General features: G+C 35.5%; 11 protein-coding genes and 1 non-coding gene across 23 annotated transcripts in view; 6 read left to right on the top strand and 6 right to left on the bottom strand.

Moving 5' to 3' along the window:
- Positions 1 to 399, bottom strand: part of LOC18605709 (mitochondrial carrier protein MTM1) — a 4,605-nt gene extending 4,206 nt beyond the window's left edge. The window contains exon 1 of one of the 3 annotated variants that reach the window (XM_007038884.3): positions 155 to 399. The gene's annotated coding sequence lies outside the window, so the exon portion shown is untranslated. The other 2 variants (XM_088804936.1, XM_018118181.2) reach the window with 2 other exon arrangements.
- A 3,648-nt stretch (positions 400 to 4,047) lies between these two features.
- On the top strand, positions 4,048 to 5,791 carry LOC18605708 (low affinity inorganic phosphate transporter 4-like). Its single transcript, XM_018118573.2, has one exon. It carries the CDS (start codon positions 4,048 to 4,050, stop codon positions 5,647 to 5,649), a length of 1,602 nt encoding a protein of 533 aa, XP_017974062.2. The 3' UTR covers positions 5,650 to 5,791.
- Positions 5,792 to 6,135: 344 nt separating this feature from the next.
- On the top strand, positions 6,136 to 8,439 carry PDV1 (plastid division1). Its single transcript, XM_007038881.3, has 2 exons — positions 6,136 to 6,524; positions 7,561 to 8,439. The coding sequence occupies exons 1-2, from the start codon at positions 6,216 to 6,218 to the stop codon at positions 8,074 to 8,076; spliced, it is 825 nt and encodes a 274-aa protein (XP_007038943.3). The 5' UTR covers positions 6,136 to 6,215; the 3' UTR covers positions 8,077 to 8,439.
- Positions 8,440 to 20,301: 11,862 nt separating this feature from the next.
- Positions 20,302 to 22,439, bottom strand: CRF3 (cytokinin response factor 3). Its single transcript, XM_018116760.2, has one exon. It carries the CDS (start codon positions 21,691 to 21,693, stop codon positions 20,608 to 20,610), a length of 1,086 nt encoding a protein of 361 aa, XP_017972249.2. The 5' UTR covers positions 21,694 to 22,439; the 3' UTR covers positions 20,302 to 20,607.
- Positions 22,440 to 33,170: 10,731 nt separating this feature from the next.
- On the bottom strand, positions 33,171 to 36,564 carry UBC10 (ubiquitin-conjugating enzyme 10). The gene is made up of 5 exons (XM_007038878.3): positions 36,425 to 36,564; positions 36,238 to 36,315; positions 34,632 to 34,759; positions 33,899 to 34,003; positions 33,171 to 33,512 (listed from the first exon to the last, which is right to left on the bottom strand). The coding sequence occupies exons 2-5, from the start codon at positions 36,305 to 36,307 to the stop codon at positions 33,369 to 33,371; spliced, it is 447 nt and encodes a 148-aa protein (XP_007038940.1). The 5' UTR covers positions 36,308 to 36,315; positions 36,425 to 36,564; the 3' UTR covers positions 33,171 to 33,368.
- A 1,868-nt stretch (positions 36,565 to 38,432) lies between these two features.
- On the top strand, positions 38,433 to 40,631 carry LOC18605703 (myosin heavy chain-like protein). The gene is made up of 4 exons (XM_007038874.3): positions 38,433 to 38,826; positions 39,028 to 39,346; positions 40,122 to 40,180; positions 40,262 to 40,631. The coding sequence occupies exons 1-4, from the start codon at positions 38,568 to 38,570 to the stop codon at positions 40,291 to 40,293; spliced, it is 669 nt and encodes a 222-aa protein (XP_007038936.3). The 5' UTR covers positions 38,433 to 38,567; the 3' UTR covers positions 40,294 to 40,631.
- A 189-nt stretch (positions 40,632 to 40,820) lies between these two features.
- On the bottom strand, positions 40,821 to 44,703 carry LOC18605702 (beta-glucosidase 12-like). Of its 3 annotated transcripts, none has more exons than XM_018117799.2 (13): positions 44,416 to 44,680; positions 44,267 to 44,336; positions 43,200 to 43,258; positions 43,023 to 43,119; positions 42,866 to 42,943; positions 42,685 to 42,772; positions 42,396 to 42,603; positions 42,190 to 42,305; positions 41,887 to 42,098; positions 41,746 to 41,777; positions 41,532 to 41,634; positions 41,344 to 41,452; positions 40,821 to 41,193 (listed from the first exon to the last, which is right to left on the bottom strand). In XM_018117799.2, the coding sequence occupies exons 1-13, from the start codon at positions 44,599 to 44,601 to the stop codon at positions 41,025 to 41,027; spliced, it is 1,527 nt and encodes a 508-aa protein (XP_017973288.2). In that variant the 5' UTR covers positions 44,602 to 44,680; the 3' UTR covers positions 40,821 to 41,024. The 3 variants fall into 3 exon arrangements, with proteins under 3 accessions (XP_017973288.2, XP_017973289.2, XP_088660563.1); XM_018117800.2 differs by having other exon boundaries at positions 43,023 to 43,098; positions 44,416 to 44,674; XM_088804437.1 differs by lacking the exons at positions 40,821 to 41,193; positions 41,344 to 41,452 and having other exon boundaries at positions 41,527 to 41,634; positions 44,416 to 44,703.
- A 4,612-nt stretch (positions 44,704 to 49,315) lies between these two features.
- Positions 49,316 to 53,320, bottom strand: LOC18605701 (Leucine-rich repeat protein kinase family protein). 3 transcript variants are annotated; one of them, XM_088804803.1, is made up of 3 exons: positions 52,651 to 53,320; positions 50,819 to 52,124; positions 49,316 to 50,260 (listed from the first exon to the last, which is right to left on the bottom strand). In XM_088804803.1, the coding sequence occupies exons 2-3, from the start codon at positions 52,038 to 52,040 to the stop codon at positions 49,590 to 49,592; spliced, it is 1,893 nt and encodes a 630-aa protein (XP_088660929.1). In that variant the 5' UTR covers positions 52,041 to 52,124; positions 52,651 to 53,320; the 3' UTR covers positions 49,316 to 49,589. The 3 variants fall into 3 exon arrangements, with proteins under 3 accessions (XP_088660929.1, XP_088660930.1, XP_007038934.3); XM_088804804.1 differs by having other exon boundaries at positions 50,819 to 52,138; positions 52,655 to 53,320; XM_007038872.3 differs by having other exon boundaries at positions 52,655 to 53,319.
- A 3,437-nt stretch (positions 53,321 to 56,757) lies between these two features.
- Positions 56,758 to 56,829, top strand: TRNAM-CAU (transfer RNA methionine (anticodon CAU)). The gene has a single exon. It is a non-coding gene; the product is annotated as a tRNA-Met (tRNA).
- A 214-nt stretch (positions 56,830 to 57,043) lies between these two features.
- On the top strand, positions 57,044 to 60,518 carry LOC18605700 (hAT transposon superfamily). 3 transcript variants are annotated; one of them, XM_088805069.1, is made up of 4 exons: positions 57,044 to 57,206; positions 57,754 to 57,794; positions 57,944 to 59,575; positions 59,856 to 60,518. In XM_088805069.1, coding segments are annotated over exons 2-4 (2,037 nt in total). In that variant the 5' UTR covers positions 57,044 to 57,206; positions 57,754 to 57,793; the 3' UTR covers positions 60,260 to 60,518. The 3 variants fall into 3 exon arrangements, with proteins under 3 accessions (XP_088661195.1, XP_088661196.1, XP_017974080.2); XM_088805070.1 differs by lacking the exon at positions 57,044 to 57,206 and adding an exon at positions 57,252 to 57,636; XM_018118591.2 differs by lacking the exons at positions 57,044 to 57,206; positions 57,754 to 57,794 and having other exon boundaries at positions 57,931 to 59,575.
- A 223-nt stretch (positions 60,519 to 60,741) lies between these two features.
- On the top strand, positions 60,742 to 62,764 carry LOC18605699 (Ubiquitin-associated/translation elongation factor EF1B protein). Its single transcript, XM_007038867.3, has 5 exons — positions 60,742 to 61,118; positions 61,235 to 61,287; positions 61,386 to 61,547; positions 61,735 to 61,836; positions 62,457 to 62,764. The coding sequence occupies exons 1-5, from the start codon at positions 60,896 to 60,898 to the stop codon at positions 62,589 to 62,591; spliced, it is 675 nt and encodes a 224-aa protein (XP_007038929.1). The 5' UTR covers positions 60,742 to 60,895; the 3' UTR covers positions 62,592 to 62,764.
- Positions 62,765 to 62,911: 147 nt separating this feature from the next.
- On the bottom strand, positions 62,912 to 67,381 carry LOC18605698 (Galactosyltransferase family protein). Of its 4 annotated transcripts, none has more exons than XM_018118094.2 (12): positions 66,859 to 67,381; positions 66,649 to 66,712; positions 66,435 to 66,484; positions 66,122 to 66,315; positions 65,602 to 65,665; positions 65,432 to 65,504; positions 65,179 to 65,299; positions 64,541 to 64,628; positions 64,378 to 64,428; positions 63,946 to 64,047; positions 63,748 to 63,860; positions 62,912 to 63,405 (listed from the first exon to the last, which is right to left on the bottom strand). In XM_018118094.2, exons 1-12 carry the CDS (start codon positions 66,969 to 66,971, stop codon positions 63,383 to 63,385), a joined length of 1,056 nt encoding a protein of 351 aa, XP_017973583.2. In that variant the 5' UTR covers positions 66,972 to 67,381; the 3' UTR covers positions 62,912 to 63,382. The 4 variants fall into 4 exon arrangements, with proteins under 4 accessions (XP_017973583.2, XP_007038926.3, XP_007038927.3 ...); XM_007038864.3 differs by having other exon boundaries at positions 63,991 to 64,047; XM_007038865.3 differs by having other exon boundaries at positions 63,991 to 64,017; positions 66,859 to 67,380.
- Between the last annotated feature and the right edge of the window lie 794 nt (positions 67,382 to 68,175).

The raw sequence follows: 68,175 nt of genomic DNA, 5'->3' as shown, positions 1-68,175 counted from the left end.
AAACAGAATCAACGACGGATTGATTCTGAGATGATTAATATTAGGACATTTTTATTGACTTTCTTGGGGAAAAAGAGGAAATTGAACCAATTTTTCCCAGTTCCTTGGGGCAGAGCGAAAAAAAAGACTAAAGAAAGGAGTGAAAAATGCTTACCAGAATAAAAGCGAGAGACGCACAGAACCCTCTAACCTTAGGCCACGTTTGGGAGACTTCTCGAAAACGACTACCTCTTCTTTTTGGAGTTGGTTAAAAAGGAAAAACAACAGTTTTATCTGATTTTGATCAAAAGCAAGGAAAGTTCTATTTTCACTAATGATTTGCTCTGTTTTGGTGCAACCAGCCAATCACTGGTGGAGTGGTAAAAGGGGGAAATTAGTGAAAATAGAACTGGCCGAATCCTTGAAAGAAGGTATAGAAAAACAAACAGGACCTTAAATTTGAGTTGATGAAACGTTTTGCCGTTGGGTATTCTAGGGCTTTCTATTCTGCGCTTTAAACGAGGCGCTACTCGCGTTGAGTCAGGCGCTCCTAACGGCGAACCGTAAACCCTAAACGTAGCACCAGTAAATGAAGAAGACTGGTAAACCGTACTAAGCTATTTTTACCTAGAACAACATTATGCATCAATAACATTAATTTATAAAATTTTTACAATAATTTTAAAAAATACCAATATTATAAATATTATAATTCTATTTGAATTTAAACATTCTACATAAATCCATAATAAATAATATTAATATTTTTACTAAAAAATATAATGCTCGAATAAATTATTAAATTATTTAAAAATATTTAAATAATTTTTTTATTATGTTCAATAAATTCTTTATATTTTTATTTTAAGTCAAATAAATCTTTATAATTAATGATTGATTGTCATTAGTTCAAAATATCATTTATCATTTTATATTCATATGACACTGTCATGACTTATTATATCAAATTAATATGTCATGTCATCATCCATTATAATATATTAACATGTTACATTATCATTAATTATAATATATTAATATGTCACGTCAATGACACGTAACATCAAATGATGAATGAGATTTTGATTGAGTTAGTTATTAATCATAATATCTTATTTGATTCAAAATAAAAAGTAAAAAAGTTTATTTCGTTCAAAATAAAAGTATAAAAGTTTAATTGAATGTAATAAAAATTTAGAAGTTTACTTGAACACTTAAATAATTCATAGATTTTTTTAGATATTATGCAAAATAAAAAAAAAACTATTTCATTATTATGATAGCATGTTAAAAACAATGACCAAAACTTTTTCATAAAACAATTAGTGAGACTTTGGGAATTCAAATAAGTATAATTTCTTTTATTGTTCTCAATTAGACACTTACACATAAATTAGCAAATCTTCAACTTTTTTTACCTTCGGCCAATTGTGCTTTAGCATATAATTAATAAAAAGATTTAAGGTTGTTAATGGATAGGATACTCAAAAATTATATGATATCTTATCCCAAATCCTATTAATAAGTATAATATTCAAACTCTACAATTATTCAATTATTTTTGAGATTTCGTATCCGAACTCGAATCTTAATTGTCTACTCACTACTCACTAATTACTCGAACTCATTTAACTATTTGATTGTACAAAAAATTAATTTTATTACCTTAATTACTTGAGGTTGTGAGTTCGTACTTGTATAAAATAATAAATATATTTCATAATTTATATTCATATAATTAATTAATAATTAAATTTATGAAAATAAATAAACATTAAAATAAAAATTTAAACAACAAATTATTTAAAAAAATTCAAATAACAATTTAAATAATAAAAAATAAATAAATAAACATTCATAAGATATCATATATCTAAGATGTAATATTCGAATCCTATTTGAACTTAAAATAGATACTAAACTTGCTACCCGTACCCACTCAAAACTCACATATAAAATATCCATATACTATATAATTGAATAAAATATCGGTGCATCGTGAATACCCCTTAGTAGCCCTAAAAATATTTCACCTCAATATATCAAAAGAAATTGTTAATCCAAAATAATTAATTCCAACAGCCGGACAAACAAAAAACATGTGATGGAGTTTCAATCGAACACGCGTCCTTTTTTTCCAACGTGGAAATACAAACATCTAGAACTTTTGCAATCAACCAAAATTTTCGCAACCACAAAATCGTATATGGAATTAAAATGCGGTACAAATGTCATGATTTTTTTTCTTTTTTCTATAAAATGTCGTTTTAGCATTTAGGTGGTCCAATTTCGAAAACCGGTTTTCTCTTTCATGAAGTGGAAGTCGGACTAAATGAGTTTTATTACGAATCTAAAAGGTTAGAAAGAACTTGTTCGGCAATGTTGGCTTGAGCTCCCATTGATGGACCCATTTGACTTTTCCATTCCAATCCAAGCCGCAAATTGTTCCTCTGATTGAACATGTATCATTTGAACCGGGACCGCTGCGCTCGAGCGTGACACGGTTCAGCCTAGCTTGATACTGGCCGTGCCAAGCGCCGCTCAAATATAAGGGCTGAGGGTCTCGAGCCCATTGGGCAGGCGTATCGCAGCTCGTAATGAGTCCTTGGATGGCAACACACTACAGGCGGCAGCACCATGTATACAGATTTCAGGCCAACAGCCGATTCAGCACGACACAGATGCCACAGAATACTACTTTTCCTAGAGTCTGATGCTAACTAGTAGTTTCAACATTGATCCGTAAAAAAAGAGGTGAAAAGAAGATAAATTTTCTATGGAAAAATGACTTGTTTAATTTTGTTACAACAAAATTTTCAAACATTTTGACTTTGAGGCAATATATCATAGGATTAATTGAACAAGTTGGTTTCAATTGTTTTTCCCTTTTTCTTGCTTCCTTAACAGACATATTAAATTTGTGTGTTTACCTTCTTTATAAATGTCTGCTAAGGTTATCTTTGTCTGGATTCATGATTGTCCAACAATTAAAATTGACAATTGATTGCAGCATATTCATCTTCCAAATTAATGTTGGGATGTAGGTATGACAAGAGAAAAATTACACGAGCAGATTTGTGTAAAAGGCCTGGCGGCCGGTATATATGGACGAATAGAAGAAAGGATCCTTTAAAATTTTGAAATCAACAGCCGCACATTCCAGCATTCCATCTATCATAATTAACCTGGAATGCTGGACAAGAAAAGAAAGGCAACGAAGAAGAACAGCATGCTTCCAAACAAAGCAAGCATTTACGTTCTTGTTGTGAAAATCATTTTTGGTCATTTCATATGCAGTAATCAAAGTATCTCATACGAGTTAATCTTACTCTATATATATATATATATATGTTATCTAGGTTTCTTTTTTAAAAAATAATTGCATGTATACATAGAACTTATCATAAACCTGATTATGACCCTGTATTGTTGAAAATAATACTGGTATAAACACCATTCGGTCGTACTCAATTGCAAGGAAACAGCATACTTTCAAATTGCAAAATGCAAAAGATATAATTATATTCCCATAAAATTGACAGCCGCTGCAAACCATTATCTCTTGATGCCACTACACAGGAAAAAAGAAAAACTAGTAGTAAAAATTTTGATGATACTGAAAGGGAAAAAGAAAACCAATTAATCCTGTTCTCTGGACGAATTAATTATCAAGTTTAGCTCAATAACTTGGACATATTGTTTCTTTGGTGCAGCAAGTTATAGAATTATATCATATGCCCGAGAAACCAAATTAAAGTATAATTATTGATGTCGAAATGCATGAAAGCAATGAATATCAAGATCGCTGGATCTATTTATGAATTTCCTAGGGGATCAGAATGAGGCGATAATTCGTTAATGTCCCCATTTGATTAGCATATCCCTTCACTCACCGAAGCTTGCAGAATATCCTCTCTCAATTCCTTGTTCTTACCCCAAAGCCTTGCTAACAACGTTTTTAGTCTTTTATTGTTATTGCTTTAATAGTTTCCTATATAAATGAGCCAACAAAGACGCAAAACTCAGCAGCCAGGGAGGAGCTAAGCAGAAGCTCAACCAAAAACAAAAATGGCTTCAAACAATAATTTAGCAGTGCTCGAAGCTCTTGACACGGCTCGCACGCAATGGTACCATATAAAAGCTATTGTCATCGCTGGCATGGGTTTCTTCACAGATGCCTATGATCTCTTTTGCATCACCACCGTGTCCAAACTCTTGGGCCGCCTTTATTACTATGATCCTGCTCATTCCGACAGGCCGGGAAAGCTCCCTCATTACGTTAACAACTTGGTTACTGGCGTAGCCTTATTTGGAACTCTTAGCGGCCAACTGGTATTTGGTTGGCTCGGTGACAAACTAGGTCGCAAAAAGGTGTACGGGATCACTCTCATCCTCATGGTGATTTGCGCCATTTGCTCGGGTCTATCGTTTGGGTCCACCGCGGATTCTGTGATTGGAACACTTTGTTTCTTTAGATTTTGGCTGGGTTTCGGCATTGGTGGCGACTATCCTCTTTCCGCCACAATTATGTCTGAATATGCTAACAAAAAAACCCGTGGCGCATTCATTGCCGCGGTTTTTGCCATGCAAGGTGTGGGGATTATATTTGCTGGGTTAGTCTCCATGATTCTTTCAGCAATCTTCCGTAAACGCTACCCAGCGCCGTCATTCAAAGCAGACGCAATCTTCTCCACTCAACCTGAAGCGGATTTTCTATGGCGGATTGTGCTGATGTTCGGTGCCTTACCAGCTCTTTTAACATACTATTGGCGGATGAAGATGCCCGAAACTGGTCGTTACACTGCTCTTATTGAAGGAAATGCCAAACAAGCAGCGGCTGATATGGGTCGGGTCCTTGACATCGAACTCGACGCAGAAGGAGAAAAGCTTTCCCAGTTCAAGGCAGCAAACCAGTTCCCATTACTGTCCCATGAGTTTTACATGCGCCATGGGCGCCATTTGTTCGGTACCATGAGCACATGGTTCTTGTTGGATATTGCTTTCTACAGCCAAAACCTAACCCAAAAGGACGTTTTCCCCGCTATGGGTCTCACCAGAAAAGCTCCTGATATTAACGCTATCGAAGAAGTCTACGAGACCTCACGAGCCATGTTCATCGTTGCGTTGCTCGGAACATTCCCAGGTTACTGGTTCACCGTCCTTTTCATAGAAAAGATTGGCCGCTTCATCATCCAACTAGTGGGCTTCTTGATGATGTCCATCTTCATGCTTTTGCTGGGCATCAAATACGACTATCTCAGGGACGAAAATAAGTTGTTATTTGTCGTTCTCTATGTGCTAACGTTCTTTTTTGCCAACTTTGGCCCCAACAGTACAACCTTCGTGCTCCCCGCGGAGCTGTTCCCTACCCGGCTGAGGTCTACTTGTCATGCGCTGAGTGCAGCGTCTGGGAAGGCTGGCGCCGTGATTGGGGCTTTCGTGGTTCAATCATATACCTTGGACGAGAGTGTCGGCAAAATTAAGCGTGCCATCATGGTTTTGGCCTTCACAAATTTGTTGGGATTCTGCTTCACATTCCTGGTGCCAGAAACTAAAGGACGGTCTTTAGAAGAAATTTCAGGCGAGGATGGCGGTGCCCAGAATGAGACTCAGATGGCAGCCAGGCGATCGGCTACTATAAAAGGAAGTGGCCGCTTGGAAGTTATTTGAAGCAATTGAAGGGTAAGTTATTAGCTTTGGATGATGATCATACGATTAGCAAGGCAGTTGTGAAGTGTGAAGATATAAAAAAACAGTTGAATAAGTAGGCCAAAGACGACAGCCTTTTGCCTTGTTTTTGTTTGGGTTTTAATTTCTGCCTGTCTATGAATAAGAACCGCAACCGATGTTATCTAGGCCACTGTACCAAAGGGCGACTCTGTTTTTCCCCCAGTAAGCGTGAAAATTGTGGAAGCGTAAACATAGTTAAAGGCAAATGAAAGTTATCTCCTTGTCACTTCTAATCCTAGTTACCTCCTCGTTTCAATTTATTGAAGAAAGAAATCTGTTTCAAATTGTAAAATAGAGGGAATTTAAATTTCCCGCCACTAAAGTATAAAAAGTCAGTTGAATTTCGAGTTTTGACTGTTCAAAAATTTTTTACCGTGCCAGGAGGGTCCACCCTAGCAAAAACCCGCACTGGAAATAGTCAAATCTTCGAACGCCTAGAGTAACAGAAAGAGCGCTAAACCAAACCCTAGAAAAACAAATTCCCTCGCTTTTCCTTCGCCTCACAAATGAAATGGGATATGGAGATCGAGGAAATCGAGGCAGTTCTGGAGAAAATCTGGGACTTACACGACAAGCTCAGCGACGCCATTCACTCGATTTCGCGAGCTCACTTCCTTAACTCCATCAAAGCCCTCAGGAAATCCGACAAGAAGAAGCTCTACAACGACGCCGTCGGCGACGATAACCGGGCCGGGTTCGTGTTCGTGAAGGACTTTCGAATCGACGATAGTGAATCCGCCATTCAAGAGGCCAAGAGTCTTAATGCTATCAGAACCGCTCTCGAGAATCTTGAAGACCAGCTCGAAATTTTCCACGTTAGTAACTCCTTTTTTTGTTCTCGTCTTTTTCCATTTCCAAAATCTGGTCGCGGATTTTGAATATTTTTGGTGGATGTAAAAAAAATAACGGAAAGTAAATAGGAAATTGATTTTGGTTGCTTAGGGTGGGTTCTATTTTGTTAATTTCTGAAGTAAAATTGAAAATGTCTCCATTTAACTAAATGAAAGGACTTCTTGCTCGTGAAAGAGTTTGCTTCTAGTTTTTGCAAATGCAATTAAAGTTCTGTTTGATTATTGAGGAATAGAAGGGGAAGCCGGAAACGTTAAAAAGGAAAAGAAAATTCGATTTATAGGTTGCTTGTTCTTTTGATTATGTAGTTTATAATTAACCAAACTATATTGCATGGAATGGATTGTTGAAAAATGAACAGCGAAAATGAAGTTGTTAGGGTTATATAGGGAACTGAGAGCATGCATTTAAAAGGAACAAAGCGAAGAAGGAATCATATAGGCAATTGTTCAATAATTGCGCATTCAAGCTTCCTTACATTATGGGTTCTTAGGAGGGAGCTTATGATATGTGTGATATAGCTTAAGCTGAAATGAAGTTGCTATAGTTTTTTGGATTCCGGAATCTGGAGAGAATAGTGAGATGATGAGGAGATATATCAGGATTTGGGACTAGCATCACAAGATGTATGAAAGTTGGTTGAGATGGCTTATATGTGGTGCTGAGTGACCTTGACATGCAGAAGCATTGCGTGAACTTTGTTGAAGGTGTTATGACAGCAAAATGTAAGAGAAGAATTCGTATGAGTTTTAGTGGTAGGAGATGCAAAAGTTTGTCCCCAAGAATGGGTTGAGTCCTAATACCTTGCTTCAAAACCCCAAGTGAAATAACAGTGGTAGGGATTCATTGTTTTTCTTTTTCTTTTTTTTGGAGGTGCTGTGGTGATCATTTTAAATTATCTTGCATGTTTGCTTTTACATTTTATGTTGTGACAGTTTGTTGGGTATCAATAATTAGCATGATGTATGGATCTCTTATATATCTTTTCGTTCTTTTTAACAGACGGTACACACACAGCAGCAGGCTGAGAGAGATGCTGCCATTGCACGATTAGAACAAAGCCGGATAATTCTTGCATTGAGATTGGCTGAACACCATGGTAAGAAGTACAAAGTAATTGATGAAGCTCTAGCTTTTGTGGGAGATGTACATGATGCTAGCCATTTTGTTTCACCCGAAAACCTTTACAGTACACCAGTTAGTCCATCTGGGGAGAATCTTGCATCACATGAAGGGAAGCGCTCTAATATACTAATCAAAGTTCTTGTTTCTAGCTTGAACTTTGCAAAGAAATCCCTGAAATTTGATCATATGGGTGGGATACTAAGCAATGCAGCTTTATTCGCAGTTAGCATGATAGCAATGCTGCATCTGCATCAGATTGCTTATACAGAACATTCAGAGAAGCAAGAAGATGACATCAACAGGCGCAGAACTGTGAGAAAAAATTCTCAACTAGGAGGACCCTCATCCTATGATCGTTTGAACCACTTGGATGTGTTCTCGGCCAGGGGCTAAGGTGAAGACCAAAAAATATGTTTACAAGTTTATTAAAGGATAGGAGGCCAAGCTGTTTTTCAAATTTGAAGAAGCTTTGCTGTCTTTTGGATTCTTCCCATGGGAGTTTTAAAATTTTTCCTGAGTATGTTAGCAAAGAATTGGCCCCTTTTTTTTATATATGTCCTAGTTGGAGCTGTTGTCAAAATGCTGATTGCCCTCGTTGTTGAGGCATATCCTTGTAAGAAATGATAGTGAAGCAGGTAGTCCCAGTTTACAGAGTATTATCTTTTCCCTACCTCCACAGTTCTCTGTATATCCCTATTATTAGCTGGTGTCTTATGTGTATGCATGCCTAATCTTACTATTTATTTTACCTTTTAATCTCATGTCAAAGTCTCTCTCTCTCTCTCTCTCTTCCACCCCCGTTCCACCTGAATGTCTGATGTATGTTTGCTCGAGAAATTTTATTGTATTATGACAAATGAAACAACAGATTTGCATCGGCCCTGAAATTGGTGGAAATCGTTTCAACCCTTGTTAGTGTTTTGGCAAATATTTCTGACCAATCTCCCAACGCATTGAGTTGTAATGGCCTTTTTAGGCCCCGGAATATCGAATCACAGGACAGTAGATTCCGTATTTTGTTATTCTACGGAGCAGAAGGCTTTTGTTTGCTGAGGCAATGTGGAAATTCATTGTACCTTTAAAACCCCAATGGCGTGATTCTGCAGTGCTAAACCAATGCGTCGAGCCATGAGCCAGTGTAACCATCTTGTATACGCTATCCGCAGGGTTACAGCGTGAAATGAAACTAGGCCGTGCGCAAGGCAACATCCGATCAGAAAAGAAAATTTGGCCTCAGAATTTGCAGGTTATTTATTTATGTAAATACATGCATGATCTCAGGCCCTCTGTCCATTGCAGAGCAAGAAAGTGTTGGGACTAGGCAATTTGCTAATTGATATCTGCATGTTTTGAGATGCAAAAACATCGGCACGCTCCTCATGACAGACCTCACCCAAATTATTCATGTTTCCTACAAAATTTTTGTTTTCAAGAGCGGTGAGTCTAGCTTGCTTATATAAGCCTTCAGCTTAACTTATTTACAGTAAAATTACATTTGACATGGCAGAAATTAATGAGGAGATATATTTTAGTGACATGACAATGTATGAATATTATATACTGTCAATGTATCAAATATAAATACATTTTTAAATTATTTAAAAATTTTCTCTAAGTTTTTAGACGTCCTAATTTCTTCGAGTAAAGACTAATTGTTGGGCCCAACAGTCTTTAATGCCAGTGCTCTGGGTTGGGAAAGATATTTTTTATGAGTTGTAGATGGGCCACCATTTGTTAATTATTAAAAGACCCATATAAAAAAGGACCCTCCGACCTGAATCTGGCCTTTCTTTGGCCCAGCAATCAGGAATCATCATCTCAAATTCTCTATCCTCACTGCAGGCGTGCTACCATGGCATTTCTCCTTTTCCATTTCTTTTCTTTATATTTTTCCATTTGTCAGCGCTTCTGTCACTGTTAGATGGCTCTTTGAGTCAATTGTCAGCCCAACCACCCGCAGCATAATCTATTCAGCATACTAAGATCAATCTAATTCATGGGCCAAGTTTCAATCTATACCAGGTCAGCATGCTTTTGATATATCACATATTTCTTTCTAACTTTTTAATTCCAACAAAGGAAATAAAAGAAAATAGATATGTTCCCCACGGGCACTGGCCTTTAATGGATTTGCTTGCATGAAGTATTTCTATGAATATTATACATCCAATTCAATTTCAATTATGCGTCCCAAAGGATTTTACTAAAGATTCATTCCCACTGCATTATGGGGAAAATGTCTATAAAAGATTAAACAGGCAAGGAAAAAAAAAAAAAAGGCCGTTTCCACACGTAATGCGAGAATGATGACAAATTACAAAACCATAATGCCGAGAATGTCGGAAAGTTTAGCTTTGTTTTGGGCTTTTGACGAAGCTTTTAGTTGGCAGAAACCCAAAAAAAAACAAAAGGGTTAAAGCTAAAGTTTGAACACATATAATTAACCCTATAAGTAGCAGCTGTGTTTTAAACACTTTCTTTGACTTCTTATTGGATGGATGCCTGACTCAAAGGTCCAGTTAAGCAAAGCACAAAACGGATTCCCCTTTTGGAGGATTAGAAGACAAGAAGGAAACATCCTCCCCTTTTTTATGTTTAACTTTGTTTCCTCTTTGTAATCTTTGTGTAATCCCAGGTGGGACATGGAGATCATGTGTTTTCGGTGCAAAATGTCAAACCCAATTCAATTGGATGTAACAGGTCAACTTGGACTTACAAAAAGTAACTTCACAAATAAAAAATAAAAAAAAACGAAGAAAAAGAAGAAGAAAGAGTTTCTAATATAATATCTTCCACAGTTTTCCATCTGTATTAAGTCAATCGTTCCCACATTAGCATGATATTAAGAATTAGTTAATGGTGATCAAAGTTTGCTTTCAAAGGTTTCAAAAAGCTTGGAATAAAATTGTTTTACAAGGTGAAATCACAATTCATATATAGTATAATACCATGGAGAATTAATTGTTATATCTCGTCAAACTATAGTAGAATCCACATCATTGTTTGTACGTTTTTTGTAAGACTTGGGGAAAGCAATTATTCTTCCTTGAAGCCAATTATTTCTTTAGAAGGAAATTAAACATATCGTTGTCCAATTCATATAATTGTTTTAGAATAAAGAAAGAGCATGATGGATGATCGCATAGTACCCACTAAATTGGGAAAATATAAACTCGCAAAATCTTCTTCCCCAAGGGTACATGGATTAATTGTAAAGGCTTTTGCAAATTAGAGTGATGCAAATTACATCCACTTTATTTCAGAGAAATCCAGCTTTCTAAAGACTGTCAAAATTTCCCTCCCAATTCCATAACCCTCTTGTCGGCAGGTGAATGATAAAAGCCGCATGGGGACCTAACCCTTGCCAGCTTTCAAACTTTCCTTCCCCCGACCTTGATAATTTTTTTATTTTTTATTTTTCATTTTTCTCTTCTGGGTCTGACCCTCTCCCCCTCTGCATGCCTTGTGGTCTGGTGCAGGTAAAATTGTATCAACTTGTCGATGCCACCTGTATCATGATTGGTCTTGTTGAGTCTCGATCACGAATGCCACGTGGATATAATAAGAAAAGCATCTGCTTTGACTGGAACGCAATGGGGTGCTGAAGTCCCATATAGATTTCACGTGTTCATCACCTGATCGTGTATTGGGCCCTTTTATTCTAGGGGGGGTCCGGGCCCACCCCTCTAATATCCCCAAAGTCTAAGTGTTAGGTTTCCTCAAGTTCTTTTTCTTCCTAGCATGTGCATGGGCTCAGGCCATAAAATTGATTTTGTGGGCCATGGGGTTAGATTGGGCGGCTGCCTTACACTTGACACGTGGTCGATCCATGTTCACTATTCGGTATTTGATTGGTCGAGCTTTGACAAGATCGTTGAGCGAAAAGGTTATGATTAGCATTAATTAATCATGATTCGGATTTCCATTATAACGGGTAGGGTGAATCTGGGCCGCTGGTCAATTGTGACGGCATCTAAGTAAGCTTTTGGCAAATCGACTATGGATCACTAGAGCTCCAATCACTTCATCTTGTCAATAACTTTTCCCTAGTTAATTGAGGGCTAGATGTCTTGTTAGAATGATGCTAAGTTATAATTCATTGGAGAGACACACGAAGTGCGTTGAGGTTTATGTAAGAATCTTAATTAAAATGCTAAAATTTTGTAGATATTAGATTTTGATTAATATTATTATTTTAAAGAATTATGTTATAACATAATATTGTATAGAGAACAATCAGAATAAGTGAAGTGTTACTTCACGTAAAATAACTAAAACAAGTGAAGTACTACTTCACGCAGAATAAGTGAAGCGTTACTTCAAGTACTACTTAAAGCAGAACAATTAGAAAAAATAAAGTATTACTCCATATAGAACAACTAATACAAGTAGAACAACCACTTTGAATAAAATAACCGCTTCACTTGGATGACAGTGAAAGTAGTTCAGAATAAGTAGCAAGGTTCATGGGTTACTTTCATCTTGGGATGTTTTAGAGAGTTTGGCTTGGTGGTTCAGATATGAAGGTAGTTAAGAAGTGTTTCTCTTAGCCTTTTCCTGAAACACAAGTGTTTCACCCTCTTATCTTGTTCTCGTATACTTATTTATGTACAGCTTATTCTCTTGCACCTATTCTCGTACAGCTTCTTCTCTTATACCTATTCTTGTAAACCTCTTTTCTATTACCTTTACTTGAGAACAAGTCTTACTACATCCAATTACAGTAACGGTTACTTACATTAATATTCTTCATAATAATATCATTCATTAGACGCATTAAAACTTATTGTTATGTAATTGCCACTTTTAGCACTATATATAGAGCCTCATAATTCATTTGGAGAGACTCTTCTCTCCCTCTCCAAGCTAACACATACTCAACTTGAGAGCTTCTCTCTAATTATCTTGTACTCTCTAAGTCTCTTTAACTTTTTTCTTATTGTTTTTCACCTGCCACAGCATTTAATACTTCAGAAACTGCTTCAATCTTCTTTTTTGCCGTCTCTGACACATCTTTTTACTTATTTACAAGACTTCCTCTCCCTATCATAAGAACCCCCTTTACAAACCCAAAGTCGAGGGTGAGGAGGTGGCAAGCGGAAACCATTGGGAAGTGCATGGAAGAAGAGAGAATCAGCTGATAGAGATGTTTAAGTGTAAGAGGGGGGGGGGGGGGGGGGGGACCAAAGGTAGCCTGGAAAGAGAATAGTAGGCAAAGCAACTGCAGAAACAAGGGTCGTACATATTGCAACATAATTGCAGCCTACAAAATATTATTAAGTACGTATTGCAAGTTGGTGGGTGTGTTAGTATGAGCCCAACTTCTCAGTTGTTTTCACTCTCTGAATGCCTGCAACAGCAAGAGCTCTTAGCAGCCCCCTTCAGCCGTGTCACGCATCAGTACAGCACAAGTGGCCCTCCCATCACCGGCAATACCTTCGCTTGCTTATTTAATTATACTAGTTTTTATTTTCTGGCAAAGGGCCAAGATCCTGCAACATAATGTAACATACATTACATACAGTAGACTTCAATAATTGTAACTAGGGAGGGTGGGGCTTCACTCGGATTAGTAACTCCAATTCGTATGGTTAGTTACGTTTCTTCCGCCACTAATAAATTACGATAATTAGCTAGCACTACTGTCAAATCATGCCTTTAGTCCTCATCTTCTTCTCGTTCTTCTCTCTCTCTCTCTCTCTCTCTCTCTCTCTTAATGGCTGCTGTTATGTATAGTGATATATTAGTTAATAATTTCTGCAAATTATTAACTAACTGGTTCTATCAGCCTCTCTTATTTTTCAGCTCTCTATAATTACTATAATTAATCCCATGCTAATGATGAACAGCTAGTACAAATAGGTCACCTTCTTCACAATGAAGTACTATAATTTCCGTTGGACATAAACCTAATTAACTGATGAATTGATTTGAAGACAAGGAGGGGGACGAAAGGGCATTTACGCCATTTGAACAGGCGATCGATGGTGAGGAAGTGTGTGCCCTTGGGGTCTTCTAACTTCAATTCTGATCAAACCGTGTACAGTGTCCACAGATTGTAACATGTATTTGTTTTGAAAGGAGAATAGAGAGAAGAGATTTCGGGGTTCTATTGTATATAGATTCCATGTACATACAATGCATATGTTTGTTCATGTGGCCATTTGGGTATCTGCCAATAACTTTTTAATTCTATATTTTTGGCCTTTGTATCAAATCTTTTCTTTTTTTTCCTTATGTACTTGCTAGCTGTAAGGGTGTCACCTGGTGACAAAATTAAGGAAATTTCTTTTTGAGTAACAAAATATTCAGCTACTCGTGTGGGATTGAACTTATACCAGCTTTAAAAAAAGAATTGAAGTCTTCTATGAAACCCGATCAATTTTCTCATTGATTTGTTTGGATGGAAATGCTCAACAGCTTCCTGAAGTTTTGGTGGGCAGTACTGTGGGTGGTAGACCTAAATAGTCCTTGTCATAATTGCTACTGTAACCGCATGCTTTATATATAATGATAACCAGTTTACACTCAAAAGAAAAAACAAAATACTATCTAAATTGCTTGGACGGTTGATAACATCCAATTTTAAAGCAATTAGGTGCTCCCACTTGTCCTACACTTCCTTCAATGATACCCAAGCGGCCAAATCAAGCCTTAGGCAAACCATTGTCAAAAAACAATAAAGAAGAGGAACACACTTAATTAAAAGCATTGTACTGAAATTAATGATGATCTTTTCTTTTAGCTAGATTAAGAAACAAGGGATAAGATCCGAAGGCATATTGTTGGCAAAAGCTGCCCATGGCTCAGCCATTTTGCCCTTCAACAGAAACATGAAACATTAAAAACTTATTACCATTAACTAAAGGAACTAACTTCTGTGGTTATGTCAAGAGAAAAGGTTCCGCATATTGAATTATTTAAATATTATAGTAGAACTGAAGGGAAAACAAAGTGTCATTTCTGGTAATCTTTAAATCTCCAAAAGTTGTCTGTTCAAGGCTATTATTATACCAATTTGTGGAAAAGATCAGTTGAGGTATCTAGAGAAAGCAAAGGGAAGAAACTAGATTAATATCTCACGTGAAGGGTGATCATCATGGCATTGAATAATAAATAAATAAATAAACAATCCAAAGTTACACACTTAAATCAAAACACTAAGAAATTATGAAAGACCGTCCTTTTCCCAATCATTTTGTGATGATTTCTTTCTTCACTGTCTGACTGTTCCGTTCTGTCTATCCATGCCTTTGGCACTTTGAAATTGACAGTCTGTTTTGAGTCACTGAGAGAGATTTTATTTCCTCCCCTTGTCTCTCACCTCTCTGCTTTAAACAAACAGAGAGGCTGATTCAATCCCCAATGGCTCTGAGCTGCTCTGCCCATGGAGTTAATAAACTTCATGTGATCAAGCCACTGACTGGGCTGGCTTTCTTCATGTGGGGGGTTTTAAATTCTCAAGAATTTGGGGTCACATCTCTGTTTCCAGCACTTGGACCCCTATCACATTGATGAAAGTTTTGCACTGTCGAATACGATATCGTTACGTTGCTATTTAGGGTGATAATCTTTATTGACATTGCACCCAATCTGCGTTGAAGTTGAACTTCCCCTCGTGCTTTGGGCAGAAAATTTAATGGAGGATAATAAATTTTTTTGCACATTTTTTCTTTTTAAAGAAAACAAAAAGAAAAAAAAAAAGAGGGAGAAGAGTTTTTAAAGTGAATATATAAAAGATGATAGCTATGCCCCTCTAAACAGAAAGGGGAGGGAGTGAAAGATCATAGCTGTGCCAACAAACTTTCTCAAAAAGGAAACTTTTCAATGATGAAGGCAAATACCATTAAATGGAAAGATCACCCACACATATAAATATTATCTATCCTTTGAGTTACCATGTGCATAACGCTTTGTGAGTTTAACAGTACAAAAATTTATAATTTCTTTTGATGAAAAAAGTTAATTATTATTTTCTCATAGAAGCATCATCACCTACGTGATTTTTCTTTATACACAAACAAAGGACTTGATTGTGGAATGAGATTCATTATCAAGAAAATAAATTTTAGAGCAATTGTTCTTAGTGGTTTGACCTCAAATAAATATGATCATAAATAGCAAAATGACTATGTTAAGAGAAAAAACATAAAAACAATGCAAAGGGGCAAAAAGTTATAAACGAAGTGGGGGGATAAAAATCCAAGTGTCGGCTTGCTCCCCTTGGTGTTGAAGTCTAGCCCTACGAGTTCTTTATTAGGTTCCCTAAAATCAAACAGTGTCTATGTGTTAGGATCCAGTGTTAAAAAAAACCCAAATCTTTGTTGGAGATATGCTAAAAGGTGGAGGAAAAGTACTATATTCATTTGAATAAATGAAACTTAAAGATATTAAATCTTTTTTTTAAAAAAAAATTTATATAAATTTCATCTTTTCATTATTAATTTCGGATTATTCAAGATCTCTTCTTTATAAGTAAAAGGATGTACTGCACATAAAAAGTTCCTTATCTATAGAGAAAAAGATCAAAAGAACAAGTATGAAAAGTAAACTATATTGGTAATTGGTTCTGGTTTTCTTGGGAAAAATAGGGACACATATAAGCAACATGGATAAGGAACAAAATGGAAAAGAAAGGAATGCGTGTACCCATGAGTGGTTTAGGATCCAAAATCAAATTAACAAAATCATAAAGTTTAGGAATGGCCCTAGCAGGTAGCAGCCACCTCCATCCCTGCGTACAATAAATTAACACAATTTTCGCATTTTGCATAAGCTAATGCTAATGCTAATGCGCTATATATGATTTTCTACATTAATCCACAATATGGACCCCATCATGATAATAAATCCCTAATACAGTCCAACCAGCCATTAACACCAAAAGGTAATAAAGCTCTCAATGAGCAAGTGCCCTACCCAAAGAAAAAGCTCTCCCAGTGGTGGACTATCTTAAAGCAGAATGCTTTAATTTTATTTTTTTTGAATAATCTCCTTCATTGTGCGTCTCCACAGCCACTTGGGGGTACCCATTGACAAAAGAAAAAGTTTTTGATAAGATAGACCCTTTTGTACCATTTAAGTTTTAAGTCTGAACTAAAAAAGAAATGAACATGCATCATTTATTTCATCATATCTATCAATTCAAAGACAGTGGATTTGTAAGATAAGGCCTAAATTGGTACTAATTCTAGCATACATTTTCTTCAAAAAATAAAAAAAAAAGAAAGAAGAAACAAGTTATGCAATTTAATTACTGACGCGTTCTATTTGCTTAGCTTTTGCCATTTTCGCTACTTGCGCCTGAAAAATACACAGTAATTTTGGGGCAATATGAAAATATGACACTTTGCATCAAATTTCTAAACTTGATGGATTTCATGGTTGAAGATTTTGCAAAGTGTGTACTACCTTTTTTGTTTTTCTGTTAATAATTTCTATATGTTTGACGATAGAGACATTCATGGCTACTGTCAGTTTTCTTTGTATAATTTTGTCTTTGTCTTTCACATTTTCCTTGCCTTTGACATTTACCTAAATGCTAGCTAGAAACAACAGAAACCGAATGAACATGTCTTCCATCATCTATTACCAAATTCTGCAATTTTCGTCTTTCCAAAAATCGTTAGTACTGTTTCTAAGGAAAATTTTATGATAAAATACTTTCACTTTTAACTTTTAATTATAATTTCAAACGAGTATATTAATTTTTAAAAATGAATAGAAGTGAAACGCGAGGGAACTAGTAGGACCCCCATCCCCTTAAAGTTTTAAAATTTTATAAAATTTTTCTTGTTTTTGTTTTAAATATTTATAATTTTACCTTTAGTTTCTTAACAAATTTTATAATTTTATCCCCCAAATATTAAGTTTTTTATTTTTATCCCTTTAAACTTAAAATCTTAGTTTCACCACTGAAAATGGACATTCTGATCTAAAAATGTCAACACCGTTAATAGAAATAATGAAATGACAAAAATACTTTTTTTTTTTCAAAATTTTTCCCTCAAACAATGTGACCAACGACGCTTCCATTTATCGACCAACCACCATACTACAGGTACTCCCCAACAAAGGGAGCACCGATCAAGTGCTTCCCAGGTGAGGGGTGCACCCTTGGGAGCACCGATTTCTTTTTTATAAAATATATATATATATATATATATATAAAATAGTAATTTAAAAAATTAATAAAACATTAATTTTTTATAATATTATTACATTATCAAATAAATAAAAATATTAACAGTTAATTAACAATTCGATTTATATGTCCAACGAAAAATATATTTTTAAGATGAACTATTCATTTTAAAAAATAATTAATTTTTTTAAAATTAAAATTAAAAATTAAAAAATAAAATTATTTTATGAAAAATTTTAACCAAATGTATAGGATAATGTAAAGCAATGAGCTAGCACTGCACCTAATAATTGATACTCACTCTGAAAAAACAGGTTTGTAATAATTTCTGAGTAAAAATGGAACAAACATGTTATCCTCACAAAACACAAATACAACTAGATTGAGAAAAAATTCCGTCCCATTTCCTGCTTCATGCATCAGGGCTTTCGTGTTTGAATAATAATGTCGAAAATGGAAATCAAGTTTCTCAGGTTCACCGCATCTCCTGCTCCATTAAGTACACTACTCATCAAAGGCTAATTTGACCCAAATTTTAACAAACAACCAAATTAGATGGTACTGCCTCTCTATCTTTATGACTCAACCTCAACCCCCACCATTGCAAGAATGCAAAGGAGCAGTCTAATCCTTTTGCAGTCATAATTATTGGGAGAAAAAACTAGCTAGCGGTCCCCTAGGCTAAACGTGTGGAAGGCGCGTGGGAGCAAATTTTTCCATGGACCGTGACCCTGTTATCAACATCAAAATAAAATAATTCCATCATATGGTTTTATAGACATAATTATGAGGACTTTCTGCATTTCGATTCTATTTTTCTTTGAGTAATAGTGAAGCAAGAAAGTTAGAAAGTACCTTCCAATAATTTCATTACTGAAGAGTACTGAAGATTGAAGACCCTCCCCCTTTTAAAATATTCAATCTCGTGCCCATGTCTTGTAAATTATAATTGAAATTTTTGGAATTTCGGATAGTTTAAAAAAAAACATCAAATTGTTGAAATGCATGATTAAGATGGTAATCCTCGATTAAACCCACAGATTAAAATTGTGGAAAACGATTTTTAAGCTGTTACCATCATAATTATCATTGGGTTTGAGGTTGATGTTCATAATTATGCACCCGTGAGGGCATTGCAGCGTCCAATTACTTTTTATCACAACGTACCCCATTGAAAAGGAGAGGGGAGGGTGGAGAAATTTCTGTTCATTTTCCGGGCTAGTTGTACAAACAAATATGAACAAAAAGTGTAGATATTTTGCAGAAAAAGAACAAATAAAAGTGGTACTAGTACCTAGCGTTAGCTACGTTACCATAGTTCCCACTTTAATTCAACACGTTTCTATAGGTCGGTACCAAAAAAATAATCCATGCCATAACGTTGGTTTTTTTGGGTTTTCCTTTTTCTTGTTTTGGTACAATCCGTTTAATTAGCTTTAAAACAGTCTATCTAATAGTAAATAACATGTAGCTGGAAACAGTCAAACGAGGATGAATTAGGGAAATTCATTTTTGACGAAAAAGGCATTTAAGAATCTTAAACAAATTTTGGAAAAAGAAAGAAGGAAAAAGGAAAATCTATAGATTTAGGAAGAGGTCGACACGAATGATTACGACATTGTTAGTCAAACATCCAAAGTTCTTGTAAAGGCCTGCCTAATTACGTTAAATGCTGCTTTTCTGCGACATTCGAGTCTACCATTTTCCACATTTCAAGCAACCTTTAAATAATTGACTTTCTGTTTCTCATACACCATAGAACAGTTTACTATCTGTGGACTTTTTAGCTAAGATTTCTATGAGCAAAATCTGGACAATTTTTAATATGAACCTTAGACATTAATTTCATATTCAACGGCATGGAAAATGGACTGGCATGCCAACAAAAACAGAAACATGTTTTTTAGCAAAAAATATTATTCCTGGAAGACAAGAAAAAGAAAAAGACTGAATCAATTCAGATGCTAAATTGGACATCTATTGTATTGTACAATGTGATATGGCAGAAGATTAAATCTCACCAACACAGAAACCGGGCAATTAATTTCTCTATTCAAAAATTGAATCAAATCTTTAACAATAAAAGCTGGCAAACTTAATCTTTGGACCATTTCCAATTAATATTAATAAATGTAAATAGAACTTGCCCCCAATAATCTTAACATTTATTATTCCCGTCCTTTGTAGCCTGCAATTTTTTTTAGCTTTATAGACTATACTTTGCGGCACCATAACTTGTATAAAAAAGAATTACTTGTAAACCAAATAAAATAAATAAAAAAAGAGGGTCTCGATTTCACACACGAACGGCACCGACTCGTACTCACTGGACCAGCCATTACCGTAAATTGCGCCAGCTAGTGTGGGCCAAAAGGAATGCCACCGCGGCACTTTCAGATTTCCACACGTGATGAACAGTATCGATTGCCACGTAATAATAAATGAAGTAATTAAAATGGCGAGAAAAGAAGAGATTAAAAAAGCTTATGTATTTTTCCATTCCTCCGTCAAAATTTTAAGTACATTCGTTAACGACAGCCTAATTATTTCTAACAAACAAAAGGGTATCGAGGAAAAATAAAATCGCAGCAAAAGTTCACTCAACTCTCCGTTTATTTTAACGGAAATATTTAAACAAATAAATAATATTACATAAAAAAAACAATTCTAAGCAGGGCCCCAATTTTTTTTTGTGTCGCCGCCGATCCAAAATCCGCCGAGTTATCGGCAAGCTAACGGTGACTACATTCTCTCCAGAAAAGGGGACCAAAATTTCTTGCTCATAGTGCCACGAGAGGGTCTGAGAAGAACAAATCGCCGATGTCTTCAAAATAATCGTCCACTTGAGAAATAGACGATGACGAGGAGCAGCCAAAATCTTGAGGGGTGTCGAGTAACATGTTACTAAAATCCTCACTGAACACGCTACTTTCAGGCAAGATCGTCGCAGTATCATCAAAAAGCGACAATCCCGGGACTGGGATGTTGAAAAACTCGTCAAGGAAAGGGAAGTCGAGTGGCAAATAATCTCCCGAGTCATCGGGCAAGTTTGTTCCAGTTTCACCTTGACATTCGCTAGGAACCACTTGCTCCTGAACCGGTGGCGGCTTACTCTCTTCTTCTTGGAGTTCTTGAACCAGTTTTTCCGGTTCGACTGCCGTTTCTTCACTTAATTGAGTTCGAAAGTTAAGAACTGATGTTGGAGAAGAAAGATTGTGAGATGACTCGTCCCCGGATTCGTACCCAGAAACCGAAGCCACATTAATGTTTTCTGGCTTTTCCTTATTTTCCTTAGCAGGAGGAGTAACGAAGTTAGTCAAAGCGTCAGGCCCTCGAAGCTTGATTGCTGCATTATCATAAACCATGGCTGCTTCTTCAGCTGTATCGTAAGTACCCAACCAAAGCCGTACACGTCGAGCAGGATCTCGAATCTCCGCCGCCCATTTTCCCCAAGGTCTTTGTCGAACACCTCTAAACTTCCTACCATTTCCGTTGGATGAAGAAAGCTTGAGTGGTCTACGACAGGCCGTTGTGACGTCAGCGGCAGAGGCTGTCCTTTTGCGGTTGGTGTTGGAAATGGTGGTGGTGGCGGTGTTTTTGCAAGTGGCTTCGATGTTGATCTCGTTGACGTAGCGTTTCACTCTCTGGCGTCCAAAAAAGTCAGCTTCTTCGTCGCTGGAAGAGTCCGTTGCGTCAGGGTCCGTAACGGATACCCGTACAATTCTGGGAACATCGGGGGTGTTGTTGTTGTGAGTACGGTCATGATCGGAAGATGTTTTTTTGGGTTTCAAGGACGGTTTTCTGAATATTTTAGTGACGTTTTTGTGTTCGGTGTATTTGATCGGACATAGGATACTTTGGTCCATTTTGGGCTTTGCTGATATTTTTTTTGTTGGGTGTGTAGTTTCTGGTGGTCTCAGATTCTGTCCGTTGGCATCGGTAGAAAGAAGCAAGAGAACAAGGTCGACCCAGGTAGAGAATAAAGTGGGAAAAAGGCAAGGAACCGTAAGTGGGAAGCTTACACCTCGGAAAGAAAACAAAGACAACGCTGATTCAGAAATCTGCCAAAAGGTATCAAAGGTTTCAAAAGCACTATTAAAATCTTGAAACACCTTGAAAGATTATGTTTTTGGATAGATTGGAATAAGGGAAGAAAGAAGAGAGAGCGAGCGAAAGAGGCCCTTCAACAAAGGAAAACCTCGCAGAGGCTGAAAAAGAAAAGATCTCACAGACTCTTAAAGATTTCCCAGAAAGCAACAGATATAAAAGGAGTGACTGAACTTAGCAAAAAAGGCCAGTGAATAACTGCGGCCTTGTACAGAAGAGGCTCAGTAATTTCTTTTGGCCAACCAAGTACCAGGAAGTTTCTACACAAGTCACTGTTGCTGAAGATTTCCTGATTAAAAATCTCTCAAACAAACCACCACACAGAAATGAAAGCAATCTATCTTCAAACACCCAAGAAAGAGAAAGGGAGAGCAAGTGTTTCAACTGTACGGAGAAATGTCAACAAGAGTAGGCCAAGGCAAGGCAAAGCAAAAGTGTAGTAAAGTACCAAGATGTGTGAGAAGCAGAGTTTTGGTTGCGGTGGAGTCCCAAACACTGAATTTGCTGTTTTATAGGATCCCAACCGCCGGAATTGGAAAATCCTGATTATAATACCGTCCCAAAATTAAATGATTATAGTTTATTTTTTTCTAATTTTAACTATTCTTATTTTACTTCTACAAATATATTTTTTTAGTATACGTCTTTTTATAATCATAGGCAATTAGGATAGGGTACGTCTCATCACAGCGGTTGGGCTTTCACCGAAGATTCCGGTGAGATACAAGCCGCCGCATCCCGATGGTGGTGTCCGATTATGACACGTGGATATACGGGTCCCGCAGGTGGACTTTGGCCCAATGAGAGACCATCTATGCTGCTGACTCAGCGTATGGCTAAACCCTCGAACTGCGTGATGCCAGTCACGTGAGGCCCAAGATACCCGGCTCTCCTAAGTCATTTTTAGTCGGTCAAATTGTTTGATTAGGCAAAACACCGCATCACCTTTGACCACTTAAAAGCCTCGCCCCTCTGTTAATCTGGCCCCTCTTAATCACTAATTAATCTTAGGTAATGAAGTTAATGACTCGAGGGTACTCTGGTAATCTGCTACTGTAGAACACTTCAGTTCTTGCTGGCTTGCTCCGGCTACTTATAGTATGTACTGGTACTAGTGTAATTTTTTTACCTTATATAAAGTTTCGACTTGAGAGTTTCCATTTTTATTTTTATTTTTTTAGATTCTTGGGGTGTAATCTTTTTAAATTTACTTTTTTAACAGCTAGGACTAACGTGGCGGGCAACCTAGAATTCGCCGCCATTTATAAATCGGTTTCGTACGTCTCTGGGTTTTTTCTGTTCTCTTTGTTTCTACTATCAAGACATGAGCTTCCCACACGTCTTTACGGTCGGTGTCACACACGCTCTAAAATACAATACCAACATTAAGGAAAAATAAAAGGCTTTAGCCTTATTTTTCTCTGAAATACAAAGAATATACACTACTAAATAATTGAAGGAAAAGTAAGTCCACTTTCATTTTCCTTACCTTATTTTTCTGCCTTTTTTTTTTGTCTCTATCGCCCACCTTTTTCTCGCAATATTCTCGTTTCCTAAATACGGTTGTTGACAATTCAAAAAGGAACATTGACTAAAAATATGTGAGTGGTAGTCATAATAAATAAATAAATGAACCCAAAAAACGTACAAGAAACGTTGGTTTCACATTTTTAGTCTTTTTATTTTTGTGGTACAGCTTTCATTTTTCGTTTGCAGTCCAAAAAACAAGCGCTCTTCCCTGCGGCGCGTAACTTTTGCCTATGCTGATTGTATCGCACCTTCTCAGTAGTCATTAGTTCTCACCTAATCGTCCTCGTCCCCTCTTCTTTCTTCAGAGGTAAAACTGAAATTGTCTTTCTTCCTTCCTGTTAGTCTGTACATTTATTTCGGTTATTTTCTAAGCAGATTGTCGTACTTTTTTTTTTTTTCTTTTATTAACCACACCACACTACATGGATCATAATGGGTGTTGACCACATTCATGATCAATTTAATTTCAAAATATATCGGTCGGTCTAACTTCCCAGCATAGTTGTCTTTCTTCAAATTTTGCTTACTTCATAGTCTCCTACACCACGGCAGTTATTTCAAAAAAAAAAAATATGAATCACGTTACGATAAATGGATTCACGAGATTGCTAAATATTTTTAGCTTCAAATATAGCTACAAGTGATAACAAATGATGACAAAGTTGGGTGGTTTATTTTTCTAACACTATATTAAAGCATTAACATGCAAACCTGCCTACATAGTAACTTAATTTTTTTTTTTTTACATATTTAGCAATAAAAAACAAGAAACTTGTATGTTTTTTACTTATTAAGAATTGCCTTTGGGCGCTTGGGTATTCATTATTTAAGTGGAGTGACGTGTAGCGAGTAAGTTACCATAATAATTACTATTAAATTAATTAAAAAGTTGGCGATTTGCATGAGCTAGAAGATCTATAGATTGGAACTTAATTTCCTCTTTTCGTTTTCTACCCCTTCCTTTCCCAAAATAGAAACAGGGTTTAAAATGATTGTGTGGGAAAAGCATATACGCGAACCTTGACTAGAAATCTATTAGCTAATGGCTTGCATGATTGTTTTCCAGTCATGGAAAAATCTTAGATTTGGGAGTAGAAGGTTGAAATTTTAACCAAAATAATTACTGATTACAGGTCTCAAACTCAAATATACCTTCACTATCGATTAGTTGTGATCAAATGCTTGTTGTATAATTACTTTGTGATGGTGCTTTATCAGATCAGTTTGCATCCTTGTGTCCAATTCAACAAAGCAAATAATCCTAAGTATATGTTCCTATAATCCCAGCAATTTGTCACCATCGATTTTACATTAATCCAAAGTAAAAGCTCCAAGGATTGAGGAAGTAACATGAGTTAGAGTACCAAATACAAAAAAACATGAGTTACGATATTATCTTTCCTTGAACAAGGAAGACAGGGATGTTTTGCCATTTGAATATATCCTTTTGACCTTAAAATTGTAACGGAGTACCTTCAAACTGAAGCAATAATTAAAACACCCCACATACGGTACATGGAACAAAAAAGCCGACCGTTTTGTTTTCTTTTATCCAATACTTTTCTCGCATGGCTTCCTCCTTTTCATACGAGAAAAGAGAGAGAGAGAGAGAGAAAAAAAAAAAATCATACATCTTTTAAAAGTCAGTTAAGGGGAGATGGCCCTCATTGATTGGTTGTTAAGAACTCAACATCACAGTTAGGCTAACGAATGACCACAAAATTTTTTGAACTCTGGAATTTCGCCGCTTTGCTCGTAGAGTTTTTGGTTTATATATCATCCCTTTGTGCTTAGATATATGTAATTAGAAACATTCTAAATAATTAAGCTTCGCGGTCGGTCAATATAATTTATATACTGAGTAGTGAAATCAGGATTCACGCGTACAAGGGAAAATTAATCTCAGAAACTATATGGAGCTCGTGATATGGGGGAAGGCGGTGGTAATGTTAGTACAATGTTTAACATTGCTGGTCACATGAAATCCTTGGAACATGACATTGGCACTTTATATTATGGTTTTTTATCAACTCCCACTGGCCCATGTGCCCTTCATTTCTCCGTACTCTCCCCTCTTTAAGTTCGCAACATAGAAACTTAATTTGTTGTATCCCATTCCTACCCCATTCTCAAAACTCAAAAATCATTCCGGAAAAAGTCTTAACAATCCAACACTCCCCAAATGCGATCCATACATGATTTTAACGTATTGTCGTTACATTGCTTTTAGTTTTCCTCTACAGATATGTGTCACCATGCCTAGATGACTTCCCTCGGGGATATATATAGCTAAAAGATGCTAATTGGTAATTGGTAAATAATATAATAAATTTTGATGAAGATAATGTATTTATTCAAAAAATCTCTTAATATTATTTTAGTTATTCTTAATCAAATTACTGACACTGGACCCTATATATATGTCGATAATTTCAATCATGTGAGAGGAAGTAACGTTTGGGTTTCGACTGTAACAAACCTTGAGCAAGTCTAAGGAAATGGTTTTTCCTCTGAAAAGCCGCCCCACACAGGAAATTAATATTACGGTGCTAAAGGGGCAATGCTGGCTACCATGTTCTTGGAAAATAACATGCATGAATTTTGATGGAATTACCGCTAGTCTGTACTAAGCATCTACTCCTTTTAATCCGGTAACTTTAGAAATTACAAGCTGTTAGTTTATTTTGCAAATAGCTATCTATAATAAAGAAGTGTTGATCCGGCTGGCCTTCATTTTCAGTCTCAGATGACAAGTTGTTCTCCAGGGGCAGTCAGACACAGAGAAATAGAAATGTTTAAAGATCTTATGTTTTAGAGCGAGATAATCATATGGATTAGCAAAGACAAAAATCAAACAGTGGAGCTGCATTCCTTGGAGTCTGCCCCCCCTTCCTTTCGTCCACCCTCCCCATTGAGCCAAGTGAAACCCACCATAAACCAAAAAAAAAAAGACAGCTAAGGCAATACACCATATTCGACAAATCACCCGGTACCAGACCAAATTGGTGTTTGTTTGGCTTCTCCAACAGTGCAAACATCTACTTGTTTTTTTGTTACATCTGTTTGGTTTTTTGCTGAGACTAAGCGGGGGTAAGTCAACGAGCATCAAGTCCAAGACCTTTGTTTGATTCTTTAATCACTACACTCTAATCATCCCCTTATTCATGATTAAGTTATTCAGCATCAAGCCCCAGATGCCTTTGGTTCCAGCGTTACCGGCTACTCATCCTCCTTAATGTTTTCAGCACTACTCCCTTTTTTCGCTCATACCCTCAGCTTATCTTTTCTCTATACGTTTCGCTAATGCATCTCCATAACAACTACTGGTATTTACCTTGTTCTTTAACCGTGTCTTTCGGTTCAAAAGGTGAACACACTGAAATGAAAAGGACCAGTCTCTTAATTAGCACAATGTCATAAAATTCTCAAGTTATTCTCCCTCAAGCAACTATACATATATATATATATATATATGTATGTATATATGTATGTATGTATGTATGTAATGTCATTGTCATTATTTAGCCATTATATTGATTGAAACATCACATGCATATCTCATCTGGAATATGCCGATATGACAATGAATGAATACCATTTCATACTAACTCTTATAACTAGTTCGATTGGTTTAGATGATTGGCTGAGCAGATAGATATCTTATCGCTTAAATTTGAGTATCATGCACCATATATATATATATATATACTTCTAAGAAAAGGAAAATACCTACTAAAGTACATACTACTATATATATATATTTCTTTTTGGGGCAATCAAAATTAACAAAGCTCATTAATTCTCCATCTTAGCTTCTTTAATTAATAATGTTTTCCTATTCGCGGCCCCTCCTCCCTTTTCTTGTTCTAAGCCTGCCCCGACAGAAAACAAGATTTGAACAAAATCAACTTAACGGATAAATTCAGTGCGTTGAACAAAGCTAGAATATAAGCACTGCAATGGCTGTTTTAATTAGAAATTGCACCAAGCCTGACGATTTTGTCTTGAACAAGAATAAAAAATTTTGAATTGCCTACTCTTCCCTAATTCCTGTCCATTTTCATCCACATGATCATATACAAATGGCAAAGCAAAGTTTCTTACATCCTTTGTTTAAGATCACCCATTTTCTTCTAACAATGTTAATTTCTTTCTTCTTGACTGTAGAAGAAAAGATTAGACAGGATTCAAATTTGAGTACGTAACCATTGAAAAATCAATGTCAAGAAGTGGCTTATACAGATAGCGACAAATTGCAAAGAATATCATGAAGCTTCTTAATCTGTTGATGTTACAAAGTAACATCTCCTTGATGTCTAATTGATTGTCGCAAAAACCAAAATAGTATTCACAAATAACAAAGAGGATTAAGAGTAAAATGAATTTATATTTAGCACAGTAGTCATTAGAGTGGGAAATGGGGGTGGAAAACAGAGAGGAAGAACCCATGTTTGAATCCCCAGGTTTCTATAATTAATCCCAAAAACATAAAATAATTAGAGGTTCAAAGCCACCTCCCACATAACGTTGAAGGCTTTATTACCCATGTCGGTTTGGGAGATCGTATGTGTTTATTAGAGCAAACAACTTTGCTCGGATTTTTATGGAACCAAAATTTAAAGCGGAAATAGGTAGCACAGTAACATATACATTTATTATTACTATCAAATAAACTAAGTACAATATATATAGATTTGAATACTACAATGATCTTCCTTGAAAAACAAGTCACAAGCTTCATTTTGAAGCAAGAGATGTTGGTCTCACTCTGTCCTGACTTCGTGCATTGCTAATTATACTTGCCCTATGCCTCTATTCTATATATACACATCAGATGTTAATTTTATCATCATTAAGCTGCAGATTGTAGCATGGGTCTTATATTAATTAGTATATGTTAGTGAATATATATATATTAGAGGAATGATAGATCTAAAATTTTTCCATTTTGAGTTCTTCATATTTAGTAATATCCAAGTCTAAAACATCATGAATGGGTGGATTTGACATGTCAAGTGGAATCACATGCGTGAGGCTTCCTTTTTAGGAGATTTATGGGTCAAAATATCTCAACAATCTCTTGTACCAAGCAAAGATAAGAAAAAGTATAGACATTTAACGTGCAACTTTTGGGGCATTTTGATGAAAATATGTTCCATGAAAAAGATTAATCAGCAGCTGATAAAGCACTCAACCTTATCTCAAAAATACTCACACGCATTCGTGTGGATAAAGCTATTCATAAACTACCTACTGCCCTATCAGGCAAAAAATACAAGTATACGTACGTGTCATAAAGATTACCTGGAGATTACCGAAGAGGAAAAGTATGCATAAATGCTACTAGTAGATACTGAATGAATGAAGCTCACCCAAAAACTTCTGCCATTTCTTTTTCCTTAGTTTTGTTAAAAAAAATAATTATTGGCAATGAAATTGATAAAATATGAACATTTAAACATAATTAATATATAATTTCTTGTTTAAAGAATAGTAAGATTTGAATTTCTTTTTGTCAATTATAAAAAAAATGATAAAATATAAATATCAAATTATAAATTTGTATATCATAGATAAATAAATTAAAAATGGATGGCACTTGGCATGAAGATTGAAGGGCATCTAATCTAATTTAAGTTGACATTCACTCATAAGAATGAGTCTACCCATAATTTATGACGATACGAGTGAAGCTTCCTAGAGATCTTGCCGATATTGGAATGCTGACCACCAATACTAAAAAAATATTGAACTTAATTAATTTTATGCACTGAAACCCTTGATTGTTCCTCCTTTTTTGGCAATGAAAAAACTTGGATTATTCAAACCCGAAGAAACAACCACTCATCTAAAATAATGCATAAGAATACGTTTAGTCCAACAAATTTTTACATTGTGACTTATACAGCCAGTAATGCAGCTCGAGTGTGCTCACGTGCCCTTCTCTCCATCTAGAGTAACTCAAAAAAAAATGTCAAAAAAAAAAAAAACAGTATAACTCCAAAATAATATATTCTTTCTCTTCCAAGACGTGAGGGCATCATGTGCTCAAGTGTTGAAAGAGTTAACAAATGGTCTACCTTCATAAACAAATTCCAGTACCGCAGAACATTTACAAAATTCAGTGTGACAAATAAACTAATAATGGACCTTAAGATTTTTTTCAAAGTTTGACAAAATATTCGTCACTTATAAATTTATGAGAAATATCAACTACGTTCAAACTTTTAAATAATCCGATTACTCATAAAAAAGTATTAATTGTGTAATTTATAAGTAATCAGACTACGGAACAAAATAACTTTACTCTAAACTAGTGATTTTGTCTTTAACGACTCCAGTTTTGATTTGTTTAAGCATTAATCTTGTAAGGTTCAGGAAAAACCTACGGATGCAGTAAGCGTCCCCTATGGGCATTTTGTCTCGAGACTTGACGACAGCTGGCGACCGGCCTTACCCCCCACTGGGTCCCACTGACACTGCTCTGTTGAAAAACCGGTGACCGGCGCCGTTTACGCCTTCTCGACGACCAAAGAGAGGCACGTGTGCTTTCCACACCCCCCCCCCCCCCCCATGTGGAGATGATGTGGCCTTGAATGGAACCAGAATTTATTATATGTATGTGACTTTTAATAATTATTTTAAGTAAAAGAGATTATGGAGAGAGAGGTTGTTTTTTTTGTTTGTATGGGTAATGGAGTTTGTATATTTGCTATAGTTGGTTTGGGATCCGAAATGCTCTGAAAATGAGAGAAACTGATGCAGTTTCTTATCTTATATTTGCACCTCAAATTGAGGGATTTGGTTTTGGTGGAAGAACATGCATGTTTCATTGCTTTGTTCCCTTTTAAATTTATTCCCCACCATTGAGTGTATGAGGTGGGAGAATGAATGGGTTTGGTTAAATGATTGGTTTTATAATTTCAAAAAAAAAAAAAAAAAGAAGCCATTTGAAAGGGAGAATATTAATTGAATCCTTCACGGTTTGAGTTGACCAAGGTACAGACACAAAAAACATGGATAAACAAACTGATCATAATTTTCATTCCCCACTACTTGCCACGATTAGATTGTACGTGGCCTTCCATCAAACAAAATATCCCCCAGCCCAAGGGCATTTTCAGTGAATTTTTTATGCATATATTAATTGAATTAAAGAAATTCCTCAAGTCCAATTTCAGTGCTATTTTTCTCCATACATGTTTTAAGGTGCAAAAGTTAGTTAGACTGTTGCAGAAGTGAATTGATTGGCCATGTTGTGGGGGAGGGAAAACGTCATGGCTCCCACGAGAGCCTTTCAGAGTTAAAAGGAAAATCGATGCATAAAGGTCATACTTTAATAATCATAAAAAGCGTACCTAAACTCGTATAACAGGATTTCTCTGCAAACCCATTAGACCATAGACAAGATATCAACAATGATTTAAGCTATGATTATGTTAAATATCTTACACGGGCACTTCCAGCTCAGCATGTACTTTCCATCCCAGTTGCCAACTTCACAATCCGACACCTATATATATATTCACCAAAAAAAAAAAAACTAAAACTAATTCATAGTGGAACTGTGGGAAGTCGCCAGTTTGTGATTATCAATCTTGTGCCTTGTCTTCAGTGGAGACAACCTTGAGAGTCATTCAAACTGAGATTAGGTTCGGTTTTTAAAAATGTAATGAAACCTGATTTTCAGGGACCATGCTCTCTTCCACTCGTCGCCACGACCCAATTGCCGGAACCAGTATTATTATTTAATCTTGAGCTGACGTTCCGACTCAGATTTTCGCTTAGTTGATGGTTTGACACGTGTTATTTCCTGAATATAATAACGTTAGACACAAACGACATGGGTCACAATGTTCTAAGACTTTAAACCATGAGTCAGTAAATACACATAAAGTTCAATGAATTGGTGGCTTTTTTTTTTTTACTTTTTCTATTAAAAGACTTTGTAATGTCGCCATTCCCAGGCATGGTTCCTCGGTTTCTTACTGCTTTCCAGGGCTTCTTTCAATCTTTCTGAGTGTGTTTTTTTGGGTTTGTGATAGATACACGATATTATAATATTCAGAGTAGGGATAAATAAATATATATTGGAGTACATAATTAATCATTCTTTCTTATTTTGTCTGATTTAGTTAAACGGTGCTGCAGCAGAATTGACTGAATCTGTTGCAGTGATACGAGCTCAACTTTCAGTAATGAGAAATGCTCCCGTAGTGGACATTAATTAAAAACAATTATATTCTGCAGTATGATTGAATAATTAAGTGCTGGGTTTTGCTGGACATCAGCACAGCAGAGTTTATGAAAGTGGTGTTCCGAAGTGGCATCATGCATCATGCCTTATCGAGAGATTCCCCGAGAAACAGGAAAGGAAAGCGACTCTTGAGGGCTTCAATCGACAGGCCTCATCAATGCTGCCGATAAATTTGACTTGTTTGATCCATGAAACAGTGCTTCATCACCGTATTTTTTAGCTCCTTGGTGGAAGCGTGGCAAGGATCCACGCTGATTTTCTAGGTCGGTGTTTGTGAAGTATGATATATATATATATATTATTATAAGAACTTGGAACAGTTTCTATTTCTTTTTTATTTTTGTTTTCTATTTGTTGTTGGAGAAACGATCATCCTACTTCTGGGACTGTATGGACTAATGTACTACTTGAATCCTAAGTCCTAACCAACATATTGTCAGAACCCTCAAATCATATTCCTATACAACAACAAAATATTGAGAAAGCAAGAGTTTGGGATACAGCTGGATCATCGGTGTGAAATACTCTTTTGCCAAGTATTCAATCACAATTCTCAAGTCAAAAAGAAATTGGATGCTCAGTATATGGGCGATCCTACTAAGCAATCTTCAACTGTTTGAAGTTGCAACCAAGAATCTCATACGAAACCACAGACATTTTGCATAGTTGCCTCTAGAACAGCCTGGACTAAGCTTCAAGTGAAGCTATCAGCTCGAAATACAGATCTGCTGAGCCCGCGGCTGCTATATATGCACCAAAAGAATATCTCAAACTTTAACTTCCACTGGGAATAACTTGGCGAGTTGGTTGGATCTTTGGATGCAGGTTTTAATAATTGAAGATTTCACTACGTACAAGATTTAATTTATTGAGTTATAATTAGTTCCTCGCCTTGCAATATTTATCACTTTATTTTAGCATAATAGTATAAGGACTCTTAGTTGAGGTAAACTTTTTCCAATGACAATATTACGACGTAGAAGAAATTCAATTTATGGTAAAAGCGATAATGTAATCTTTACAAAAAAACAATTTCACATCCATGAAGCCACTCTTATATGCTACTAATATGCACAATAGAAGAAAATCTCAACTACTGTGCATGATTTGTCTGTTGAAGAAAGATAATCCATGTGGATGTAGAAAAGAAAACAGGGTTAGATAATCCTTGTGAAATTGTTTAAGGGCTTAACATTAGCACTTCTTTAGCAGACGACGGAAATGGGCTCAAAGATTGAGAAAGATGTGTCACAAACCCAAAAACTAAATGGACCAGGCCGCCTACTACTTCAATCCAGCACATTGGGCCAACACATTCTCCACTTTTCAACAGACACAAATATATGTACGCGTTTTTGGGCAAGGTTGGTAACTAATCTTTATTTATAATTTACCATTCTGAGAGAATAAAAAACGAGGCGTTTGAGGGAGAATAGCGAACATTCAGAATGAGGACACAAAGTTTCTCTGTTCCAAAGTTACATTATCCATACAACAACAGAAAGCAACATTTGCGTTTCTTCCTTAACTAAGGGCATGATGAGGACCTCCTTGGTCCATTTTAGGAACAAACATTCATACATAGAACTGAAATGCCAAAATATAAAAGAACCAAGGGCCTCCCCTCTCACACACACCAAAGCTCGTTTAGCCCATGGCATACTTCTGGGTCCAGCTCCTTGCAGTTGTCTCGTACTTGTTCCTGTCTGTCTTGTACATATGAGCAATCTCCGGCACCAATGGATCATCAGGATTTGGGTCCGTCAGCAAAGAACAGATTGATAGCAATACCTAAAAAAAGAACAAAATCATTCAAAAAACAGTTTTAACCAATTAAAAATACAGCTAAGAGTGTAAGATTTTATGGCAGAAATTATAAAAAATAGTCAATATTTTTACAAGAAACAAGCTCAGAGTGTGAGTTTCATATGGGGTATCAGGTTAGATTCTACCACTTTTGCCGCTAGAGGTGGTCTTCAGGTTTGGATTTGGGGATTCAATTTCAGGTAGATCAGGTTTGTGTTCAGGTTGTCAACTTTCTAGTCAATTTGCATTAATATTTTGGCCATGATGGGTCGCTCTTTCAGGTTCGATCCATTGTTACAACCTCTGATGATACAAATCTATGAGAGTTGTTTCAAACAGGAATGATCAGATAGTTAAGAGGACAATCTCACCTTGGAAATCGTTAGTGCAGGACTCCACTGCTCCTTCAAGATGTCTAGGCAAATGCTCCCATTGCTGTTAATATTGGGGTGGAATACCTTTGTTCTAAATGCCACCTGCAAAATATCATATGGAAAACATCAGAGAGACAGAAGGAAGTGATAAGGCTTCTTAAAATACGATTGGTTAGACAAATAAAAAAATTTTCCACCAAACATGGAGTAACCCAACACAAAGTAAGTTTCCTTTACATACATTTCATATCATTTCAAGCTTTTCAAAATATCTATGGCCTATTAATAGCACTGCCAGTTTTCATGTAAATTAAATTTCATTTTAAGCTTCTAAGCCATTAGGTAGACCAGCAAGCAAGAAACATTTCCAGCAACATGACAGTGAAGGCTTCAATTGTGCTTCCTTAAAGCATCTATCACTCTTCAAGGGCACATATTTTCAACTACCTCCATACGCAAAGAAACAAGTCATCCAAAAAGGAATCATGTTTCTACTTAAAGCAAAATCCTCAATTCATAAAAAGGGGAGATAGATAGAGAGGGTGGGAGGGCATTTCAAATAGGGTAACTATGCCAAGTGACGAGAGAGGTAGCTGCCCAACCCAGAATAAGAGTGAATGATCAAAGTCATAAAGCACTGAAATGACAGAGGAATTTTCTATACACTTCCAGATTGTCAGACTAAACAACCTGCCAATATTACAAGAAACACCAATTACATAAAAAGTACCTTGGGAGGCTTAAAAGGATAATCTGGAGGAAAATGAATGGTCACTAGGAAAACACCCCCAGCATAAGGACTGTCTGGTGGACCCATGATTGTTGCCTGCCAATGAAACATGTCTTCGGCAACAGGACCTGCAACATTGTCAGATAAACATAAGCAATAAAGTTCAAAATTAATCCTTGAGCACTCGTACATACAAACAATTGCCAAAAGACATGAGGACTAACAATATAAAAAACATGTAAGACTTTATCTTATGAAATATCAATATCACGCAGATGTAAAAATTCATTATGCAAAATGTAAACAGGAAAAATGGTGATGTGATCACATTGCTTACCCAGAAACTAAAAATTCAAAGAATGAGGAAATTGCTTTTATGCTATTCAGCCACATATAAAAAAACAATCAGTCAACAAAAAGCTTAAGAATCCCTAGGAAGTGTAGGCCCAAACAATCAGGCAACAGACCCTCTTAGCCACTAAGGTTCACCAATTTGATGTACACCCCAGAATTTAACAGACTTGCAATCAACTATGGTCATGAACTACATAATAAAAAGGGGTCCTTCCTAGTTACAACTACAATAGTCTACCTCTTCACTTTACCCTGTCATACCTGTCTTGGACATACATCAGATACAGAAACGTTCTGAAGATCAGATGGCATAATAATGTATATTAAAGTTCTCATTTTCTTTCTTCTTACTATAAGCCCAAGAGGGGAAAGGAAAACATTAATCATGGGAAAATGAACCCTTTCCTTCCATTCCACTATTCTATCTTTAGAGAGGCAGACTTTCCACCTTTAATTCAGAAGCCAAGCAGAAGACTTCAATCAATAATGCCATTGCAATATGAAATGCTATTGTTATCACCAATGTCTGCAATTTTATTTCTTAATAAGAATTTAAAAAATACTCAAATATTTTACTTGGGAAAATTATGCTTTCTACATCTGAAGAATATAAGCGTTGAAGCATAGCACTATGTTTTGCTCTATATATGAGCTTCCAAAATGTGTCAAATACCCTTGTCAACATCAAGAGAAAACATAATAGGACATACATATATGTACAAGAGTAAAACACAACCTATAGTCCAAACATGTCATAAATCTAAGACCAACCAATAGAAAGAGGACCACTTCCAGTTCAACACACATTTATGGATTAAAAAGATGCATTTGAACATACAGAAATGCTAACATGTTTTTACGTATGTTCTTAAAATTTTTCAAATTGACCTCCTCCTTGGAAGCTACAACTACATCAGTCTTTTAAAAAGAACACAATTTTCCAACTGCATTCAAAACAATATGCTACACAGACTCGATTATGAGATAAAAACGTTAACTAAGCTGTCCTTTCCATATGTCGGCAGCAAACACCAAAATATAATAATTTCTAAATAATCACAAATAAATATTACTATTAATTTAGCATTATTAAAAATCACCGATAATTACTACATCAAGCAGATCGTTTTCAATCCTCGGATTTGAATCCAAAAACATATTTTACATGAAGATTAAAACAAAAACAATCAATATGTCGAAAGACAAAATAAAAGTAACAGCGGAAAGGAGGAGTTTTTAATAAAATGTATACCAGCGCTGCAAGAAGTAGGAGGATCCTTTTGTAAATCCTTCAATTCCTTCAAGATCCGCTTCGATGCCATCGCGAAACCTACGATCCATTAAACCGTAGATCAAAATAAAAACAACACAAATAAAAATACAAAAAATAAAACAAGATAAACAAACAAAATAAAAGGGAGAAATCGAAGAGATCAAACCTGAAAAGATGTTTTAGATCCTCCTTTTCTTTGTCTTTTTTTTTTTTTTTTTCTGGGGAGGGGCGGGGTCGAATGCCTGATGGAACTTTGGGTGGGTAGGAGAGGAAAGATTAGATCGAAGAAATGAAGAAGAAAGAAATGAGAAGAGAATTTATGATAGGCTGCGGTGGCGGTCTTTATAAACGGATGGACCGGCCTGTGTGGTGAGTTTCTGATTGGGTTAATGTTATTCTCTGGTGGGTCCCATGCTTTAGCGTTCTCTGTACGAAAATCACCAGATTATCGCCGAAAGTGGCCGCCTGGAAATTTATTAATAAGGCTGTTTTATTATTCTGGTTATTTGGGTTATATTTTTTTAAGCAAAAAAAAATTATTTTAGTGGACGGGAATCTAGGACTAACGCGTAGTCCTTAGTCGTTCGAGGAAAATCTAAATCGGACATTCGACCAGCCGACGTCGTTTTAAACACTGGTGGATCGTGGTGGATGTCACTTTCGAGTTTTTGATCAGCTGGAAGGGGGGGGGGGGGGGCGCGGTCAGGTCCAAAGTCCCCAAGTCTCCAACGCGTTTGTCAATGAGTCAGACTTGGTCTGGCCGTCCGCGGTTAGGGTCAAAACCCGTGAATTATGTGTTAAGAAAGCCCTAGCCCTTGATGAGTCCTGAATGAACCCAACTGTTGCCATCACATTTTCCGCATCGGTGTGCTTATTGTGATTGGTAAAATTGTTACCATTTACTATCACTACATATTAACTCATGCAATCAATAAGTTAGGTTCTCTAACTGTTTTTTCTTTTCTCTTTTTATGTGGCATAAAATATATTTTTAAGTAATTATTGATTAGTTTATTTCAAGAAAATGAAGTAATGTAATTGCATTAATAAAAATAATTGAGATACCATACCATCCAATCAGGGGCGGATCCTCTTTATGCATGGCCCCCCCAAAATTTTTAAAATTTTTTTCATAACATATAAAATTTTTTAATTTTTTTATATATTCTGTTACTAGCTCCTTTAAAATAATATTTTATTTAATAATTAATATAAATAAAAAAATAAAATGATTTCACTTATATCACTAACTTTAACTTTTTTTAATTTATATTATTATTTTTATTTATATTTATTTATTTATTTTTTATTTATTCATATGTTATAAGTTTTTATAAATATTCTTTTCCAAATTTCTACAAACCATTAACCATATTTTTTTCTTTCTTTTTTATTATGTAATATGTGTATCTATCTTCTACTTGCCATATTCTTTTTTTATATTACACAAATTTTATTTTTTATAAATTTAATATTTAAAAATTAATAAATTATTATATAATTTTCAAATATAAACTGTAATATTACATTATTACTTAAAATTTCATCAACGTATTATTGTTTTATTACTCCTAATTATTTAAGAGAATATTAACTTGATTATATATTTTTTATATGTTTTACATTTTATATTTATTTAAATAAATTTTTTTTGAATATATAATATTTAAATAATTCTGATTATATAAGAACAAATTATTAATCTTATATATCATTTTTAACTATTTATATTTTACAAATTATAATTTTATATTTTTATTATTAATTAAATTTAACATATTAATTTTTTAAAATTTTTAACTCTTTTAATTATGTTTAACCCTTCCAATTAAATTTGATTAGCTCCGCCCTGCATCCAATAGTTGTGTTTTCATAAAAGAAGAGTGACCGAAAGCCTTTTTTACAACAAGATAACCTAAACTTAAGATCGAAGAATATTGGACTTCGAATTCGACAAAAAGAAAAAGAGCACATTTGACCATTTTTTAAAAGAAATTGGAGATATTGGACCATTGGAGATTATTAAAATTGAAATAATTTAATTCTTTAGTATTAAATTAATAATCAGGCACCAGCTGATCTGACGCCTCAGATTCAATGCAGTATTGCAGCAGATTTTGATCAGTCTCCCAGCCAGGATCCAGATCATAGGTGGGGCCCATGGGCACATGATGCAGATTTCGTAACAAGCACACCTGAACTAATCTGGCCTCCTCCGCCTCTCTCTTCTCTCTCTCTCTCGCTCTCCCTCTCTCAATTTCCCATAAGCCAAACAGCGCCCGCCGATTCCGACTCGTCTCCGATCGACAATGAACCGTTACAAGGCACAACGGCGAGTCCAAATCGACGAATCGGAGACTCCCAAGTACGACGACGATGTACAAGACGAAGAACAACAAGAAGAAAACGGGATTCGATTGAGACCGTCGGATAGCAATGTGACGGAAGATCAGGAGCCGTTCATGGGATTCAAAGCCAGACGAAAAGCCTCCCTCCGTAGAGAATACAAAGGAGACTACTTGGATGTCCCTTCCCGCCCCTTCTTAATGAAGATCTTGCAAAAACAAGGTTACCCTCTCCCACCTTTTGTAAAATATTATTATTATTTTTAATTTTATCGCAGCAATTAAATAAAAAAATGGCCTTTCTTTGTGGTAGTATCTATTGTTTATAAGAACTTATAATTGCGGTAAAATTCTTGTCTTTTTTTAATATTTGGAATGATAATTGAGATTTTATTAAGAGGGATTATTCTAATGAAACCTGCAGGTGACAAGCAAGTTTTATTTGCTGATAAAGTTTTGAAGTTCACTTCATTAGGGAAGATGAAACGGCGAATTCTTATGATTACTGATTTTGCAATTTACATTGTTGACCCTGACACCGATGCACTTAAACGCCGGATTGCTTTAGCAGCCGTAGACAAGATGTGTTTGAGTGAATTAAGTGATAATTTCTTCGCCATTATCATTCCAACGGAGTATGATTTACTTATGGCGAGTACTCGCAAAACTGAAATTGTAACTGTCTTGGTTGAGGCTACCAAGAGTGCTTCTGAATATGAACTTGAGGTGGTTTTCTCCAATAGGTAAATGCTATTTATTTAACTTCCACTTATATGTTTCGTAGTTTTATCATGTGTTTTTTTCTGTTTCCTGGGTTTGATTCAATTGTTAAAGTTTGTTGTTAACCAGTATGTGGGCTTTTTTTCATTAGATTTTACTAACAGTTGTAACTAATGCAGTTAAAGTTACTAACATTATGCAAACACCTTCACATTCTACTGTAAGTGGCTGTTTGGGGCTGGCGACGTTGGGGTCTTTTATTGGCCATTTCATTCATTTCTTGATGTGTGCTTTTGTATCTACAAAAGGTTTCGTGTCACTGAATTCTGTTGAAAATACCTGACACTGATCACCAATGGGATCATACATGACAAGAATCAGCTTTCTTGTTGAAGAGGAAATTACATATCATATCTGCATCAGAAGCAAGAGGCATATGGAAAAGCCTGCTTTAGTAACTAAAAGAGGGAGGTTTTGCCTCCATTATATAAGTTTGGTCTGAGAGTCTTCATAGAAATTATTAGATATCTGCTATGTTTTTGCTCTAGATGGCATTTGTAGGATAGTGTAACCTTACTCTCAGCAACATCAAGCTTCTCATTGGAGGATAATTTCCAGCATAATGTTAATTTAGTTGCTATGAAGGATATTTTCTTTTCTTACATTTGTGTCTTTCAATCTTGCATTCGATTATAACTTTTCCCTGGCTTTTGTGAACACTTACAAGGCTGTTGGTTTCTGTTTATATAATCTTCGTATCTATTAATCTTCTTTGTCTATTCCATTTTCTTTTGTTAGGTTTGAATATAATGCTTCTGCTGACCTTGTTAAGGAAGTTCAATTCGAGGAAGTTGAAGGTATGTGACGAAATGCACTTTACAGTTGTTTTCTACTGGTTTTATGTGTCACTGAAACATGAATATTTATGCAAATTTCAGGGGGTGTTAGAACAAGAATTGTGAGGAAGTGAGTTAGTTGCAGCATGTATTTTCCTTGAGTGAGACCCTTGTGGTAAGTTGCACTCTTCAACATGTATAAAGGAAAGATTCATTGGTCTGTGTGTGAGATTCTGCTCAGCTTGTGGGCCACCCCCAAACTTATGTAGCTTATTTTTTTCTTGTACACACTAAATATATTGTTTGTCATTCTTATTTGAAAAAATGGATTTGTATAAAATTTATAGCTTTTTTTTTTTTTTGTGGGAGGTGATACCTCCCGCACTTGGTAGAAATTGTCACATAGAAGATGCCTCCATTGTGCAAACTTTATTATTATTTTACACTTCAAATTTTGTGTTGTGATGGCAAAGGAATTTATTTGGGACAGTTGACAAATAGCATGATGTGCTGCCAATGCAGGTACCAATAATGAAAAAAAAAAATTTGCCACTGATTTTGTTCTTTTTCCCGGTTTTTGCTCAAGAGGAAATCACCAAAAGTTTGAACCTAGAATATCCATCTTACATCATCCTACCATTTGAACCAAGTCTGAGTGGGCTGCAGGAAATAGTAATTTCAAAGATTTTCTCTATAATTTAGCAGAGTCAATGTCTGGTCTTAATAAAGAATCAAAGAGGAAAGGAGGTCAAAATGATGACAAAAAACAAGGAAGTTGAAATAATAATAACTCAAGCAAAAAACAAGTCCGCACACAGCAACAAACTGCATTGAGGATAGTAATATATTCCAACAGGTCGCAGAGTTAATGAAGGAGGAACATCTTGAACCAATAAGCTGAATATTTAAGGTATCTTCTCAAGTTATTCTTGAAATCAATGTATGTGAACCCAAACCTAAGGGTGTATCCAGAAGTCCATTCGAAGTCATCCAAAAACGCCCACACGTAGTAACCCTTGATGTTAACACCCTCCCTGCCAAAATCCCAATTCACTCAACTAGTTAATTTTGTTTTTGCATAAAAATAAAATGAAGTATATGAAATTTTGGCCCTTTTGTTTTTTTCTTGGTTGCTGCTTAGACTAACGAATTATATAAAACTAACTTGATTTCTGAGCACTAACCTGATTGCTTTTAAAAGGGATTTTAGGTGGCCATCAAGGTATCTTATCCTGGTGCTATCCTTGAGCGCTTCTTTTACTGTCAATGAAGCATTATTTGCTTCAGCCACCCCTGCAAAAATCCAGGTTTTTGGTTTCAAATCCAAGGATAAATTAACAACATTAATTAAGATTGAGAACTCGAGCCTAACCGTTCTCTGTAATGTAAATGGGTGGATTGTTATATTTCTCCTTTATGTAAAGCATAAGCCCTCGCAAGCCCTTCGGATAAATGAAAAGCCAGCTCACAGCAGTCTGCATAATTATTGACACCAACCATTCCAGTAGTTTGCTTGATAACACTGATAAAATAGTAGAAACGTAGATAATGAATAACTAGGCAAAAGAGAGAATATAAACAATTACCGGTGTGCCAATTGGAACTCCATCCTTTTCAGCTGCAACAACCAAATGTCTGTTAATATTACTGCAAGTTTTCTGCCTTTTTTTTTTTTTTTTTGAAAAAAAAGGAGGAGTTAATAAGCTGGATTAAAGTCTTTAGCCTACTTGTGAGATTGACTCTGCTATCATTGGCAGCGATGGCAGTGTTGGATGGAGGAGCATTTTCAGCATAATTTGCGGTGTAGTAATTTACACCAAGAAAATCGATGGACCCTTTTAACATTTTGGACTCTGCTTCGGTGAATTTGGGCAGTCTTCTCCCTACCAATGATCGCATGCTCTTTGGATACTCACCAAATATTAGTGGATCCACAAACCTACACAAAATTTTTGCCAAAATTGAAATGTTCAAAGCATGCAACACAAGGGAAACTTACAGTAATGCGGGTAAAAGTATTCTCCACTCACCATCCGAAAAGGAAATCTAGAGCTCTGGAAGCTGCCTTGCGGTCAGCAGTTGCATCGGATTTTGGTATGAACCAATTAGTTATTATGGTAATTCCAATTTTTCCCTTTTGAGATGCCTGCACGTTAGCTCTATCAGCATAAGGATTCTTTTTGGGATGACTGCTGCCTAACAATCTTCTTTATTATTCTTTGGAATCTATACAAACCTGGTACTTCTTCCTGTAGAGTTTGACAGCAGCTGCATGGGAAAGAAGCAAGTGACGGGCCAAGATATAGGACTCGGTCGGAGAAGAGGCAGCAGAGCCATTGGCACCGCCCAGGCTCCACCCATTTGGTTCGTTCATGGTCACCCAGTGCTTGACCCGGTCACCAAATGTCTTAAAGCAAAAATCCGCATAATCAACATAATCATCCCTGTTCCAATTATTTAATTGTTTGCCTCGATTACTTTGAGTAAGACAACATAGTCTTTCGGGGTAAGTAAAACTAACTTACACAATCTTGGGACTTAAGAACCCTCCATAGTCATCCTCAAGAGCTTGTGGATGATCAAAATGGAGTAAAGTCACAAACGGCTTTAAACCTGTTCATAATAGAGAAAGTTAGAGCAGAGACAGTCGGATTTCAAAGCAAAATTTAAGGTAGTAGCATGAAAGATCAGAGATTGGAATTTGACCATTGGCAAGAAGGTCATCGATGAGGTTGTTATAAAATTGGACCCCTAGTGGGTTTACTCCTCCACAAAGTTTCCCCTCTGAAAATATAGAGCATAAATTTCAATACCATGTTATGCATTTTGCTAACAGTTGAGCTGATTTCAGAGATGATCTTACTGGGTAAAATCCTAGACCATGAAATGGAGAATCTGAACGAATCCAAACCAACTTTCTTCATCAGCTTTATGTCGTCCTGTAGCATTTCTTGGACAATCTTTTACTGATTAGAATATATATATATATATATATTTAAGGTTCACGGATATAATTAATCAGCAGTTATATAGCACAAACCTTGTAACGATGATAAAAATCAACAGCTACATCTCCTGTACTTCGATCAGCAATTCTTTCTGTCATATGCCATCATTGGATTTGTCAATAATTATATTATTTAGAGGATTTCTTAGAGAAAAAAAAAACATTCTAATTATGATGGATAATTAATCGTCGATTAAAAACAGTTTAAAGATTGATTCTTTTCGATACCTTGTCATATAATAGTAATGTAATATATATATGGTCATTTGTATAAATGTAAAATATATTGTACGTTATCAATTAATTTTTCTTCTTTATATATGAAAATTCATTAGATATAAGTTATACAAACCACAAACATTATCTTTCCCCTTTAAGAGTTTGATACGTTTGTTTGAAGACAATTCAAGAAATAGTGAAGAAAGTGGGAAAAAAAAGTACGGAAACATTTCAGGTTGAAGAGGAAGTTATCAAGGCGTCTTTTTTTTTTTTTTGGTAGTTTTATTTCCTTGTTTTTATTGTTTTGGCAGTTTTGCTAGTCAAAGGTTAAAACGGCGACCTATGGTGGTGTCAAAATGAAACAGGTGGCAGCGGCCCGAATCAACGTTGGATGCACATTTTCATAATTTATAAGAAGCTTTGAATTAGAAAGCTGATCCTGTGTAACAAGTAGATCAGACACTATTGGTTCAATTTCAAAAGTGATATGACAATTCAAAATTCACCGCGCTTACAGTTACCTCTACTTTCACTGTTGCTTAACCGGCTTAAATTGAATAATATTAGTATAACAAAATAGACATATATATTTATTTATTTTTAATAATTATATTCATCAAGTAGATGCCATTGTTTCTAAGCAAAGGAGACGGCCTAAACAAGACTCGGCTTCTCCTGTTCAATGAGGAGAAAAGATTAAAGGAAAGAAAATATTCGTATGTTTTAAGAAAATGAAAATTAGATCAAGCAAAAAGAAATGGAGAAGCTAATAATAATTCAATATAAGAACCAATTAAATAATAATAAAATTGAAAGGAAAACATATAGTTTAGTAGGGGAAAATTAAAGAAGCAATTACAACTAGAAAGGGATCGAGAGACCTGGATATTTTCTAGCGAAAGTGTCCCATACACTTGGCCCTTTTCCATCTTCAAGAGCTGCTCCTTCAATCTGTGCAAGTAATTAAAGGAAAAACATATAACGCACATCTTGTATATGCGATTGGCTGATGGCATATTTGTTACAGTACCTGGTAAGCAGCTGAGCCAGCACCAAAAGTGAAACCTGCTGGAAAACTGCTCCGGTTAAATGGCTTGGAATAATGGTTTGGATTTGCCCCGTTGGTGGTGGCACCCAGGGCTAGCAGGCAGATGAAGAAAAAAGGACCCTGATTTGCCATGTGATACAGGAGTATACAACGCCCCGGCGTCGCCATGCGCCCAATCTCTCTCTTTTAGATCCCCTTTATCCCTTATATGGTACTTGACATTGAGAAATAGTCTTTGCATTAACATCTTTTACTTAGCCAACATATGGTCGAAAGGATTCCATTTCCTAAACTCTATTCCTAAGATGGTACATAAACCACAAGTGCAAAATGACGTAGAATTCCACTATTAAAGATATTTAAATTCTTCATTGTTTGGAAAATTTGATTTTAATCTAAACTCACACTTTTGTGTTTTTTCAGTGCTTACCTCGTCTTTGACCAATTCATATGGTACCATATATTAAAATAACTATTGCCTTGGGCAAGCTCGAATGCGTCCAAGTTTCTGAAGGTCGGCAGATGATGCTGCACCAAGAACTTGGTTGTGCGTAGGAGATGGGAAGTCATCATACGTGGCAAAACCACACCATCGTTGGTGTTTCCTGTTGACTGATGAGATTGCTGACAAATTTTCCTGTTCATGTCCCTACGCCGTTGCTCATCTTAGAACCAATATCAGTTGAATCTAATGGGATAGTGAGCTGAAGCCATTGTTTAGGTAGAGTAGAACCATGTTAGAGTAAGGCTCTGCTTGTAATACTGCTTAATATAAAAAATTAATTTTTAATTTGAAGAAGTAGTGATGTGTGTTAATTATATGTTCTTTATTTGATTGTTATTTAGTTTCTTTTATTTGGTGATATTTAGTTTTTCATGTTTACTATGTTTTGGTAGTTAAAGAAAATGTAAGGGATAATTCACAAATTTAATGGTGTGACAATCTCTAGTAATGCTATCTGTTTTCTTTTAATTTTATCTATTTATTTTTTTAATATTTTTTATAAGACTATAAAAGCTATTATCTTTATTAATGAAACTATGTGATTATCTTCCTCCTTTGTTTTAACACTCAAAAATCTAAATCTCTCAAAATTTTAATATGGTATTAGAGATGTGTTGATGTAAAATTGTAACTTTAAAAATCCCTGTTAGTTTTTCTTCCTCATCCTTTACTGTAGAAAATGATTTTTACAAATTTCAATGGCTCACTGCTTCACTCGTTTTTATAAGCGAAAACTACCCAATATGAATAGTAAAAATGATGGCGTATCTTTGTGCATTTAATCTCTGAGAAATAGTTAAAGTTGGTAGAAATCCTCCTGAAATGAGGCAATCAAACTCAACAATCGAAAAAAAATTACGAAAAATTATAAAACTTTATCTTGTAATCATTCTGCTATTTCCAACTCTATTTTTACTCATATAATGAATTGTGAGTCTGCCAAAGAAACATGACACAAGTTAAAGGTTGAGTTTCATGATAGTGATAAGACCCATCCAATACAAGTGCTAAATTTGCTTCGAGAGTTCAAAGTACTAAAGATGAAAGATAAGGAAAGTGTAAAAGACTACACGAAGAAGTTTTGAAAGTGGTCAATCAGTTGAGATTACTTGAGAAATATTTACCAGAGAGAAGAATAATCAATAAATTCCCCATAAGCTTGCCAAAGAAATTTGAAGCCAAGATATATTTTCTAGAGGACTTGAAGGCTATGTGCACATTGACTATGATAGAGCTCGTAAATGCTCTTCAAGTTTAAGAAAGTAAAGAAAAGCTTTGAGGTAGGAAGATCATGTAGAAAATTCTTTACTGACACGTGCAAGTGAGAAGAAAAATGGTGATAAGAAACAAGGTAAGTAAAAGGCTTAGTATCCTCCCTGTTCTTATTGTAAAAAATGCAACCATAATGAGTGGTTTTGCTAGTACAGACCAAATGTTACCTGCAAGTCTTGTAACCAACTTGGTCACGTGGAGAAAGTTTGTAAGAACAGAGCCAATCAAGGAGAAGAAAAAGCTGTAATAATCGAGGAACATGAGCTGAATGAGGAGGTGTTATTCATGGCCAAGATTCCGAAGAGGTCAATAAAGCTCAAGTGCATTGGAAGATATGAGTGCCATTCGGCAACATGTTACCTCTTTTAACCAAGACAATGAGAGAATTATTTATGCATGGGAGACTTACAAAGATAAGTATGGAAGTGATTCAGGAACATATGAATCTAAAGGATAGATTTGAATTAATAAGATCTAAACTGGGAGTATTTAAAGTTAACCCTAAGGAGGTGTTGTAGACACCTAAATAAAAAATATATAATAATAATTAAATTAAATAAATAAAAAAAATAATAATAATATTAAAAAAAATATGGGGATGGCTGGGCGTACGCCCAGCCATCCCTTCACCTTCCCATCCCCCACCCACTACGCGTGATGGGGGGAGGCTCTGACCACCAACTCCAGGGGGTGCCAGAACCCCCCTCGTCGGGTTGTCCAAAAAATTGGACAACCCGGCTCTTTAAATCCACCTGCAACCTGCAAAGAAAAGGAGGAGACGAAAAAACCAAAAATCACCAGCAGTTAGCCACAGAAAAAGAACAAAAAAAACAAAAAAAGCAAGCAAAAAAAAAGAGAGAAGAAGAAGAGAGAGAGAGGTGAGAGGTCGGCAAAGGAGAAAGAAAGAAAGAAGAAGCCAACGGGGAGAAGAAGGAGAAGGAGAAAGAAAGGAAGAAAGAAGAAGAAAAAAGAGAAGGGGGACCCGCGGGGAGAAAGGAGAGAAAGAGAAGGAGAAAGAAAGAAAGGAAGAAGAAGCCAACGGGAGAAGAAGGAGAAAGAGAAAGAAAGGAAGGAAGAAGAAAAAGAAAAAAGAGAAGGGGGACCCGCGGGGAGGGAGAAGAAAAGAAAGAGAAAAAGAAAAAAAGAGAAAAAAAGGAAAAAAAGGAAAAAAAAGGAAAAAAAAAAAGAAAAGGAAAATAAAAAAGAAGATAATGCAAGTTGACCAAGAAACAAGATAAGAAAAAAAGTGTGGGCTCTTGAATTCACCTGGATTTCGTCGGACTCAAAATTAGGTAAGTTTTGTATTTTATATTATTTGAGTTATTATATTATTAGTATTAATTTTATTAACATTCAATATAGTTTTTACAAAAATTATAAATGTATTTATAAAATAATAAATAAGAAAAAATATATTTAAGAAATCAAATAAATAATTAAATAATAATAATAACGATAACAAGAGTAAGTAAATGCGAAAAATAAAATAAAAAAAGAGAGAAAGAAATAGTTATATTATAAATATATTTAGATAGTTGTAAATATAATATACATAAAAAAATACATGATACGAATATAAATATATATATATATATATATAAAATGAATGAAAAAATAAAATGATTATTGGAAAAATTTCACTTAAGAAAGGCAAAGAGTTGCTTTTTTTTAAGTGAATTTTTTTTGGGTGCAAAGTTCGAGACGGATTTTCACCGAAGCGTCGGGATAAGTCCGAACTCTAAACTCCAATACCCGTTAAGTCAAATAGTCATTGTTAAAAAATAATATATGTAGGAAAATTTTGTTACATTTGAATTAATTTAAATAAATATTACTAAATAAAGTTAATCCAATCGTTTAAAAATTAATTAATTATTTATTAGATAAGCTTTGAAATCAAGTAAAAAATTGACCAACAACAAATATGGATTTAAATAGAAGACCAAAAAATAAAGTATATATAAAAATAAAAAATAATAAATAACAAATAATCAAAATTTTTAAATAATCAATAAACGCGTACATGTACATACCATCCTTTTATAATGTCATTGCATGCCACTCTTATTTTGCAAATGGCGCGGGAATCTCGATGATGGGATTTCCCCGAGGAGCTCGTAGAGACGAGTTCTTCCGGGGATATCTCTAGGTGAGGAGAATTTCGAGACTTCACCAAAGCGTTGGGATAGTCTTCGAATAATTTTCCAATAAAAGATTACCGACTCCATCATTTAAAATAAACAAGTCACGACATCATTCTACACTTGCATCATATGCATACGTAAGACCAAGTGAATAACTCAGTCTGACAATTCAATAAAAAATTTAATTAATGAAATAGGGATTAAACTAAGAAAATGCTATATTAAGATAACTTAAGATTGAATGGTACCGTTCGTAGAACGGGCGTCACGGAGGTGCTAACCCTTCTCCGTGCGTAACCGCACTCCCGAACCCATCTCTAAAACGTGGACCAGTTCTCGTTCTTTCGACGGACCTAAAATTAATTTAGGACTTCGTCGATTAAGAATCGGGTTAATAGGTGACCAATCACACCTAGATAAAAAAGATTGGTGGCGACTCCCACACCATGCGATTTTAATTTTCGTCCCGCGTCTGGCGGATGGGTTCCCGGACCCGCACGTCACGACAGGTGTGTTGAAGTTAGGCCCTGCTTGCAATATTCCTTAGTGTGAAAAGTTAGTTTTTAATTTGATGAAGTAGTGGTGTGTGTTAGTTACTTTGTGGTTATTTAGTTTCTTTTATTTAATGATTATTTGGCTTTTCATGTTAACCATATTTTGACAATTAAAGGAAATGTAAAGAATATTTCACAAACTGAGTGATGTGACAATTTCAAGTAGTATTATCTATTTTTTTTTCAATTTTATCTGTATGTTTTTTAACATTTTCTTTTATAAAATTATAAAAGTCATTATCTTTATTAATGAAACTGAATTTATCTTTTTTTTTGTTTTAGCACTCAACAATCTTAAGTCTGTCAAAATTCTAAAAATTCAGAAATCAGGTACGATGTATCCGTCTTTGATGCACGTGCACACTTCCCGGCCTCTCTCCGGCCTTTCTGACCCAATCACAGATAAATAGAAATCAAAGACTTTTCATCGTGCATAACCATTTAAGTCCACGTGCTTAACAATTAAATCCATGACTGTTAAATGATACAAAAGCCAAGGACCCTTGTTGACTTTGTTCATAGCTGGATCAGGGTAGCTAAACTAATCTTGTCACCCAATTACATCACAGAAGTATAGGATACATACACATCTTAAATTAATCAAAAACCATTTGCCTGTTCCATAATGAATTACTATAAAATTTTATAAAACTAGTACTTAATTCATCAGACAAAAGAATCTCACTGTGGAACAGATGAAGAGGGACCTATTTCGGCTGCTTGTGGGATTGGGGTTGAAGCTGTGGTGTCTGCTTTAGTTTCAGAGGATGGTTGGCTACCAGCGTTCGCTCGTCGAATTTCCTCCACCATTCTCACTAGGTCAGACATTTTTGGTCTCTGCTCTGGCATTCTCACCACACAACTCATCCCAATTTGTAGCATCTCCACCATTTCCTCCTCTATATTGGGATACCTTAAAAGTTCTACATCAAATACTTCTGCAGTCCACTCCTCTCTAACTACAGAATGCACCCACCTCACCAAGTGAACAATCTCCTCACCACCTGTGGCATGTATTGGTGATTTTCCAGTTAAGATCTCAAGTAACAAGACCCCAAAACTGTATACGTCAGATGCTTGAGTTGCTTTCCTAGTGTCTGCTACTTCTGGTGCACGATAACCTGCAGCCCGCATCACAGGTGGAGGCATTGGGCTCATTACTGCTGCCAAACCAATATCTGAGACACAACCATATCCTTCAGAGTTAAGGAAAATGTTGGAAGCCTTTATGTTTCCATGAACAAGTTTGCCATTGTTTTGTGAGTGGATATGAGCAATGCCTCTTGCAGCACCAACTGCAATTTTAAGTCTAGTCTCCCAGTCCAGCGATGTCCGGCCCTCACCTCTTTTTCCTGAAATATTAGAGATGCATCAAGATACAATGTTTACATCTTTGCAAAGTGCAACTAACTTCTTCGAAGGAATTAGAAATTGATTTATAAATTGAGGATTAACAAACAAATTATATTAAACAAACTAGATCTAACTCTTTAAGTTAAACGTACAGCCTTAAATGTTATCAAATTCAACCATGACCCCTTATTCTGCAGCTGAAATGTAGAAAAGTGATACGTTACGTGGCCCTGAAATTTAGTTCTATTTGCTTCTTTTATGGCTTGCTGTCAGTAAATGCCATTTCTCAACAACAACAGTCTTGCATTACAGAAGCAGATAGCAAGCGTTTCCTTCTACAATGCTCATATGCCAACTTACACTAAAATTAGGAACAAGAAAGAGGAAACACCCTTAGAATTCATAAATTTTCTAAAACATAGGAGAAAAAGTGAGGTGGAACAGATATTCTAGGAGGAAATTGAGGGACTGACTCATTTTAGAAATTAACAGCCAGCAAGTTTGAGATAATCAAATAAGAGCTCAACTAAAAATTGAAATTAAGCATATCAACTTACCATGTAGCAGAGCAGACACGCTTCCCTGGTCATAGTAATCATGGACCACAAGCTTCTCATCCTTTGAATAATAGTATGCCCTAAGCGCAGACACATTCTCATGGCTGATACGCCCAATGACCTCCATCTGTTGCTCAAACTCCCGTTTTGCTGAGGTTACCTCCTTCAACCTCTTCACAGCCACTGTGGTTGCATCCTCCAAGGCTGCTTTGTATGTTACTCCAAATGTACCCTTCCCAAGCACCTCTGCAGATGCTCTCAACAGGTCCTCCAAGTCAAATGCAAGATTACAACCCTCGAAGAAGACAAGCCTGTTGTTCTTATCATGATTCTCAGAAGCCTTTTTCTTCAAAGAGACTTCTTTTATTTGTGACTTTGCTGGAAATTCTTGTTCCTTTTGTCTCTTAGAGTAACAACAGATCATCAAAAGGGCAATTAGCACAAACAGCATTACGCAGCCACCAATTACAATCGCCAAGAGTGCAGGTTCACTAAGTTTTTTGGCTTTTTTTGATGGTTGAGCATTAGCTGGCTGGCCTGGAAGAGCAGGGGGAAGGGCGTTTTCTGATGAAAGATTATTACCAAAAAACGCCCAGCTTGGAAATCTTTCAAGGGACTTAGGAACAATTCCTGTGAGATTATTGTTCGCTAAATCAAGCTGTTGCAAACTAGGGATATTGAGATCAGGAATATCACCTGAAAGTGAGTTATTAGAAAGATTGAAAGCGGTGAGGTGAGTCAATTTTGATGCTGAAGGAGGAACACTTCCATTGAAGCCATTGTTTGAAAGATTAACGATTGTAAGATTGTTCCAGACTGAGAAATCAGGCAATGGGCCGGAAAACTTGTTGAACTGAAGATAAAGCATGGTCAAGTTCTTGAGTTCAGAAAAATCAGAAGGGAATGAACCCGAAATGCCATTGGATCTAAGACATAAAATCTGAATAGCTGATAGACGACTGAGAGTTTTCGGTGGAATAGGGCCACGAAGTCCCATCCCAGGCAAACGCAGGGCAATAACTCTGGAATGATCATTGTCGCATGTCACTCCTGTCCAGCTGTTGCATACAGAGGTTTCCTTGCTCCAGTTAAAAGAGCGTGAATGATGAACATGTTCAAGGAAATCTAGTAATGCTTGTTTATCTTCAACAGGGTCAGCAAGGATGGAAGAGAAAATTGCCCCCAGCAAGAAAATGAACAAGAGGTCCATTTTCTTGCCCATTTTCCCAGCTGTCTCAGAATCCCAACAATCCAACCAAAATCGCTGTGAAAAGAGGGAAGCTTTTATGCAAAATTATGGCCACACCTACATGAATTTGAATGACAAAAGAAATCAGAGTCAGAAACGCAATCATTAAAGATCTGTTACTGACATATAATCAATTATTAAGAACAAAAACGTTTGTTAAAGCATTGACTTGAATGACTTGGTTTTAGGCCGAATTTTGTCAAAAGCAGCCTCTTTTAGGTGCGTTAGGTTCTGTCATTTGTTGACTTTTCTTTTTCCAACCTACTCTGTTTGGTTACTAAGTAAAATGCTTAAAACATAACAAGAAAAGGAATCTGTAATCCGAATTCAGCAAGTCTCATGGATGGAACTGAAACCTGGTTTGCTTACTATGGTATTCACCATTCACCACCCAAAGCACAGCTACTTGACTCAGTTGAAGTTTCCATATTCTCAAGATGCAAAATTTAAACCATTCGCTACGAATGGTCAAAACCCATAATAACTTTGAAAGTTTGCTCGACCAATACATAATATTCAAACACCAAAAAGGGAAACAAAAAGAGTAAGAGGAGCTCTTAGTAATCAAGTCCGTAGAACATACTTACTTTGAGAGCCAGAACCCAGATCATATCAAACCCCGCAAAGAACCGGAAATGATCAAATATAAGAACTTGTGAGTTCCCAGGAGCATTGGGATGGAAGCAAAGGAGAAGACGGAAGGAGAATCAGGCACATTCTTCAAGAATCAGACAAGAGTTACGGGGCTAGCGAACGAGTTCATGATGACAATGATAATAATCATGATAGATTTATGAGCTGTTCTTGCTTAAAAAAGCAGCATCACATGCAACCAAAAAACAAAAAGGAAAAAGAAGGAAAGAAAACTACTCCTATTAGATAATCATTTGAGAGAAGAGAACACTCCCCACATATTGATATTAAGCACTTTTTTATACCGCAAGACTAGGAAAAGCCATGTGGAGACAAAGAAAGAATAGGAAACTGATTCGAAACGAAAGCTTCAAAAAGCTTAAACATAATAAATTTATAAAATTATTTTATCTTTGTATTGATTTAGCTAAGAAGCAGGAGCTGCTGTGGGGTATTATAATGTACTGTATGCAGCAGTGCCACCATGCATGGACTTCTCAAGTGTTTTCTTTCTGCCATTGATGATTGCTTCAAATCGGTAATTAAATTGTTTGGGATGATCGAGGAAAGTAAATTAGAAAAAAAAAAAGAGGAAAGTCAGGGAAGAATTAATTGGAGGGACGGTGATGATAAGGTGAAGGTTATGTCATTCCAAAGACAATTTGCAAAAATCAATCATTACATTTCTGGCCATAAGAATTAACCATAAACAAAATGTTATACCATGCCCCAATGCTACTCGCTGCCTTAGCACGCGCAATATAATTATTAGAAAATGAAATACCAAACTTTGTCATTTTGGTATTAGAAAATAAATGGCTATTGAATACCTGTTACTATATAATAATAAATGCAGATATTAATTCCATTAAATCTACTACTACAATACGTATCAATTAAATTAATTACATCTGCATTGAAATAGTAGCATGCTGTTGACAATAAACAAACTCTTCCACGTGAATTAAAAAAGAAAAAGAAGAGTTTATTTTTGAAGAAAAAAAGATGGTGGGAGAAAGTGGGGGGTTTTTGAAAACCCTGTACCGGTGACCTAACAAAGTTTGAATATAGTAATATATTTGAGATAGGGACGTCAGCTCCACGCTCTAGGTTTAGACGTTGACTTGATATGGGTGTGTGCGCTATTAAGACAAAGCGGGAACCACCAAAGAGCGGCCGAAGCCCAATCAGTGCCGACGGTTGCACCGCTGAGATGACTGCACCCACCCCCCACGTGACGATGTTTACCCATCCCCAAACTTATTGCTCTCTTGAATGGGCCCATTGCCCACGCCATTGGCCCTCACGGTCGTTCATCTTCGGCTCTGAAGCCGTATCGTACACTCAACAATTATTGAGGATGAGAATTTTTTTGATAAAGCCTTTATTCTCGTTCGTACGTCCGTTGATATTCATTTCGGACATCATCTAATTCTTCAATCAACGCATTTTAGTATTTGAAAAATATCTATATTTTATTTCTTAACGAAAAATTTATGAATTGATTATTGAAGCAAACATTTAAATATAATCGTTTAATTATCTAATCTTTTATAATTTGAACTCATTGTATTTCTATTTTTATTATTAATTACAATTCATTAAAAATAAAAAATCAAGTCACTTCATCCTTTATTATTTTCTTTTATTTGTTTATGATTCAATAATTAATACATATCATTAAAAATCAAGAAATGATAATATAATTGTAAGTAATTATTATTCACATTTTGTAACAGGTGAAGTACATTGACGTTAAATTATATATTTGAAAATTTGTACATATCTTAATGCAAGGATAGATAATTTTTGTTAATGTCCCAATGATCGAAATAACAAAGTAATAGTATAAACTATATAATTAGTTGGATATATTGTTATATGAAATATAATGTTGCTAAGTGACACATATTTTGTATTTTATTCGTGGTAATAATAAGTTTGTCATTATGATTTTATTAGATTATGATTAATCATATAAAGAATAATTCTACGAATTTTGTTTACTCACTAGTATATAAATTAGTGATATAAAATATCTTAGTACAAACACTTTTTCTTCTATATGTAAAATCTTGAAAATTAAAAAAATTATTGTAAAAAAACATCAAAGAAACTCAATTCGCCTTTTTATTTTCAACAAAAACCCTAAATTTTTTCCATGAAATTTTTATCATTCATCCTTTTTGGATTAGTGTTTAACCCTCATTTTTAAATCGATAGAAAAACAAAATTTTGATTTTTTTTTCTCAAATTAGGACATAAATAAACGGTGAAATGGGGTGGTTGTCACGGATCAATGATATTCCACAAATTCCAAATAAAACGAAAATCCAAAGTCTAAAGAAATGTAAAAGGTAGTAAGAAATTATAAAAAGCCAAAAAGTATACAATAAAAAATATGGTGTCGCTGTTTTATGAACATGTGTGAGACAATTGCTCCATTTTAGTACTTATTTAGTCTCGTTTTGTTTGTTTTTTTATTAATTTTTTAAGTCAAATACATTTAATTTTTTCAACAAAAGAGAAATAAAATAAGACAGAGAAAATATTATTATTAATGAATAATTAATTTGTTACCTCCTTCAAAAAAAAAAAATTAATTTGTTACGTCTTTCAAAAAAATAGTTAATTAATTTGTGTGGTGCGTGTTAATTAAATTGAGTAAACGTTAAAAGAAAACAGAAACGATTAGGCATGATGCAAAGTAGATGAGTCTATGATGCGAAAAGAAATTGTGGCCAGCAATAACGCAACTTTCTAGAATAGGGCAATGAAGTAGGCTAAATTATTAGTCAACTTCCATGAAATAGACGAGTGACCAATTATTGAATAATATCCTCATTCTGCTTATCCCGTTATTAAGATTAGAATAATGGGCATTTATGAAGCATTTGGGAAAGCATGCGTTGATCTTCAATCAATGTTTTAAAAGCCGAAATTGTTAATTGTTAATTCATTATAGAAGGATCAATTATGATGCGAATTGATGTTGAGTGGGTGATAATGCGTCTTAGGGCGGTTTTCATGAATGTGGTTTAATCATAATTCATAACTTATGAAATGTGAAATTATATTATATCTCAAGTCAATGCATGTCTCCATTCTTTTAGTTAATTTGGAGATTTAGTTAATTATATTCTATTTTGAAAAGTTGTCCTTTTTCTTTCACTTTGGAGTTTGACATTTTTTTTTTGTTAGATAATTTAGAGATAGAATGAATGTTTTTGAAATTAGCTTGGCTTGTTAGGTGTCACCAGTTGCTACCATTTGCCATAATTCTATCAGTTAACAGTAGTCATAGATTTAGAAAAAATTAATCAATGGCTTGCCAGAAATACATACTTATTAAGTATAAACTTATTCTTGTACACCACGTATCAACAAATTAGAGTGGTGTCGTGGAAGCCTGGTGGGTCCATAAGCCACAGGTCTCACGATCGAAATTTGGCTTTGATATAAAGTTGCCTTCCAAGTTAATCTTCAAGCAGAGTTTATTAATTTTGAGTCTTATTTTGAAAATTAATAAATTTTGGAGAAGTTTTAGTTTTATTTAAAAAATTAATAAATTCGTGGAAAGTTTTTATTAAAACTTAAAAAAGTTTAAATATTTTATCTCAAATTTTTTTAGTATTGTCTTTTTCTTTTTAGTTTTAGATGTGATAATTTTGGTAAAGAATGTTTTTGAAAGTAATTTGGTTGTTTACTATAATTAGTTACTATGAATAACCATTATTCTATTAGTTAATAGAAGTATAGATTTAACATAAATTAATTAAGAAATTATATTTAATGCATTGACAACATATAATTAACTTTTATACATTATTAAGCCATCAAATAACGCCATTTTATTGATAATTAAATATCATCATTAATGATGGGCATTAATGGTTTGACAATGCATAAAAATTATATGATCAATGCATCAAATATAAAATTTAAAAAACTTGATAATATTTAATTTTACGTCTCTCAAAATTTTTAATTTATTTTTCAATGAAGTGATATATTGTTAGTATATCAAATACAATTATTTACACTTACATCTCACCAAATCAAAGTGGCGCAGCGGAAGCGTGGTGGGCCCATAACCCACAGGTCCCAGGATCGAAACCTGGCTTTGATAAAAAGCGGCTTCCAACGTTCAAAACTTTTGGGTCATTCATTTAAAATAAAAATCAACACGACACCGTTCCTTGAACCTCCGAAACCTAGCATTTGATTGGTTCAAAATCAGTAAAGCGTCCGCGATATCTCGCCAAAAGGAAAAAAAATTTAAGAAAAATAACAATAGAAAAGGCTAAACGAGAAGAAAGAGAGGATAAGATTGAGACCCTAATAAAACTACAAATTCCAAAAGAAGCATCGAGTGAGGATTGAACAAAAGCAAAACCCTAAAACTCGAAAATATCGCGATATATAACAAAACTTCCAGATCTGCAAACTCCGTTTATTTCTCCGTCGAGAAGACGAACGAATCTCTATCTCTCTCTCCTCTCCTCCGTAAGCTCCTTAAATCTCTCGCTAATTTCTCTTTCCTTTTTGTTTTTCTTGCAACTTACAATTCTCGGGTTTTCCGTCTACATTTTACATTACATAAACACTCGCTCTCGCTTTTTTCAATGCTTCAATAAAGCTTTTAAATGTTGGTGCTGGATTATGGTTTCCTTTCTGGAATTTTAAACTAAAGACAGTGTTTGGTTGCTTAGAAAATGAACGCAAAAAAGAGGCGGAAATTTCGAATTTTACGGTGTGTACTTTTCCAGCGGAGGTTTTTTCTGTTTCGGTGGAAAAAGATTTTGCAGGAAAATTATTTTGAAAATTTCACTGTATGGAGGTCATGCTAGTTTTTAGCTATGGGATAGTGAACATTGAGCTTTGAATCAAACTAAAATGTTGAAAAATATGGAAATTCAAATCTATACGATTCTCGGTAAGATGCTTTGCAGATTTGAAGATTTGATCGTCTGATTTTTTTTTTTTGAAGATGTTTGATGAGCATTCTTAACGTGCAGTTTTTTTTTTCATTTTAATTTGCTTCCTTTTGTAGGTAAAATTGGACAACTTAATAGTCATTTCCCACCATCATCAGTAAGTTCGAGTTTCTGATTTACTACTACATTTGCATTTGCTTGTTTGAATGAAATAATTTGCTTCAATTGTCAATTCGTTTTGATTGCATAATCATTTTAAAATGGCAAGAGTAAAACGATGATTATGTGCACTTATGTTTATGGCAGTGGTTCGAGAAAAAGATGTGTGTTGGGAATATGCTGAGAAACTTGATGGAAATAAAGTTAGATGCAAATTTTGCCTTAGAGTTTTGAATGGTGGGATTAGTAGGTTAAAGCATCATCTATCTCGTCTTCCAAGTAAAGGTGTAAATCCGTGTAGTAAAGTTAGGGATGATGTTACTGATAGGGTTAGAGCTATTTTATCATCGAAAGAGGAGATTAAAGAAACATCTAGTGTTAAGAAGCAGAAGATTGCTGAAGCTAGATCTCCTGGAAATATATCCACTTGTAGTAAAATCATTCCTTTAGAGGCATCATCTCCTGTGGCAAAAGTTTTCCCCGCTACCTCGCCAATTGCCCCTCCATCATTGAACAGCCAAGAAAATGTGGAGAGAAGTATCGCTTTGTTCTTTTTTGAGAATAAGTTGGACTTTAGTGTAGCTCGTTCTTCATCCTATCAAGCAATGATTGATGCAGTAGGAAAGTTTGGTCCTGGATTTACAGGTCCATCTGTTGAAACCTTGAAGACAATGTGGTTGGAAAGGATCAAGTCTGAAGTGTGTTTACAATCAAAAGATACAGAGAAAGAATGGGCTACTACTGGCTGTACCATCATTGCAGACACTTGGACTGACAATAAATCTAGAGCTTTAATAAACTTCCTAGTTTCATCACCCTCAAGGACATTTTTCCACAAGTCGGTTGATGCCTCATCATATTTTAAGAACACAAAATGCCTTGCTGATTTGTTTGATTCTGTTATTCAAGATTTTGGCCCAGAAAATGTTGTGCAAATTATTATGGATAGTAGTTTCAACTATACTGGTATTTCAAACCATATCTTGCAGAATTATGGAACCATTTTTGTGTCTCCTTGTGCTTCTCAATGTTTGAATCTAATCTTGGAAGAATTTTCTAAGGTAGATTGGGTGAACAGATGTATCTTACAAGCACAAACATTATCCAAGTTTCTGTACAACAATGCGTCAATGCTTGATTTGATGAAGAAGTTTACTGGGGAACAGGAACTTATAAGAACCGGAATAACAAAGTCTGTTTCTAGCTTTCTATCATTGCAATCAATGTTGAAACAGAGGTCAAGATTGAAGCATATGTTTAATAGCCCTGAGTATTCAACTAACTCCTCATATGCAAATAAACCACAGAGCATATCTTGCATTGCCATTGTTGAGGATAATGACTTTTGGAGGGCAGTAGATGAATGTGTAGCTATATCTGAGCCTTTTCTGAAAGTGTTGAGGGAGGTATCTGGAGGGAAACCTGCTGTTGGTTCTATATATGAACTAATGACCAGAGCCAAGGAATCAATAAGGACATATTATATAATGGATGAGGGTAAGTGTAAGACATTTTTGGACATAGTTGATAGAAAGTGGCGGGACCAACTTCATTCACCTCTACATTCGGCTGGGGCATTTTTAAATCCTAGTATCCAGTATAATCAAGAAATAAAATTTCTTGGATCTATAAAAGAAGACTTTTTCAAGGTTCTGGAGAAACTACTTCCCACTCCAGAGTTAAGACGTGACATCACCAATCAAATTTTTACTTTTACAAGGGCAAAGGGGATGTTTGCTTGTAATCTAGCAATGGAAGCACGAGATACAGTTTCTCCTGGTATGTATGCAGTTTTGTATCAGGCAATGTTCTTGCTTTTGGTTGTGCATGTGTATGGTTGCTCTTAGATATACGTGTATGGTTTCTGTGTGTGTGTGAGCAGCCCCTAGCCTTTTGCTTCTCCTTTGCCCTTTAAATGTGCCGTAATTTCCCCAAAAACTAGAACAGTATGCTATTGAAATATATTATTTTAGCCAATGAAATCTTAGTTGTCATTCTTCTAGGATTATCTGCATATGAGTAACTGGTTAGTGACTCTGTCTGCATTTCTCTCTTGTAGGGCTCTGGTGGGAGCAATTTGGCGACTCAGCTCCTGTGTTGCAACGGGTTGCAATTAGAATCCTCAGTCAAGTTTGCAGCACTTTTACCTTCGAGAGGCATTGGAGCACATTTCAACAAATTCACTCTGAAAAGCGGAATAAGATTGACAAAGAAATATTGAATGACCTCGTGTATATTAACTACAATCTCAGGTTAGCAAGACAAATGAGAACAAAGTCCGTAGAAGCTGACCCTATTCAGTTCGACGACATTGATATGACCTCGGAATGGGTAGAGGAAAGTGAGAACCCAAGCCCGACACAGTGGCTTGATCGGTTTGGTTCTGCTTTGGATGGGGGTGACTTGAACACGAGACAGTTCAATGCTGCCATATTTGGAAATGACCATATATTTGGCTTGTGACTGGGTTTGTGCAAGTCTCTGTACCGCCTTCTGTTGTTGAGTGAGAATGCCCTGTAACTGTTCATTGATAATCAGTTCCTGCTCTTCAGTTTAAATTATTGAATTATGTAGTAGCGGCTATGTATGAATGGCACGCTTTGTATATACCAGCCGATATTGCTACATGAAAAGAAGTTAATAGGTGTGGTAATGTTCTGAACTAAAATCTGTTTCAAATGAAATTCAGCAGTCTGTAATTATAGAGTAAGGATTTTTGTAATTAATGTAGTGTCTGTTCTTGAATTTGGTGAAAAATAATATATTAAATGATAAAGTATTTTTTAAAATAAAATTTTAATTGAATGATAAATGTACTTACTGATTAAGAAAAAAATATGGAAAACTGTAATTCACTTTTACGGCAGGAAGAAGTTTAAGTTTGTACTTGTATTATTTGTATACGCATCAGTGGTAAATGGTATTCCTTTAATAAGTTTTTTCGGCGACCGCGTACTCAAGAATCAGTCTTCAAAGAAAAGCTACAAGCTTTCCCCAACAGGACTTCTACTTCCCAAGTCCTTCCATCTTTTTTCTCAACACTTCCCTCCCTCTTTCCCCTCTCCTGCAGATGCCCCTCGTCCTCCCACCATAATCGTAATGGACTACGATTTCAGGAACAGAACGGGTCCCCCGTACGAGGCGCAAATCCCTATGTACCGTCAACAACCCACTTCATCATCATCATCATCATCGATGCCATCTAGCCATCCGATGTACGGACCTTCCTTATACCCAAGAATCGGTCAACCCGCTCACACCGTTGTCCCTCCTGCACCCCGCATCCCATCTTTCCATCATACCTCTTCTCCTTCCTCTTCCTGTGAATTCTCTTTCTCCCTAAAAGTTCTTTCTGTACTAGTAACATTCATGCTTTTTTTTTTTAAATTTGGTAAAATCAATTTTTTTTTGTGTTTTAATTAATTTTATTTATGGCAGCGGGATTGGGCGTCAGGGTTGCTCTGAAACCAGAATATCGGATCACTCCCCCGGTAAGCTTTCTCGGTCGTTTCCTTTCGGTTTTAATTAGAGGGATAAGTTAGGTTGTTAGGGTAATGCTATGGAAGTAATTGATTTCTCGGCTTTGCAGCCTCAGTTGTTGCCGCAAGTTGGGGATATTCCTCGAAGCAATTTCCAGTTTGATTTTGGGTTTGAGAGGAAAATCTTAGCCGAAGCAGAGAACGAAAGCATGAATTTTAGCAGGCTTGGCTTGGAAAGCCTTTCTAAATCTACTGAATCAACTTCTTCATCGGTACGTTTTTCTTATTCTCAATAGAGATTTAGGCTTCCTTTTGGATCTTTCATTAACCTAGTAACTTGTCTGTTCAATGGTTCATCTTGTGATGACTTTGAGTAGGATTTTGTTTTAGTGAAATTAGTCCACATCTGTTGAGCTTCTAAGGGTTTGTTTGAAAGAAAAAAAAAATTTGACTGTGCAGGGTGCGAATGCAGATCCTGTGGTGAGCAAATACATTGCCTCTGGACTCAACCGAGAAGCTGTAACTGTTGCAGTTGCAAACTATGGAGACAATCCAACCAAGGTATTCTATGCCATTCACAATTGATAATTTGGTAATGCACCCAATTAGTTGGAAGTTAAAACACCTGATGATTTACACTTTTTCCCCTGATAGTGTATAGATCAATTGTAGTCCAAATGTATAAGTAGGTTGATTCTATGTTGAAGTCTTCCTTACCTGATTTTATAATTTGTAATGTAGGTTGGATATGATTGTTCTTGTTTTTTTCCCCTTGTCTTCTAGTATAGCGAGTTATAGTCCATAAGTATGCTTTATGCTTAAGATCGAGGAAACACATTCTTTTGCGGATGACTAGGATCGTGTCCACTGGCATTTTGTCCATTGGCAGAGAGTAATTTTGGTTTCTTAGCATGCTAGAATTCCTCCCTGATATTTTACTGCGTTTGGCTGTAGTAATCTATTAATCTTCTAGGAAAAGTGACTGGTTTTGATGGCCAGGAGTTAGTATCCTGAATTTCATGTCATGGATTGAGAGAAACGAGCAGTCTTGTAATGGGGAGCTTGAGTAGTTACATCACTTCTTCCAGATCTGCAGCTGGCATTTGCCTTTGATTTTAAAATGTTAATTGAAGTAAGTCTCTTACTATTTATTTATGTATTTTGTTACTTTCCTTCCTTAGGTTCGGGAATTTGTCCATAGTTACAACTTACTGCGAGAAATGGGATTCTCATCAAACAATGTTGCTGAGGCCTTACTCATGTATGAGAATGACACAGACAAGGCACTGGCGCATTTCCTCAACAACTCATCATGAGGATGACATAAACTAAATAGTTGTATGTGAGTGAAGACTGGAGTGATAATGTGATACCTTTTTTTTTTTTTTTTTTTTTGGTGTGCTTTTTATGCTTTGATACAGATTGTACAAGTGCTCATTCTGGGATATTTTACCCCTCTAATAAAAGAAAAAAATAACTATAAACAGCATATCCTTTTTGGTGTCAATTGTATGCATGGGTATAGAGCCCCTCACTATCATTGTTCTGGACAATCAGATAACGTTTTAGATGGTATTGCCTATTGCCCCATCTCCACATGCAATTTTCGGGTGTTAGATTTCAAACTTCAGACCTCTGAAAGAAAGATGTGAGAATTTTGTTGTACTTGTGATATAACTTTGACCATCTACTTCATTGAGTCATCAACTTAATACATTAACCATCTATTGATCCCAATGATATCAACTTAAGAATAAATCACATATGTATGTCTCTGAATGAAAGAATAAACTTAGATATTCTGCAGTCTAAAGAACAAACAAAATGGAAAAAGGGAACATGAAACCCTCTTCAACTAATATGATCAACTCTATAAGTCTTTAACTGTGTCAATTCCAAACTCTACTCTCAACAGTTCCTCAGATGGCAGTCAAAACAACCTCTATTGTGCAAGCAAGAAGCCCTCTAATCAAAATTTGAGGAGCCATTCTTTCTCTATCAGGTTCATGTTTAGCTGACTGACTATTTGGAAAAAGAAAAAAAAAAATCCTATCTTATAGCATCAGCCATGAGGTTTGTATTTGCCTTCCAGGATCAGTAAATAAATTCAAACTCCAGAACAAATAGCTCCTGCAGCCACAGCCAAAGAAAACAAAAAAGATACATGTTAGTTACCCCAAGAAATAGCCAAATCGATCTCTGGAAGAACATTCTCATTAAGGGTGTCTATACCTAAAAGTGTTCACTGACTTATCCCTAAGGACTAACAAAATTGACAGGACATGATAGCTGAAATGCTAAAGTATAATACTTCTTACTTTAGAACTTGTTCATTGCAGTAAAGTTTAGACATTAATATCCACATTAATACATTAAATATACAACCAAATGTATGATATAAACAGAGAAGTTGGTTTGAGAAAGCAGGAAAGGTGCTTGATGTGTCTGTGTGCGCGCGAGAGAGAGAGAGACCTGTTGACCAAGATGAGCAGCAAAACTTCCCTTCATCTACATAATTGACATCAAGCCCCAAAAACCAGGATCCAGCACTGACATCATCATGGGCATAAGTGCGCAGAAGAGATCTGCAGTTCAGCAAATTAGGACAACTTCTTGCTTTATAATGGCATAACTTATGAAATTGTAGCACCAAAGAACAAAGGACCTGACCTATTTATTGAAATAAATTTAGCCAAAGCTCCAGATATGACATACATTTCACCTGACGCATGGCGGAAGTATCTGTTGGATGCCCCAAAAGAAGAGTTCATACTAGGAAAACAAATATCATTAAAGTAAACAAATATTAAGAAGAGTTCATATAAGAAATATATTCCTAGATTTTCTGTCCATGTATAAGATAGTTGCAGATTTGAAACTCATTTCAATAACTGAAAGTTTTGGTACGTAAATTAAGTGAAAGTAATTTACAAACTTAACTGACAACACTGATGTTGATAGTGTGGGCAACTAAGTACTATTAACAGATATTATTCATTGAGATTTTATCAAGAGTATGTCAGTAACAAGGATAATTAGTTTAGTCATGGATGCTTTCTTTTGGTTCTCCTAGAAGATGAAATTAGTGGCAGCAAAACTTACGATTTTTTATCACCAAACTTCCACCAATCTGGTTCATACCATTTATGGCTCCTGCCAATATCCAGAATGGCAAGCATGAGAAGAAATAATGCTATTCAAGTAAATATCAAACTCATGTATCCTAAACTCTGAATCTATATTTGAGTATCTAAGCCAAACTCACGGTTCAGAGAAAACTTCGCCTGATTTCATACAGCCAATATAAACACGACGTTTGTCGATATGAGATGTAAGTGTAGCTCCCAAGGCATCTGGAAAACATCAATCTGATTAGTTGAGAAGGCACGGCACTGAGCAAAGGTTTTATCAATTGTGAAACAAATCTTGTAATGGAAAGCTTGTTCGTCTTTGAAGATGATAGAACAAAATTAAGATACCACAAATAGTGCAGGTAATGAATTTGACAAGCTTTGAACAGTGAGCCCTTAATTACATTGGTCAACAGCATTATCACTTTTTAAATAACATCTGCAATCAACAGATTTAAAATTGAAATCTCCAGTCTGTCAATGTTATGGTGTTTGCTAGTAAGTCAGCTTATAATCTTCAAAAATGGTTTTCATCTACTCTATAAGGTCATCTTAGAGAATCACCATTGTGAATTTGACCTCACAAAGATTTAGCTAGGTTGTTTTCTGAATCAAGTAAAAGGGTAAAACAACTTAAATATATTAACAAAGTGCTATAACTTAGACAATTGACAATTCTGAATTAAGATTCTTCCAAATTCACATTGATGCACATAGTTGATCTAGGGGATCAAAGAAAGACTATACGTTATCCGTCTATTATGATACTAACCAATATTTACATATACGTCATCATTCACTTTTGCATAAAACTCAGCATCCCATCTGTCTGCAGCTAGAGCAAAAAACATTTCAGCCTTCTTTGGAAGCTCCCCAGGTGCCTCCACTTGGTCCTGTTAATGAAAGTATATAGAAATGATTATATAGTTGGATCCATAACCAACTCTATGAAACAAGACAAGTCATTTGCTTTCAACTGACTTCTTAAAGAAATAGTTGCATAAGGAGTGTTCCATTGGACTTACAAGAATCATAAAGTCATTCGTTTGCCTATATTCATCATCAATGCTCCTGTCCAAACTGTCCCCACGATTTGCACTGCAAAAGTATGCAACTTAAGGATGAGTTCTAGCTTACCATCTTATAATTTAGCAAGGATCCTTAGAAAAGGAAAACTTGAATGAGAAAATTATACCTTCTTCCAATGACAAATCTTGAAACTATGCCCTTTTCATTCTCCAATTTCTTCAAAGTTGCACCTGGGAAATGGACATTCTGGTTTTAGTTCCCCAGCAAAACAATATCAAAAGTCATTCACATCAATCTCACTGCCTTTCAGTATAAGTGCACGATTAATTAGACAACATAAATGTTTCAATTGCTTGCATATAAATTCAGTCGCAAATAAAAAAAATAATTTGTCAGTCGAAGATGCATATTGCCTCACTTGTGCCCTTACACTTAAAACAGCTAGCTATTAGTGGGGCTGATTACATAAACAAGCACACAAGCAGAAAATATAATGATATAATGATCTCCATTTTTCTCTTTCCTTTTTAAAACTGAAGGGCAATGATTCTTCTATATGCCAGCCTTTTTGTCCTTCCACAAGAAAACAAATCCATTTACACACCAATCTAACAAGGGAACAACATCTCACCAAAAAGAGAGTACAAGAAAAAATTCAGCTGAAAGAAAGAAAATAGTGTTCATACCACTTCCCATCCATGCCTTTCGGATTGCATCTCTGTTGTTCTTACGTCCAAATCTTGTTAAAACTCCTATTACTACAAGTGGCCTTCTCTTTGAAACAGCCCCATCAGTATCTGATGAAGTCTTGGAAGTAAAGCCCTCTTGTCTAGCAGCAGCCAGATCCATCTCAAGGGCAGATAATTTCTTATGTTGTTCCCTAATAAGAAAATGATACTCCATAAAAATTATGTTGCAATTGAAAATCTCAGTTAACAGATAAGAGTTGAGGGCCAACAAGAAATACTTAAAAAAAAAAAAAACCAATAGTTTCTTTACCTGCAGGCTATGATTTTCAAAGTATCATCCACTGATATAGCAGATTGGCCCTAAAATGAAAAAACACTCATTAACTAAAATTCTTTTTTCCAACAAAATAAAATTAAACAGTAGATAACAAAGCCAATCTGATAAACTTATACCCACAAACAGCTAAATTCCAAAGTCAAAAAGTAAAATACTAAATACCACCAAGACTGTTACAAATTCTCACCAGCCCTGTTATCCTATCAAGCTCCTTTATCAAATAAACCCTGTTTTCTGCATCCTGCCATAATCTATCTTCCACAGAAAAACCCGAAAAGAAAAAAAAAAAAAAAGAACTTTCACATCAATAAATGAAAAAGGAAGGATCTCTAATCAGTAAAATTGAATAGACAATTACTATTAAAAAGATGGGTCCGCTAATAAATTGAGAACTGACCTGCCAGCCACATAGAAAGAAGCAAAAGTGGCGAACATGGAGATCAACAACGAAGAGATTCGTGTTCGAAATACCATACTTGAGACCATGCTACTGGATCCCTTACTCTGCATTTGTCTTCTTTTTAAGACAAAAAGAGAAAAAGTGAAGATTTCTTTGAACTTAGATACAGCGAGTCAGTGACGTTAACGAGAGGTAGATCTAAGTCCAACTCCCTATCGGCTTTCAAACCTCTATCTAATCTGAGTTTGGTCCTATGTTTGAGAGATGACCTGTCAGTGTCGAAAAGAATTCTCTGGGGTTCTGGGTCTTTTCTTGTCTTTTGGCTTTGGGTTTCAGTGCAATGTTCCCCCGCAAAGCACCCAAACTCAGTTTTGTCCGCCTTGAATACACTCAAAATCAGAACACAAATACTTACATTTTTGTACTCGATCTTTTGTAGGATGTAGGATGAATTTGGATTTGGATAATATGGTAAACAGAACGTACCGTTTATAAAGCCAGAGTGGGTTTTGTCTGCTATTGTCTGCTTGCCATGCGTAGCTATATTACCAAATTTCCACCGACTTTTTTATAGTGTTTTTTTTTTCTTTTTGGAAAGTTATTCTATGCAGATTTATATAAGCTAACTCACTTAATTAAGATTTTATAATTTTAAATCATTTTTTATATAGTTAAAAAATCAATAATTCATTTTTCTTAATATATAAAAAGTTCATTAAAAATTTGAGTTACCGAATATGAGATGATCTCTTTCCAACCCCTAAATCTCAGAGTGTATTCTCAAATTCGATTATAAAAACTTTTAAATTAAAATTTTTACTTTCAACTGTAATATCACAGCTTATTTAAGTACAGGAAGAAAATACGGAAGCCCATTGATGTGGCTGATGGGATAGTCAGGCCTGGACCGCCTGGTTAATGGGTTGGAAACTTAGAATCACTTTGCCCACAGGTCCAGAATATTCTCTTCAGACTCTAGCGTAAGCCCACCTGAGTTCTGTATAGCCTAGGTGTCTGGAAGCCCATGCTGATATAACTGAGAAATATGCTTGGGATCTAAATGCTGATTTCAGATTCATGGTTGCCAACTTGCCATATATCAATGCAACTTACTTTGTTGATCTTTACAAATTACATGCTAGGAACTATCAGATAGAATCAAACCACTTTCTCTTTAGTGATTTTAGTTGGAAGTGGAAATGTTTGGTATGGCTAAGTGTGCGTTTGAGCTTCAGCTCCTTTCACTCTACGCGGCCATTTTTATCCGCTTGGTCCAACTTTCCATTAGCCAATTTTCTGTGCGCCACTCACGGG

Source organism: Theobroma cacao, chromosome 3 (assembly GCF_053813885.1).
Source record: "Theobroma cacao isolate CCN51 chromosome 3, ASM5381388v1, whole genome shotgun sequence".
NCBI classification, from domain to species: Eukaryota; Viridiplantae; Streptophyta; class Magnoliopsida; order Malvales; family Malvaceae; genus Theobroma; species Theobroma cacao.
This window is presented reverse-complemented; position numbering and strand designations above follow the sequence as displayed.

Coding starts and splice junctions, on each gene's coding strand:
- LOC18605702 (XM_018117799.2), bottom strand. CDS start 44,601: ATGGCGACGCCGGGGCGTTGTATACTCCTGTATCACATGGCAAATCAG. Junction 42,773..42,865: donor CGATGACCTTCTTGCCAATG/GTCAAATTCCAA, acceptor TATTATGAACAG/GTTTAAAGCCGTTTGTGACT. Junction 41,635..41,745: donor GAGTTCCAATTGGCACACCG/GTAATTGTTTAT, acceptor ATAATTATGCAG/ACTGCTGTGAGCTGGCTTTT.
- PDV1 (XM_007038881.3), top strand. CDS start 6,216: ATGAAATGGGATATGGAGATCGAGGAAATCGAGGCAGTTCTGGAGAAA. Junction 6,525..7,560: donor ACCAGCTCGAAATTTTCCAC/GTTAGTAACTCC, acceptor TCTTTTTAACAG/ACGGTACACACACAGCAGCA.
- LOC18605701 (XM_088804803.1), bottom strand. CDS start 52,040: ATGGGCAAGAAAATGGACCTCTTGTTCATTTTCTTGCTGGGGGCAATT. Junction 50,261..50,818: donor CGTGTCTGCTCTGCTACATG/GTAAGTTGATAT, acceptor CTAATATTTCAG/GAAAAAGAGGTGAGGGCCGG.
- UBC10 (XM_007038878.3), bottom strand. CDS start 36,307: ATGGCATCGAAGCGGATCTTGAAGGAATTGAAGGATTTACAAAAGGAT. Junction 34,760..36,237: donor TCCTACTTCTTGCAGCGCTG/GTATACATTTTA, acceptor ACAATGTTGCAG/GTCCTGTTGCCGAAGACATG. Junction 34,004..34,631: donor ATCCTTTTAAGCCTCCCAAG/GTACTTTTTATG, acceptor GATATTTTGCAG/GTGGCATTTAGAACAAAGGT.
- LOC18605700 (XM_018118591.2), top strand. CDS start 57,931: ATGTTTATGGCAGTGGTTCGAGAAAAAGATGTGTGTTGGGAATATGCT. Junction 59,576..59,855: donor ACGAGATACAGTTTCTCCTG/GTATGTATGCAG, acceptor TCTCTCTTGTAG/GGCTCTGGTGGGAGCAATTT.
- LOC18605703 (XM_007038874.3), top strand. CDS start 38,568: ATGAACCGTTACAAGGCACAACGGCGAGTCCAAATCGACGAATCGGAG. Junction 38,827..39,027: donor GAAGATCTTGCAAAAACAAG/GTTACCCTCTCC, acceptor TGAAACCTGCAG/GTGACAAGCAAGTTTTATTT. Junction 39,347..40,121: donor GAGGTGGTTTTCTCCAATAG/GTAAATGCTATT, acceptor TTCTTTTGTTAG/GTTTGAATATAATGCTTCTG.
- LOC18605708 (XM_018118573.2), top strand. CDS start 4,048: ATGGCTTCAAACAATAATTTAGCAGTGCTCGAAGCTCTTGACACGGCT.
- LOC18605699 (XM_007038867.3), top strand. CDS start 60,896: ATGGACTACGATTTCAGGAACAGAACGGGTCCCCCGTACGAGGCGCAA. Junction 61,119..61,234: donor CTCTTCTCCTTCCTCTTCCT/GTGAATTCTCTT, acceptor TATTTATGGCAG/CGGGATTGGGCGTCAGGGTT. Junction 61,837..62,456: donor ATGGAGACAATCCAACCAAG/GTATTCTATGCC, acceptor TTCCTTCCTTAG/GTTCGGGAATTTGTCCATAG.
- CRF3 (XM_018116760.2), bottom strand. CDS start 21,693: ATGGACCAAAGTATCCTATGTCCGATCAAATACACCGAACACAAAAAC.
- LOC18605698 (XM_018118094.2), bottom strand. CDS start 66,971: ATGCAGAGTAAGGGATCCAGTAGCATGGTCTCAAGTATGGTATTTCGA. Junction 66,485..66,648: donor TTGATAGGATAACAGGGCTG/GTGAGAATTTGT, acceptor TTTTCATTTTAG/GGCCAATCTGCTATATCAGT. Junction 64,629..65,178: donor TGACGTATATGTAAATATTG/GTTAGTATCATA, acceptor GATGTTTTCCAG/ATGCCTTGGGAGCTACACTT.